We start from the raw sequence: 72,089 nt of genomic DNA, 5'->3' as shown, positions 1-72,089 counted from the left end.
AGATGTCCAAAAGTACTTAACAAAGCGTACAACAAGTCCTATTTATAGTTGAGGACTTAAGCCATGTGTAAGAAGAGCTCCATGTTGCATTGGATATGCATAGGAAGGCTCCATGAGGCGTTTTTTATCTCCTGGTAATAGCTCTACGACGCGAAAAATTTGTGTTGGCTCGCTGGAATGCTTAATTTCGTCTAAGTGTTTCTACTTCCATCCCTTGCCTTATGGTGTTGTTTCCACTCAATTTACAGCTTGTATAGCCTCAATATATCACCATAATTAACTAACAAAGAATCCTATATAATCAAACACCACAGATTAAAGATCAAAACAATATAACATTCACAATGATTAACTAAAAACACGAGCTAAGACTAGGCTTGTCCATATTGATCTTTAACTTATTGTTCCGATTCTTGAATTTATTCAATTAAAATTTTAACACTATCAACAAGTTTTTACACATATATTTACAAAAAATAATATTAGGAACTCAAGACACCCACTATAATCCATCGAAAACAACTAGAACAACACCTAGCTCAAGCTAGTGACGCTAGTTTTCTTGTCTAGACTCTAAATGATCAATTTGAAGCCAAACTTGTTTTAAAACACCTTTAAACCTTGTAATCACATAGTTAAATAGTTATATGATTTTTTATATCATTATTTATTCGTTAAGAACATGAATTTTCCTTAAAACAAGGATAAATAAGCTAGGATAGCAACACGAAAGTGCATAAATACACCCAACATCACCACCCCACACTTAAAGCCTTGTTCTTACTCGAACAACTCTTTACTCTAAGCATCATAAGCTGAGGAGACTCCACACTTCTAATACACATAAGACTTTCAAGATATTACTATAATGACTACACAAAATGCCAATTTCTACTCTAAGCATGTTACATACACAATTAAAAACTCAAAAATACTACTTCAAAATATCCCAGCCTTAAGAATTGACTCACATAGTTGGAAAACTTATGCATATAGATCAATCAAACACATCATACTATTCACCTAGTTATCATCAAACATGTGCCCTCATAACAAGAGAGTTACCCACAATCTCTTACAATCATGCAATCCATAACAGAATGGGTACAAGAATCAAATTGCGCCCATTCTCACAAGGAATTTAGAAATTACACATAATGAACCATATGATTTCCCTTAGTATAGTACTTAACTAATATCAAAATGATGAAGCTTAGGATCAAATAGGTTTTAAATGGTTGTAATGCAGGCTAAGGTATGGGTAAAAACTATTCTGGCCAGTATAGGGACTATCTTGCCTAAGAGCTTTAAGATATCACACATGTCATTCAGCTCATCTTTAATAACCACTTTACACCACTTTTTCTGCCCCATTCTTTGTTTTTGCCCATTTCATTATTTTCACTTACATACACTATGGTAGGAGTGCTCTATGTACACAACTTATTCAATTTGAACAAATTTTTTATTCTTTTCACTACTCAACTCCCAACCAGAAAAAATCAATTTTTTTTGAATACCAATAGCTATTATTAGGGGCTTCAATTTCACCTTTCTCTTCTTAAATTTCCAACTTCTTAACATAATTAGATTTTAACTAAAGTTTTTTGGAGCTTTAGATCAAATTATGGTCTATCAAAGAAATAAATTAGGCTACATATGAAACTTGCAAATAAAATGCTAAAGGCTCAATAGGGGTTAACTAGGATTATGCACTAGGGTAGGTAAAAAGAGGGTATGAAACAAGGCTATCAAAGAAATTCATATACCATCTCCTAAACCCACATTCTTTATTTCACATTGTATACACACCAGGAAAGTTCTAGATATCACATACAACAAGGAATATACAACAACCTTACATACACATGGCACATGTTCAACTCAAGTAGGATCATCATAGACTCTTAACCAAACAACCACATGAATTCAAATTAAGATAACAAGTACAAGAGTCATAATTATGAGCCTAGGAATCTCAAAAGTAGTTATTCACCTAATCAACATGCTTTTTGCAACTAAAACACTTGCATCATATTGTCAAATATAGAACCAACAAGAATATCTCACTTAATCCTAACACAAAAAAATTAAAATTACTCCTAAAAATGAGAATTTCTCCACCCACACTTAATAATATACTTTATCCCCAAAGTATAATTTAAAAGTAGAGCTAGAAATACTCCCTGGGGCCTCTAGGCCTAGATAGTAGCATCTTTATCATCAAGAAAGTCCGAGGACCCCACACTTAGTCTTGTCCATGCTCCTTATCTTTGATTTCCTGGTACTCAGACTTCCCATCAACCTGTGACTCAACAAAAACAAAAACTAGTTCCTACTTACTTAACTTGGGTTACCTCCCAAGCAGCGCCTGATTTAGTGTTGCAATATGACCTAATCTCTAACTCAACAGTATTCCTTCATTCTTTTTCTTACACTAAGATGCCATCTCCTTATTCATTTCTGACCTCTTGAGTGTGAACTCCCAAGGTCAACAACTTCTTTAACTTTAGCATTTTCAGAATTATCAATCTGCATCATATTGGTCTTAGGTATTGGAGGTTTGGTATGCTCAATGAGGAAGTCCCAAGAGGTCTTTGGTGGATAAGAATCCACCACCCCACACTTATCCTCTTCAATCACTATAATCATGCACAAATCTTTGTAGTTGCATAGTGTCTTGAGCAGTTTGTACACTTTAAACATCGCCTCTTCATCATCCAACCTCACTATGAACGTGCCCTCTCTTACATCAATCAACACTCCTTCCATCGTTAAAAATGGCCGTCCAAGTTGAATGACACTCTTTTATCTGCTTGAAAATCTAAAATAATAAAGTCAGCAGGAATAATAAAATTACCTACCTTGATCAGAACATCTTATATGATTCCTTTGGTATGGTGTAGGGTCCGATCTACTAATTGGAGTATCATGAAGCTCAATCTTAGATTACCCAATCCCAAAGTGTTAAACAAAGATAGGGGCATCAAATTGATGCTTGCCCTCAAATTACTCAGTGCATGGATTACCTCACTGCTTCCAATTTGAATGAGAAGAATGAAATTTTAAGGATCTTTGAGTTTTTGTGGAATCTTTTACATTACCACAAAACACACACTACTCAGAGAGTGCTACAGTTGCAGCATCTTGTAGCTTAAAATTATTAGTGACCATATCCTTTAAGTACTTAGCGTACTTGGTCATTCCCTGTAAAATATCTAAAAGAGGTAAGTTAATGTACAACTCTCTGAACGTGTCAAAGAACTTCTTGAAGCATGCATCCTCCTTTGTATTTATATACTTCTGTGGGAAAGGTAGTGGTGGGATCTTCTTCACTTCCTCAATAACTTTTTCTTTTGAGTACTCAGACGTCCTCAAATTTTCAGCAACTTGGTTGGATACCAAAGGGAGACTCAACTCTGTAATTACCTCCTTAGTTTTCTTTATTTTTCCTTCATTTAGATACTTACAACTCCTCAAAGTGATTACCATGACTTGTTTAGAATTCTTAGTATCACTTGGCAATCCACCTTGAGGCCTGATATTTTGTGCCTGTTCCAGCTGAACTATCTGCAACTCCAAGCTTCTTGTGGCCTCTTATTGGCTTTTCTCTCTTTTTATTAACTTTTTATATCTGCTGCCAACTGTGCTTAACCAGCTATAAGTTGTTTCAGCATCTCTTCCATATTACTTGTGGCCTGACTTTTTTGAGCCTGTGGTTGCTGAAACTGTTGCTGGTTGTTCCATTAGGTATTTAGTGGCTGATCTGCCGGTTTTTGATTGTAGGCATTCCCATAAATTAGCCTTTTAGCACTACCCACAAATATCACGAACTCAGGATTTACACCTGTAATACCCCGAGTCTATACCCCAGACACTACACAGTACTTATAATCCCAAAAGAGAACAAGTTAACCAATGATAGGTACCTACTACAATAACTGAATAACAATACTGAAAAATGAAGAATTTTGGCAGAAATAGCCATAAGGTTCAAAACTGAAAATCAATTACTGAATATTGAAATCAATACTGTAAACTTAACATCTGTCTGAAAAATACTATATGGCTAAAAACCCTCTACTGTCTGAATGGGGAGTTAATGGGATAAGTGCCCAACTAACTTCAACCACTGAAATATATTGAGTACTGAAATAATGGAATTATAAATCTATCCTCGAATAATGAGGACTCACCACTAGTCTGCTGCTGATGGATTGGGGTGTAAAGTATGATCGAGAGCCTGTGCGTCTAAACCTATGATATAAGACATCAACAACAACAACAAACCCAGTGTATTCCCACATAGTGAGGTTTGGGGAGGGTAAGATGTACGTAGTCCATACCTCTACCTCTAAAGAAGTAGAAAGGCCTATGATATAAGACATCATAGAGGAAAAAAAAGATATGCATCAGTACTTTGAATGTACTGGTATGCTAAGTGAGGTAGGCTGAGATGCATGGATTCATATGCATGAACAATACTGACTGAGTAACATGAGTATAACTGAATGAGAGTACATGCATGAATATGTAAACTGCAATTGAGTTCGTGATAATACTGGATATTGGGTTTTGAATTACTAATTTACTGATATTTAAGTTTACTGATACTGTATTACTGTTAACTAAGTGAATGTATCTGACAGTCTTGATTTTATGAAACTATTCTGAGTTCCATACTAAACTGAATAACTGTGTTTAACAGTCCTAATTTTTGTATAACTGAACTGAGTTCTATTCTGAAGACTGAAACTGAGACTGTGAGAGGTAATCAGCTAACCAACATGCCCCCTTCTGAATAGATTAGGGTCTAACTTATAACCCCAACTGGAAAGGTTTTAGTACCATGCCATGGGTAAAGACAAAATGAGTCACCCTCATCTGGAAGGTGCTATAAATGAGAACAGTGGTACCCTCAACTGGCAGGTAGGACACCTCATCAACCCTCAACTGGCAAGTTGATGTCTCAACCTATGATGGCTACGTAGTTTTGGAACACAAAGACTACTTCTAAGGATCAGACCCTTTACTGGCAGGTGAGTTCCTATCCTTGGGTTAACTCGGTGCTGAATCCTACTCCCAATTGAATAGATAGTGGACTGAGTTCTTAACTATACTAGGCTGGACTAAACTATTACTGATCGTATTTTCTAACTAAACTTAACTGAGTTCACTGAATTCTAAATTGATTACTAACTGAGTTCTAAAATGGTTACTGAACCACTGATCATGATGTGACTGATACTATTCTATAACCGACACTGGCTCTAGATATAAATCTAAATTATCGGGTATTAAATACCCCAGGACTCAATAGCATAAAAAGTAAATCACAATATGAGTTTAGTAGCATAATGATACTAGCTTGCTAATAATACATTCACTTAGAAATTTTTGTCAAACACTTGATAACATGAACTTGTGCATGATTGAAATCACACAATAACATGTTATTCTTGTACTAGTCTAATCACATAAGCATTTTGACAAACACTTGGAGAGCATGGGTATTTTACATATCAATAAACATGAAGTAATATTATGGATTTTACATTCAACTTGCAATTTAAGAGTTTGACATGTAGTTCACAAAATTCAATTCACAATTAACTAGTTTGTATGAAACTTGGGACAAATCTTGGAATTGGATCACCATTAACATCATAATCATTAATATATTCAAGGTCTAACTTGAAATCTATGAAATTAATTAACTTGTATTTAAAATGAGTTTCTTGAACTCCAAGGGTGGAAGGAAACCTTTGGATGAACACTTTACATACCTTGGTATTCAAATTTGCAAAGAATGATGGAGTGTTCTTGAAGGATGAATCTTGAATTGGAGATCCTAGGGTTTGCTCCTTGAGAAATTTTGAGAAAGATGAATGGATTTTTCCTCTAAAGGGGCTTAATCTCATGTTTTGGGGGCTGAAATATGGTGGGAAAAGACTCAATTACCCTTGAGGATATGGCTTTTTAATGACTAAAAATTGATTTAGTGATGCGTTGACCGATGCACCACGTCATTGGCATCGATGTGATATCCAATGCGCCATATCAAGTCCATATTAGTTTACTAGAATTTGCACTGGGGGCTGGGGAAAAATACTCATCGATGCATCGAGATCACATTGATCTACTGGGTTGAGCTTTCAAATGTGTTTGAAATGAAGTCCAAAAAATTCAAAACTTGTCTAAGAACACCTACTGACATTCCTGAACATGATTCAACCTAAAAATCATCACTTTAAGGTCATGGGGGTCATGAAATAGAGTCGTCAACCTACAAAGGCTAAAATAACACTAAGTTTGAATACTTACCTAAAATTTTCTAAGTCTGGGACCCCCTTAACAAGCTTTAAAGGACTGATTTAAGGTTAGTATTTTGCAGGGTCTTACAATAGCATGCATAACCATTAAATGCCTACTATTACGGCAAACCTCTCACCAACCTATAGTTTATTAAATTGCATTAACTGTGGATACAGGCTGTGCAACCCCAACTTCGTATTGCTTATTTGATTCTGTAGAGAAGCAAGCTGAGCAGATAAGGCAGTAAAATAGTCCACTTCTAACACACCAGCAACATTCTTTGTAGCATTCCTTGAGTCCGAATGCCACTCAAGATTACCTTATGCAATTTGATTCAATAAGGTATGCCACTCATCATATGTAATCTCCAGAGCTTGACCACCTGCAGCTGAATCTAGCTAAATTTTTGTGTTATGGTCAAGTACTTCAACAAAAGTATGAGCTAATACCTCATTGGGCTGCTACTGGTGTGGATAGTTTGGAAGAAGAGCTTTGAATTTCTCACAAGCATGATATAAATTCTCATCTGGCTTTTGTTTGAAGCACACAATATTAATTCAAAGTCTTGCAGTCTTGTCAGATGAAAAGAATCAGATGAGGGATCTCCAGGCTAAGTCATCCTCAGTAGTAATTAATTTGTTGGCTCAACATTCAACCATTTCTTTCCTTCCCCTAATAGTGAAAAAGAGAATAGTGTCATCCTCACATAGTCAATTAATACAGCCGTAGGGATGAATGTGTCACTGATCTCCAAAAAGTTCCTTAGGTAAACTTGTGGATTTTTATGTGATAGCCCAATGAACTATCAACTGCTGATCAGAAGCTGTACCATATTCTGCTTCAGCTTAAAATTACCACCAATAGCAAATTTCTGAAAAGGGAAGGTCAAATTTGTTCTAGTGGGATTTCTACTTCTTTAACTATCCTGCGGGCTGGTTGTTCTTTAGCCATGAGAGCAGGATTGTCTTAGTCTTTTTCAATTTACGGAATATCGAGGAGAAGTATTGCTTCTCTCCTTTGTTGATGTAAGCATTGCTTAGGTTCGGGGCTTGGTTCAACCAAATCCCTATCCCTTGCCAACTTATTAGCCTATAAACCTGTTTCCTACAAATACAAAAGCAAGACCAAGTGTAAATCACTAAAGAAATATAAAGCGTAAAATGAAAAATAAAACAATTGCCAAATTTCATGTCCTCGGCAGCGACAATAAAAATTTATTATTCTCAAGCGCACATGCAAGTGTACGTGGTCTCATCAAGTAATATAGTATCCCTTTCACAAGCTAAGTATCGATCCCACAGGGACTAGTGTTAAGAAACTATCAAATTCTAGTTCACTATTAAGAGTAACATAGTGCAAGCGTTACCAAAAGAGTTTTGAAATTTATAAACTAAAAGAAAAATAAACAGTGGGTAAGGTAAAGACCTGAGACAATCGATGGAGGAAAGACTAGGGTTAATGCACTATGAACAATCATACTACACTATTGAACTTCATTCTTTATATTTCTTAAGGCACTATGAACAATCATACTACACTATTGAACTTTATTCTTTATATTTCTTATCTTGGTTGTTGATTCATAGGTTTTGTTGCATGATCATGGTCTCCCGACACTAATTGTCTACCTAACTTGGACACTACAACTACATTGTTGAGAGGGGATGTAATAATCCAATTAAGTGCTTAAAGCTAATCATCCTACATGTGAACCAAGCAAGGATTCTAGGTACATCTCTGTCCTAGATGCTAATTCAAATTCCTTATTTAATAAAAGAATAAGAGCCTTACTCTATTTATCCCCACGTTCTATCTTTTTATTCTATCTCACAAGATCAAAAGGTCAATAATATATGTATTCTAAGGGTCTCAAATCCTCAAAATAGTTAAAACAAGGATGAACAAACAACCAATATGATAAGTAATTTAAACAAATTCAATTCATAACTATAGCAAACATGTTCTTGGCCTTAACCCCGAAAAGGGACAGTTTAGGCACTAATCGACATAATCATAATCCAAATACTTGAATACATGATAAACATATTAAATATCTAAATTTAATGAATATAAACCCTAAAAAACATATGTAATAGCCTTATCAAGATCCCAAAGACGTCCAAAAGTATTTAACAAAGCGTACAATAAGTCTTATTTATAATTGAGGACTTAAGCCGTGTGAGAGAAGAGCTCCCCATAGCATTGGATATCACGTGGAAGGATCTCTATGAGGAATTTTTTATCACATTGGAAGAGCTCTGTAATGTAGCCGATTCACGTAAGCTCACTGGAATGTGCCTCTTGATGCCTAATTTTGTTCAAGTGTTTCTACTTCCATCCCTTGCCTTTTGGTGTTGTTTCCACTAAATTTCTAGCTTTTATAGCCTCAATGTATCACCATAATAAACTCACCAAGAATAATACATAATCAAAAACCATATATTAGAGCTCAAAACAACACAACATTCACAATGATTAACTAAAACACGAGCTAAAACTAGGTTTATCCACAATGATCTTTAACTTATTGTTTTGACTCTTGACTTGATTCAATTAAACTTTTAACACTATCAACAAGTTTTTTCACAAATATTTTCACAATAATAATCTTAGGAACTCAATACACCCACTAGAATCCATCAAAAACAACTAGAACAACACCTAGCTCAAGCTAGTAACACTAGTTTTCTCGTCTAGACCCTAATACTCAATTTGAATATAAACTTGTTTAAAACACCTTTAAACATTATAATAACATACTTAAATACTTATATACTTATTTATATCATTATTTACTCATTAAGCACACGAATTGTCCTCAAAACAAGGCAAAATAAGCTAGGATAGCAACACAAAAGTGCATAAATACACGTAACATCAACCACTTAGAATGGTAAGGCCTCTATTAATCCTTCCATTCCTATAGTTGATAAAACTAGGGATGATGTGGTTTATCTAGATTAGGCATCAGAAGTAGAATCAAAATATTTGGTGATTGGTGGTGAGTCATCATATAAATCTATAGGTGTTGATAAAAGTTTCAAAAAGGATAAAAGAAAAAGGAATGTAGTCGAGACTGTGTTGAAGACTATTCCATGACCTCCCCTTTATTTTCCTTATAGATTGAAGAATAAATGAAAAGAAGAAAAGTATTAGACGTTACTTTCCATGTAGAAGGAATGTCTGTTAACATTTCTCTTATTAAAGCATTGGAGCAGATGAATGGCTATGCTAAGTTCATAAAGGATTTAGTTATGAGAAATTAATTGATGAGTTTTGAGCCCATTGTTAATGTGCATAATTGCAGCGCTGTTGCCTCCCAATTATTGGTTGAGGAAAAATGACCCAGGATCATTTACTATTCTATGTACCATTGGATCCTTCAAATTTTCTCAAGATTTATATGATTTGTGAACTAGTATCAACCTGATGTCATTGGTAGTATTCAAGAAGTTAGGGTTGCAGGCACCCAAACCTACATCCACGAGGTTATTAACAGCTAAAACAGCTATGAAGAAATTGGTTGGTATATTATGTGATGTTTTGGTGAAGGTTGAAATATTTATATTTCCAGTTGACTTCGTAATCCTTGACTTTGAGGTTGACTTTGAATTACCTAATATCTTGGGTAGTTCTTTCTTAGCTATAGGTCGAGCCTTAGTTGACATAGAGATGGGAAAGATGAAGTTCAAACTCAACAATAAGTAAGTTACTTTTAATATGTGTCAATCTATAGAATAGCCAAAGGACATGAGAGTGGTGTCCATGATTGATAGTGTTGATGATGAGGCGGTGACCGTGCCCATTAAAGAGAGACTTAAGGTTGAGGTATTAGCAATGTTTATTATAAACTTTGACAGCAATGGCATTGATGAGTAAGATGAGATGGTGAGCACACTGTATGGTAGAGGTTCTTATAATTATGCTTTGAGTAGATAGATCTTGATTTAGAGAATAAAACCACTCCTCCAGCTCGACCATTTATTGAAGAGCCACCAATCTTAGAATTAAAGGCCCTCTCATCTCACTTATGTTATGTATTTTTGGGGGCCAACAATACCTTACCAATCATTATTGTTGTTGATTTACTAAAGACACAAGTTGAAGTATTTATTTTAGTATTATAGAAGTTTAAGAGGGACATCATAGGGACTATTGCAAACATTATGGTGATTGTACTCAATATTTGCACTCACAAGATACAGATTAAACCATAGTGTGTACCCAACATCGAGCACTAGATTCTACTGAATCCTCCTATGCATGAGGTAATAATGAAAGAGATCATCAAGTGTTTAAATGTTAGAGTAGTTTACCCCATTACGGAGAGCAAATGGTTCGTTCTGCTTTAATGTGTTCATTGTAGTCCCAACTAGTAAAATGAATTGGTGCACATAAGATCGATTACCGGATGAAGAGTATGAATGCATTATAGGAAGTTGAATACTTGAACTCAAAAGGACTATTTTTTTATGCCATTCATAGATCAGATGCTTAACAAACTAGCAGGCAAGGGTTGGTACTATTTTCATGACGAGTACTCAGGAAACAATCAGATTTCAATTTATCCCAAAGACTAGGAAAAAAATACTTTTACTTGCCCGTATAGGACTTTTCATTCAAGAAGATGCCATTCAAAATATGTAATGCTCTGACCAACTTTTAGCATTGTATGATGTCCAAATTTTTTAACATAGTGGAGGACACTATAAAGGTTTTGATGGATGAAATTTTGATAGTTAGGGACTCCTTTGATGATTGTTTATCCTATTTATCTAATGCACTATAGAAATGTAAGGAGTATAATCTTGTATTGAATAGAGAAAAGTGATATTTTATGGTGAAGGAAATGTATTGTTCCCAGTCACAAAATCTTAAAGTAGGGTATGGTATTATTCTCGGTCATGAAATATCAAAGATAGGCATTGAGGTAGATAGGAAAAAATAGAGTTGATTGAAAAGTTATCTCTTCTGATCTCAATTAAAGTTATCCAAAGTTTTTTAGGTTATGCTGGCTTTTATAGGAGGTTCATCAAAGACTTATCTAAATTTTTTAATCCTCTATGCAATCTTTTAGAGAAGAAGGTGAAATTTTTATTTAATTATATATGTCTTAAGGCCTTGAAGCACCTTAAGAAGCAGTTGATCTCATCTCCTATTATTGTGTCCCCTAATTGATCTTCACCATTTGAGGTTATGTGTGATGCTAGCGAAGTGGACTTGGGTTCTGTCCGAGGCCAAAGATGTAAGAAAATCCTTTACCCAATCTATTATGCTAGTAAGGCTTTAAACCATGCACCACAAAACTATACAGTCAGTGAACAAGAGTTACTTGCGGTGGTTTTTGCCTTTGAAAAATTCTGATCCTATTTGATAGGAACCAAAGTCATAGTTAACATAGATCATACAAATTTGAGGTATATAATATCAAAGAAAAATACAAAATTAAGGCTGATACGTTGGGTCCTCTTGTTACAAGAATTTAATTTTGAGGTAAAAGATCAAAAGGGCACAGAGAACCAGGTTGCTGATCACCTATCTCGCCTCGAGAAGAAGGCAATGCAAAAGTTAGAGGATGAGCATGATATGGATGATACTTTTCTAGATGAGTGGGTGTTGGTAGCATTTAAAAACTTAATCCCCTGGTTTACTAATTTTGCTAACCTTTTAGCAAGTGATCTTATTCTAGAAGATTTTTTATTCTAACAGCGAAAGCAGTTCATACATAAGGTGAAAAAGTCTTTCTGGGATGAGCCTTGTCTCTTTTGGATTTGTGAGATCAATTTACTATCTGTGAAAATCATAATAAACATGATATATTGAATACTTGTCCAAAATTGTGCTTCAATTAGATATTTTATCCTGATTATTCAAGAATCTGGGATTGTGTGGTCTTAACATGGCACATATTTCTAAAGTGATAAAATCATGCATAAACTTATATTAATGATCATAAGATATTTACAAACTGAAACACCCTAGTTTCTGGACCTAAGAAAATATCCTAGAATTCTGGTCTCTGCATCCAATATGACTCATGGGTATGAGCCATATATTAGGGTACAAACGGTATGGTCTAGTCGTATGTTGAGCAGTGTTGGTTGGTGGGATGGATTTTGGTCACTAGAATGGGTATGACTTATATGGTACGAGTTGTGTGGTCGGATACAGATCATTTGGTTTCTTTACTTAACCTTAGACTTGGTAACCTAGGTTAGATCTGAGTAAGAGTGGATCATGTGAGCCGTAGCCATGGTACGAGTCGTACCCAAGACTCGTATAGTGGACAGTGTTCAATCCTCTTAGGATTTAATTTTGCCAAGGATACAAATGGAGGTTGCTGATTGTATATTTAGATTCAACTTGAGTTGGATGAGTCATACCATGGACAGTGTTGGGTCTAATGGGGAGGCAAGGGCACGAGTAGTGGGTATCACTCGTACAGGTAGGATACGACTCGTAAGGATCTGTTGTATCCCTGTGATGAGATTTTTGGCCAACTTAAGTGGGGGGAATCTGGACATTTCCACACTTATCCTAATAAAGTCACACAACTTATATTCCTATTGGGAGGTTATTTACCTTATTATTCTATTCATTAACATTTAGAAACTCTTCCTAAATATTTTAAATTCTCTCAAGAGCTTTTGGGCAAGAAAGCTAGGGTTTCAATTAGAGGACTGATTTGGGGACCTCATTGGCGGTTAATCTCTGTCTAGTTTGTCAATTAAAGTATGTTCTCTTTCTTCATTATTAGTTCAAACTAAAGGCATGGTTTTATACAATGTTTTTATGATTTGAATGTTGTATGATTTTAGGTTTTTTTTAATTGTTTTGGGGTTTTTGGTTATAAATGCTTGGTTATAGTTTTCTCATATTTTACTTATACTTTTATATGCATTAATGGTGGTTTTGGATAATTGGTTGCATGGAAATGATTCTTTGGTAATGGACTTTGGTTTTAGAAATACCATGGCCCTAATATGTTTGATAAAATGCCTTTAACAATGTTTTCACTATAATATTAATTTTTCAAAGGAACTTATGCATGGTTTAAACTTGGTAATGGAACCCTAAATAGTATGAATGTTTTAAATGATTTTAAATGGATTGGAAAGGCCTTGGTGGCCATGGTTTTGGTTAATTGGAAAACATGTAGGGTACATAGAATCCCCTAAGGTTTGGATAATAATAATACTTACAAGTTATTGTTAGTATGATGATACCACTACGATAGCCTCGGGTAAAAATAATTGAATAATGGTTTGGATGGAAAATAGTTTTAATTGGGCTTAAAGGAAGGAGGGGTAGAAAATTTGTGAAAGGTGGTGGTCCCGGGGGGATCTAAACTGAAAATTCATGTTTGTTGATGTAAGGTTTGGTCCAAGTGACCATGTGAATGATGTCACACTATATTTTGGGGGATGTACTAGTTATCCCAGGTTTTCTTCCCTGTTCGTGTGGCTTAACACACTGGGGTCCTCTCAACAGGGGAGCTGAACCTATATAGCTCATAGGTAGTTTAGGACGGTAATGCTACACAATCCAGGTAAAGGTTTTAATGGCATGCTTAACCCAATTCCCTTTCCTGATATAATTATATATATATATACATGGTTGTGTGCATATAGATGGTTTTATTTGATTTTATAAATGACATTATTTTATCCTTATCTTGAGTTCATGCTAGCAATCACTTACTAGCCCAAAGACGGGAGGCTGTATACCCATACTATGCATGAATAAACCATTCTACTCCTCTTACATAGTGATTGACTAGGGGACAACAGTTAGATTAAAGTGGTGAGCTTCCATCTTTATGGAAGGTTCCATTTCATGTTATGGATATTTTTAGATATTCTTATTTATTTATGGATGTTGGTTTTGACTATGGTTTGGGGTATGTGCTAACCGAATATTCTAACTCATTTTTAGAGGCTTTATGGTACTTCTATGGGTTGGAATGGAAGAGATCGATATTGGTGTAAGCCTTAACATTGACATTGGTATTAGGGATGATACCCGTTGATGATATTATTATTTATTCCATCGTATTTTATTTTGGAATTAATCATATTATGTTTGGAACTTATTTGGTTATGGCTTAGGTTATGACTCATTGTGTGGTATTAGTTTGGTTTGTTATGGTTGGAAGGTTGGTATGGGATGGTTGGACTCGGTTAGGTTGGTCATGATTGTGATCCTAACCCAGAGTGTTCATGTGAGCTATTATATTATCTTGTTATATGCTTGAAATTCAGCCAACTCAAGGAAGGAGACTGGAGGTTGGGTTGAATAACGAGGGTGGTCTCCGATCCCGGTCAAACTTGGGATGCCCATTACGATAAGGCCCCTGGTTAGGTCGTGTCAAGTTGGTATCAGAGACTTAGGTTCATGGAAAATTAGGAGTCCACAAAGCCGTAACTGGTAAGTCTCTTTCAAGGGTGTGTAGTGCGACACACTCATAAGAGATGCTATAAGGAATTTAGGAATATTTCACTTTCCTAGTATTTTATTTCCAAGCTTGGAGTATAAATCCTAGAATTCTTCTCTAATCCTTCATTGTTCACTTTTCAAATCTTGCCTTAATGACCTGGAACACAAGAAAACTCTTCAGTCCCATCTAGGAACAAAGTTAATGGGGTATGTCCTATGTCTGGAGTTTGTGCTCGATCTCAGGGTCCTGTCCCTGATAGTTCTGGAGTTCCTCCGATTGATACTAGTCCTCCTCAAGCTAAGGTGACTAATGTAGGATTTCATTAGTCTATTCATACTATTTCTCAATTGGTTGCTACTTAGGCTAAGTAGGATGCGTCTGGTGGGTTGTGTGTTGAGGCCATAAGGGTTGGACAATTTATGAAACTGAATCCTCCTACTTTTATTAGTATGAAAGTGAAAGAGGATCCTCAGGGTTTCTTAGATGAAATTGAGAAGATATTCAGAGTAATGCAACCCACTAATATGAAAGGTGTAAACTTTGTAACTTATCATTTCAAGGATGTTGTGTACTAATGGTACGAAGAGTGGGATAGGGATAAAGGAGATGTGGAGGAGTCATCCTTATAGGATGCTTTTTTTTGTAGTTTTTCTGGATTGTTTATTTTCCCAAGAGTTGACGAAAACAAAGATGGAGGATTTTGTGATTCTTAAGTAAGGGAGAATATCTGTCAAGGAATATGCCTTAATATTTCATCAGTTGTCAAGGTATGCTCTTGATTTGGTGGCTGGCATGAGAGTGGGGATGAGAAAGTTCACTTCTGGATTGAATCGGGATTTGATCTTGGAAAGCAAGACTACTTTACTAATCAATGATATGGTTATTTTGAAGTTAGTTGTCCACATGCAGCAGATGAAGAATGAGAAGAAAAAAAAGTAGAGTTTGGAGATAGGTAGGGTAAGAGAAGCAGGTTATCTGATCAGAGAGGTACTCAGTCGGAAGGTGGTCGGGATGGAGGTAAATGGCCGAAAAAAAAGTGAGGGAGTTCTGGTTCCTTCTCTACTACTAGCGCTTCTTACCCGAGGTAGTCAGGTGATAGGCGTCAGTAGGGTGGTTATAATTTTTGGGCACAGGGTTCCCAATTTTAGGCGAGTAAGGGTCAGTCAATTTCTTCATGCCTTTTTTGCTGGTTTTATGGTTACCTTCATCGGAGTTATTGTGATGAAGGAAAGGAAAAGTGTTTTAAATATGGTTAGCCAGTCCATATTCTTAACAATTGTCCAATTAGTAAGGGAGATTTAGGAGCAGTCAAAGATCCGAATGCTTCATCTTCTCCTTCCGCTCCTGCGCCTAATAGTGCAACTTCGATATCTACTCCTGCTTCTGGTACCGACACTGGCTAGAATAGGCTTATGATCTTACATCTCAGCAAGAATCTGAGGCATTGCCTGATGTCATTACTGGTACATTACAACTCTTTTCTCGTGACGTGTATTGTCTGCTTGATTCGGGGTCAACTCTTTCTTATGTAACCCTATTTGTGGTTGTATGTATTGGTTTTGCTTCTAAGGTTATTTTGGATCCTTTTTCTATTTCTACCCCGGTAGGTGACTCAGTTATTGCTAAGAAAGTCTATAGGGGGTGTGCGATATCTATTGGTGGTAAAAAGACTTTGGTGAATTTGTTTGAACTTGATATGGTGGATTTTGATGTTATTCTAGGGATGAATTGGTTATACTCTTGTTACGCATCCTTGGATTGCTAGACCCATAAGGTTGTCTTTAGGTTCCCTGGTGAACCAGTTATAAAGTAGGAGGGTGGTTCCCTATCTCCTAAAGGGAGATTTATTTCTTATCTTAAAGCTCGGAGGTTAATCTCTAAAGTTTGTCTTTATCACTTGGTTTGGGTTAAATATTCTAACTCAAGGGTCCATTTTTTCATTTAATTTCGATAGTAAATGAGTTTTCTGAGGTCTTTCTGGATGATTTTCCTGGTGTTCCTATGGATAGGGAAATAGAGTTTGGTATTAACTTGGTTTTGGATACTCGTCCAATATCTATTCCTCTTTATAGAATGGCTCTGGCTGAGTATAGAAAACTCAAGGAGCAACATAAGAATCTTCTGGATAAGGGGTTTATTTGTTCTAGTGTATCTTTGTGGGGTACACCTGTGTTGTTTATGTGCAAGAAGGATGGTTCCTTTTGATTGTACATTGACTATCGACAGTTAAATAGGGTAACATTTAAGAACAAGTATCCCTTTCTTAGGATAGATGACTTATTTGATCAGTTGTAAGGTTCTTAGTTTTTTCTAAGATAGATCTTCGGTCTGGGTATCATCAGCTTAATATCAGGGAGGAGGATATCCTAAGATAGCTTTTCGTACTTGATATGGGCACTTTGAATTCTTGGTGATGTCATTTGTATTGACTAATGCCCCGGTGGCATTTATGGACTTGATGAACATGGTTTTCAGGCGGTTCATGGATCCCTTTGTCATTGTATTCATTGATATTATTCTAATTTATTCCAAAAGTGAGGTGGATCATGCTAATCATCTCCATGTGGTATTACAGACCTTGAAGGAACAACAGTTGTATGCCAAGTTCTCCAAGTGTGTTTTGGTTGAACACTGTAACTTTTCTTGGTCATATTATTTCTAGTGGGGGGATCATGGTGGATCCATAAAAGTTGTTTGTGGTTAAAAGGTAGCCTAGACCCACGAATCTAACCGACATTTGGTACTTCTTAAGTTTGGCTGGGTATTATCAACGATTTGTGGAGAGATTTTCTACGATAGCTGCTCCTTTGACTAAGTTGACTTAGAAAAAAATAAAGTTTTCTTGGTCTGATGCTTGTGAGGGGAGTTTCGACAAGTTAAAAGATAAGCTAACTTCGGCTTTGATTTTGACATTACCTGAGGGCAGTGAGGGGTTTGTAGTTTATTATGATGTATCTAGAGTGGGACTTGGTTGTGTTTTAATGCAACAGGGGAAAGTGATTGCCTATGCTTCTAGGGAGTTGAAGGTACATAGGAGAAATTATCCTACTCATGATTTGGAGCTATTGGTGGTGGTTCTTGCATTGAAAATCTAGCATCATTATCTGTATGGAGTGCATGTAGACATCTTTTTTTTATCATAAGAGTCTACAATATGTGTTCACTCAGAAGGAGTTAAATCTCAAGAAAATAAGATGGTTGGAGCTTCTCAAAGACTATGACATGAGTCTTCACTATCACTCAAGTAAGGCTAACATGGTTGTTAATACTCTTAGTAGGTTATCTATGGGGATTTTGGCTCAGTCAGAGAAAGGAAAGGGAAAATTAGTGAAAGATAATCACCATTTGGAAACTCTTAGACTTTGTCTTATGGATTCTGAGAATGGTGGGGTGATGGTACAGGAAATGGTTCGGTCATCTCTTGGTGCAGATATTAAGGAGAAGTAAGTTCTAGATCCTGTCTTGATGAAAATCAAGAGTGCTATGGGTATGGAAAAGGAAATGGTGTTTGAGATTAGTGGCGACAATACTTTATGGTACCAAGGAAGGTTGTGCATTCCTGATGTCGATGATTTATGTGCAAAGGATTTTGGCTGTGGTGTATGAATCGTGCTATGTTGTACATCTCGGATTGATGAAGATGTATCATGATATCAAGGAGTTGTATTGGTAGAATGGTATAAAAAGGGACATGGTTGATTTTGTGGCCAAGTGCTTGGTGTGTCAACAAGTTAAAGTTGAGCACATGAAACCTGGTGGGCTGTATCAAGAGATTGTTTTGCCCAAATAGAAATGGGAGGTAATCAATATGGACTTTATGATTAGTCTTCCTAGGTTTTGGAATCAATATGATTCAATTTGGGTCATCGTGGATAGGATGATAAAGTCTGATCACTTCTTACCAAAGAGGAATACATTCTCGGCGGAGGATTATGTGAAGTTAAATTTTTGGGAGATTGTGAAGCTGTATAGAGTACCTATTTCAATTATCTCTGATCGTGGTACGCAGTTCTTATCCCTATTTCTGGCGGTCTTTTTAGAAGGGATTGGGTACTAAGGTGAGTCTGAGTACTTATTTTCATCCTCAGACGGATGGGCAAGCAGAAAGAACTATTCAGACATTAGAGGATATGCTTCAGGAATGTGTGGTAGATTATGGTGGAAGTTGGGTTAAGCAACTACCTTTGGTGGAGTTTTCTTACAACAATAGTTATCATTCTATTGTTGGCATGGCCTCTTTTAAGGAATTGAATGGTAGCAGGTATATATCTCCAATTGGTTGGTTTGAGCTTTGTGAGGAAGATATGTTCTATCCAAATTTGGTCTAACATGCTATGGAAAAGGTAAAGGTGATTCAATATAGAATTAAGGTTGCCCAAAATTGCCAAAAGTATTATACGGATGTAAGGCGTAGGACTTGGAGTTTGAGATTGGGGATAAGGAATTCCTCAAAGGGGAAGCTCAGGGAGAAACAAGAGGAAAAAGATAAACATAAATTTATAATAGTCACTTTTTTTTTTGCAGAGTTGATAGTGATTTGTACTTGAAAGAGTGTTAATAATCAAGATGAAAGCCAGAGAATCAATATGGAAGTCCATATCAAAGTCATTACATTTGGATAGACAACTCTTTTGTATACTGCATTACCTAATTTCTTTGAATTCCTAATTATTATTGTCTCTGCCTCAAATTCACAATTCATAAAGAAGATATTCACAATTCAAATTCATATACCCTTTATATGAAAATTGGTATAAGAGACAATTGAAAAATCTTAAGTAAAAAAGTCATTGATAACCAACCCAATTATTGTCCACCATGTCCTCGTAGTTGAATTTTATTTAGATCCCGTCAATGGATTATTTGATGATAACAAAAACATCATCATCTTGTTGATTTGTACATGTTCATGAAGATTTGCTTTGAAGAGAAATTTTATGCAAAAGTTGTGGTATTCTGCCACTATACCCACTTTGAATTTAAAATTTTAAATTTAGAATTCAACACTTGTATTGTTAAGAAAATCGTTTTTTGGATAAAGACAATTTTTTTGGCCATTAAGATAACCATATGTTGTGGACAACGTGGAGATGCCTGCTAAATATATATTTTGAAATTCTTTTAATTTATTTTAAAATCTTTTTAATAATTAATTTTTGAATAACTAATAACTAACCTAACTGATTGTTTGGTGTAATATGCGAAATGGCTAATTCAGATGATGTCACTTGGCTTATTAAGGAGGTTGGATCCTCCCCTATTAATAATATATAGATTCTATAATTACTAGGAGATTTTGGATAAGAACCTTGTAAGATGCCATAAAATTTATAACTATTTTATTTTTGATCCTCCTGCGTGCGCAATGTCAACTTTTGACTTGAATTATATTTAGGGATGTTAAAAGAGTTTCGAATTTTTGAAAGGGGTTCAAGATTACTTTGGAACCTCAAGGTAGTAAGCCTCTATGATAGTGCCATGCCACAGAGGTTAGCCTAAGCGATAAGAGCGTGGCACAGCTAAGCTCTACGATAGCGACATGCCACACTCCTATATTATTTTCTCTAGTTTTTATTTTTTTCCCTTGGGGTGAGGGGCTTTTGGTATTTTTACCCCTTACAAACTTTATAACATTAAAGTGACCTTTTTCCTTTAGTTTTCAAGGATCAAAACAATTTTTTTCCTCTTTAACTCTAAACCCAAGAAAATTCAAGGGTTTCACAAGGAATTCACCATTAAAGGTCCAAACTTCTGATTCTTTTCAAATTGCTTTATATTTCAGGCATATTTCTCTTTCCTTAACATTAATTTTACCTTGTAGCATTAAATTATTAAATTTTCATGTGATTTAATTATGGGTTTGAAATTAGGTTGAGGAATTTTGATTGGTTTTGCTTGAATTGCTTTCCCCATGATCTATGATTTTGGGACTAAATTGGAGCATGATTTTATGGGTAGGAATGGTAGACATGGGTTCCCCCAAATTAATGAAAATTTTTGCTTGATAATAGCATTAACCTCAATCCACTTTACAATCTTGCTTTTGAATATGGATAATTTTGCATGGTTTAACTTGTCTTTTAAACCTATTGCATTGCATTAAAGGATGAGTGGATAACATTATATTTGGATGGCCTTGGTGGTCATGGATTGTATTTTTAATGGAACTTGAGAGCCAGTTGGTTATGTGGACTAGTTTGGCATAATTGAATAAGCTTGTGAGCATATTAGTAAGACGATACCATGTGGTAAATTCCTTAATAAATGACTCTTAGGTTAATGGTTGGTTTATGTGATACTAATTTTATTTGGGATTAAAGGGAATGATATATTTCACCATTAAGGTGTAGATCTCGGGGGATCAAAATTGGAAACCATGTTGGCAGCATTGAGGGTTTATGTGACTGTGTGCTTGGTGCACACATTATACATAATTTGGGAGGGTTATAACCTTGGTGTCTTTAGACTTTCCTCAGTTTTTACTTTGTTTATAAGGTTAACATGCACTGGGGGACTTCAAGTAAAGGGATCTAGATCCATATAGACCATGGGTGCCTTTAGGATTGAGCGAGCTACATAGTTTAATTTAATACTTTAAACACTCATGTTCATGACCCTTGTCCCTATTCTGACATCCTATATTTATTTGTATGAATGTGGTGCATATGGTTTGTGATTGGATTTTGTAATTGATTAGTTTCTCCTTATCCCCTGAGTTACATGCCAATATTTGCCCTATTGATCATACCTGAATGCTGAATTATTTCATGATGTAGGGTTTGAGGGCTTCTCTTGTAATTCCTGTGCAACGTTAGGTGGTTTGGCACTCTTGTGGATCAGCTATGAAGTGGTGAGCCTCCATCTTTCGAAAGGCCCTATCATTTCGTTAGTTCTTTCTTCAGAGATAGGGAATAGTGAATTCCTTTTTGTTAAGGTCGGAGCCATATCCCGACTTAGTAGTTACTTTTGGTTTTCGAGGCTTTTATGGATATGTGCAGGTTGGTAATTTTTTGGATTCTTAGAACTGTCATTTGACTTATCTATTCTTGTTGCTATCTTTGTTGGATTCAATTGTTTATTATTATTTTTCTCTTGAGGTAAGGCTAAGATGATGGTCTTTGGCCTGTGGTGGGCTTGAGATACCCTTCACGGCTAGGCGAGAGTTTGGACCATGACAAGATTGAGCACAGTTCAGGGTCGTTGGGTGTAAATAAAGTCATGCCCAGTAGAGTCCTTTTTATAGGTGTGTAGTGCACCACACTTATAAGGGGAAGGCTATAAGGGATTTAGGAATATTTCCCTTTGTTGTGTTCTATTTTCGAGCCACAGAGTATAGTACTATGAAACTATTCTAACTCCTAGCTAACTCTTATTTCAGATCATGCCTCCCCAAAAATCTGACTTTCGTAGAAAATCTACTAGAACCACTATCCCACCTAGGGAATATATAGATGGGTCTCACCCTACTTATAGAGTGTAGACCCGTTCTAGGGTCCCTGCTCCTGACTGTGCTACTCCACGTGGGGTTCCACCAGTCCCTATGAGTCCTCATCGAGATGGTGATACTTATGCTTTGTTGCCTCAGGGAGATATCTCTACTACAAAGTTTCCTCAGTCTATTCATATGCTTGCTCAATTGAAGGAATCGCAGTCCCTTTGGTCTGATCCAGTTGGTCCTATTCCTAGTTCATATGAGGTTACCCGGGTTGGCTAGTTTATGATGTTGAATCCCCCAATATTTATAGGCTCTAGGGTTGAGGAGGATCCTCAGGGGTTTATTAATGAGATCAAGAAGGTTTTTAGGGTGATACATGCTACTAATTTAGAGTGTGTAGAGTTTACTACCTATCAGTTGAAAGATGTGGCTTGCGAATGGTATGAGGAATGGGATGCAATATGAGATGATGATACAGAGCTGATAATGTGGGATAACTTTTTATGTGCTATTATTGATCACTTCTTTTCTTAGGAGTTGCGGGAAGCTAAGGCTGAAGAGTTTGTGAACTTAAAGCAGGGTAAGATGAGTGTTAAGGAGTATGCTCTGAAATTTTAGTAATTGGCCCGTTATGCTCCAGAGTTGGTGTCTAATATGAGGTCTAGAAAGAGAAAGTTTACTTCTGGTTTGTTTCGTGATTTGGTTAGAGTGTAAGGTTGCTATGTTGATTAATGATATGGACATTTCCAGTATAGTGGTTTATATGCAGGAGGTGGACGATGAGAAAAAGAAGTAGACAGACATGGGAGAGAGATAGAGCAAGAAGTTTAGATATTCAGAGCAGGGTGCAAATTAGTAGAACAGTGGGAGAGATAGTAGGCAGTGGACAAAGACGAAGAATTGGGGCATTCCTTATTCGTTGGCTAGTGCTCTTATCATTTTCAGGCTAGCAGTGGTCCTAAGGCTCAGGTTTCCTAATCTCAGACTAGTGGAGTTCAGTTAGGCCTACCTTATCGTACTTGTTATTTTTGTGGGCATCTCACAATGGATATTGTGAGGATGGGAGAAATTGGTGCTATAATTATGGTCAGCTTGGTCATATGCAACGATCTTGTCCTTCAGACAGAGTTTCCACTAGAGCTAATAAGGTCCCGATTTCCACTTCTTTGGCTCTTGTACCTAAGGGTACCACTTCAGGCACCGGCACTACCAGGAATCGTCTCTATTCTCTTGCCACTCGTGAGGAATCTAAGGTATCCCCCAATGTTGTCATTGGTATGTTACAACTCTTCTCTCGTGATGTCTATTGTTTGCTTGATTTGGGTTCTACCCTATCTAATGTGACCTTTTATTGGCTGTACACTTTGGTTTTGGTCCTAAGAATATTTTGATCTAGTGTATGAGTGACACGAGCCAAACTGGGGCCAAGTCGTGTCGTGTATGCCAAGTCCAACCCGGACTGGAGATCATCCCCAAAACCACACTGTTAACCACCCTACACCCCATGTCGGATGAATTTCAAACATATAATAAGATAAGATAATATAAATTTAAAGACATTATAGTAAGCTTAAAACCAAAACCGAAATCCACAACTAATTAAGCAATCATTTCCAATCCCAAATGCCAATACCAATACCAAGGCTAACACTAATTCTGATTCCGCCCATGCTTATAGCTGTTTGACAAAGCCTCTAACCAATATCAAAAAACATCCGGTCGATACATTTCCCCGACCATAGCCAAAACCAAATCCAATGAAATAACAAAAATGGAAAGAATTCCATAGCATGAAATGGAGTCTTCCAGAGTATAGAAGCTCACCACTTTAATCTGACTCAAAGTTTTTCCCAAATCTAAGTCACTGAGTAGGAGGAATAGTAGTACAACCGATTCTTGCATCATGTGGGGATACAACACCCAAACATGGTTAGCAGAGTGAAGGCTAGTATGTAACTAAAGGATAAAGATAAAGCAATGCCATTATTCATATCCAAATCAAATAACCATATGCAAACACATCTATACATATATATCTTGCCGGGGTAGTGAACAAGGTTTAGCATGCATTTAAATCCTTAACCTGCACTGAGTAGCTTGACCGTCCTAAAACAACCTACAAGCTATATTGGTTCAGCTCCCCCTGCTGATAGGTCCTAGTGTGTGTTAGCCACACGACTAGTTAAAGAGAACCTAGGATGACAACTACATCTCCCAAAATATAAAGTGTGACATCATGCACATGGTCACAAAGACCACCCACATATCGACAAATATGAATTTCCAATGTCGCCCCCCCCCCCCCCCGGAGCCCCACCATCCATGGCTTTGCTATTCAAACCTATTTAATACCATATTAAAATCATTTACATATTCCCAACCATTCACCAAAGAGTCTTTTAATTAGGCATTAACCATTAGTATCGTCATACCAACATTAAAGCTTGTAAGTCTATTACCTTAAGCCATGTAAACCATTAAACGAAATTAGACTCCGTCGTTTCCAATTAACAAAAACCATTTATAATCAAACCATGGTCACCAAGGCACTTCCAAAACCATACGAAAACAACCAAAACCAATCTATGTTCCTTTAATCATTTATGCAATTCAAGGATCCAACAATAGTCAAACTATGTGACAAAACCAGTCTCATGGGTAATTTCACAAGCAGGTTGAGGTCATGCTATTATCAAATCCAAAATCATCAAATTTGGAGCTCAACCATGACCCCTCAATTAAATCACCATCTCCATGAACCCATATGTGGATAAACCATAATTAAAATATGAAAAAAAAAAACATAATTAAGTTATGAGGAACATTAATCAACCATGAATATCCAAAACCCCCAACCTTTATTTGAAATACATAACAAAATAATGAAAACCATACATTAAAACACATGCCTTAGATGCGAAGAAGTACGGAGAGAAACCGCCCTTGAAAGACTTAATTGATTATCTTAATGAAACCCTAGACTTTTGCTTGAAATAGAGTTTAAGAGAGAGATTAAGAGTGCTTGATTAGCAATAATAGGTTAATGAAGTTCCAAAAGGTGTTTTATGCCGTGGCCTCAAAGGGAGTTAAAAGGTTAAATGTCCAGAATGCTCCCAACATAAAACTATAAAAATTTTGCTGGTGGTTATGAGTTGACCCTTAGGAATCGTGTCCACAACATATGAATCGTACCCTTAAGACGTCACCAAGACAGTGAGTTGGACACCCATACACTGTCCACCATACGACCTCATGGACCCATTTATTACTAGACCATAAGACTCATATGGTGTAGTTATATCCCAGACAGAACCCACACTGAACAACATGTAACTCAATCTTACCATCTGTAACCTATCCTCACAGCTCTTAGTAAGCCACTCGAACTAAGAGCCAAGTCAGGTTACTAAGTTACTGATTTGATTAAGGGACTGTCCTAACGACCCATTACCACCACCAACGACTCAGACCACTAAGTTATTACCATAATAGAATCCTATTCACCATTCACTAAACTCCCTACAACCAGGGTCATATGACCCGTACCCACACCATAGGACTCATATGGTAAGTAATTACTAGGATAGCGAGTTCAAAACTCAAGAAATTTTCAAGGGCCAAAACCTAGGGTGTTTTAATTCTCCCCCACTTTGATCATTCATCCCTGAATGACGGAATAAGGCATTGACTGGTACAATTAAACCCCCAAACATCTCTACTCTTACCTTAAACTAAGTTAGGAAACAAAGATGCCAAGGAAATCAACCTTTCCTTTAACCAAGTCAGAAAATAAAGAAGGTAAAATCAACACATACCTTAAGCATGATTTTCTAAAATAGAAAATAGGAGTGGATACTTGGACTTTATGTCCTTTTTAGCTTCCCAAGTAGCCTCTTCAACCTTGTGGTTACTCCATAAAACCTTTATCAAAGCTACTTCCTTGGTCCATAACTGACAAACCTGCCGATCTAAGATTTCAATTAGGGCCTCCACATAAGACAGAGAATCTAAAATACCAATACCCTTGATAGGTACATTCTGTGATGGATCACCCACACACTTCCTCAACATAGATGCGTGGAACACCAGATGAATAAAGCTTAGACTAGAAGGTAACTCCAACTCATATGCAACATTACCAACCCTTCCCAAAACTAAGTACGGACTAATATACCGGGGACTGAGCTTTCCCTTTTTCCCAAATTGCATCACTCCCTTCATTGGAGATACCTTCAAGAACACCCTATCTCCAACCTCAAACTCTAACTTCCTACGCCTTATATCTGTATAGAACTTTTGGCAACTTTGGATAGCTATAAGCCTATCCCAAATTACCTTCATTTTCTCCATGGCTTGGTGATGCGTTCCTGAGGTTGGTGAGGCAGATATGTATGTCAAGAACACATAACCTCCCTTAGAATCACAAGGTACCATCACTACTAATCTTAATGGATATTACTCTGCCCGCCTATATAACCATTGATCCTCATCAAGATAGGATCCAATACTTGCTTTTCATTTATTTCAGCACCAAGAGACGACTTTGTCAGCTTCTACACAAACACACCACCATCCTCAAAGTCCAAGAGACAAACTCCAAGGTTATCCAAATGGTGAATATCTTTCACTGATTCCCGCTACCTTTAATCCATATGAGCCAAAATTCCTATGGATAACATGCTAAGAGCATCAACAACTATATTAGCTTTACCTTGATGGTAGTGAAGACTCATATCATAATACTTAAGCAGCCCAAGCCATCTCCTATGCTTGAGGTTCAGCTCTTTCTGAGTAAACATATTTTATAGGCTCTTATGATAGGAAAAGATATCCATATACATTCCATAAAGATAGTAACACCACATTTTCAATGCGAATACCACATCCAATATTTCCAAGTCATGAGTCAGATAATTCTTCTCATGCTCCTTCAACTATCTAGAGGCATAAGCTTTCACCTTGCGATGCTGCATCAAAACACACCAAAACCTCACACGAGATGCATCACAATAGAATACAAAACCATCAATGCCTTCAGGCAAGGTCAGAACTCGAGCCAAAGTAAACTTATCCTTCACCTTCTCAAAACTACCATCACAAGAATGTTTACATAAGAACTTCACCTTTTTCTGAGTCAAATTAGTCGACGGGGTAGCTAAAAGTACCCAAGCGCACACGCAAGTGTACGTGGTATACTAAGTAATATAGTGGCCTTTAAGAAGCCAAGTATCGATCCCAAAGAGAATTTATTTGTCAATGATTTAATTTTAGTTCATTATTCGGATTTAATTGATGTGAGAGTAACCAAAATAGAGTTTGGAGTTTGTAAATTGCAAATAAAATAAATACAGTGTAAATAAAAGAACTTGAGACAATCAATAGGAGAATGATTCATAGGGTTAACTGCATGATTATGGTTTCCTAAACTCTAATCCTTTTCCTAAATTTAACCTTACAACTACATCATTGAGTAAGGATATAATAGTTCACTTAAGTTCTTTACAAATATCATCCTACGTGTGAATCAAGTATGGTATCTAAGTACATCCCTGTCCTAGATACTAATTTGAATTACTTATTTCATAAAGAAATACAAACCATACTCTTCTTATTCCCATGTTCTATCTCCCTATTCCCTCTCTCGAGTTCACAAGGTTGGAAATTGATGTATTCTAAGGGTAGAAAATACTTAAAATAGTTAAAACAAGAATTAAAAAACAACCAATAGTGATAAGAAAATAAAACAAACTTAATCCATAACAATAATACTCATGTTCTTGGCTTCAACCTTGGAAAAAGGTTGTTTAGCCATGCATAGTCATAATCGTAATCACAATGTCGTAATTGACGACTAAAAATATGAATAAACTAAATAAAAATAATAAAAAACTAATTATGAAGTTGTAACATCCCCATTATCTCAAAAATATGTCAAAAGATTTGTAAAAACGTGATACAACATGTATTTATAGCATAGGAGTAAGCAAGTCTGTGTAGGAGTCAATTTAGCTTGGAACGCCTAGGGGTAGAGTAGACCATGCGTCACACCCTCTATTCATATGGAATGGAGCATGATATGTACCATCTATTCCATAATAATAGTGCATGTGACGCATGCTAATCTCATGATGCCTCTAGAAATTGTCCTCCAAATTTTGGTTAAGTGTTGGTCCTTCCTCCTTTCATCCCTTGTCTTATGGTGTCTTTACAATGCTTTTTCAGCATTTATATCATATATATATATCATCATATTAATCTCACAAAGGATCCTACAAAAACACACCACACGAATGGGAAGTACAAAGAACACTATATCCATAACAATGAATAAAAAACAAGAGCTTAGACTAGGCAAATTTCCAGATTTTCCACTCAATGTTTTGACTCTTTCCTTGACTCATTTGGAATTTATACACTCCTAAAAACTTGTTACCCATATAATAACACATTTAAAACCTTAAGGAACATATAGAACACAATATAATCTAACAAGATAGACTAGACAAGCAACTAGATCAAGCTAGAAAAAACTAGTTTTCTCTATTGAACTCTAATTGAGTCTTTTAAGTATGACCTTATAGGGAAACCCTTGTAACCATTATAAACACATGCTTAAACACTTTGATACACATTTATATCATTATAAACCAATATAGTGTAGAATCATCCTCAAAACAAGGCTAGAATGGTGATGCTAGAATGCATAAATACACCCAACATCACCACCCCACACTTAAAGTCTTGTTCGTCCTCGAACAAATCTTAACTATAATAATCATCAACTCAAGATACTCTCCGCTTCTACTAAATGCAAAACACTTAATCTAGCACTACAATGACTACACAGAGTGCAAGTTACTACACTAAGCATGTTATTTACACCATTGAAAGCTCATGAACACTACTCTAAAACATCGTAACCTCAAGAATTGACTCACCTAGTGGAAAACTCATGCATATTGCCCAATCAAGGACATCATAGAAGTCACCCACATTCATGAAACATGTTCCACTCACAACAAGAGAGTTACCCATAATTACTCAGAATTAAGAAATTCACAATATAATGGGTACAAGAATCAAATTACACTCACTCTCACAAATTATTCACAAGTTAAACACAATGAACCATAGGATTTTCCTTAGTTTAATGCTCCACTAATATTAGAGTGTAAAGTTTAGGATCAATTAGGTCTTTTTTGGGTTGTAATGTTGACTTAAGGGACAAGTAGGAACTATTTGGGAATAGTGACTAACCTCTCTAAGTGCTTTAATACACTATATTATACATTTAATCCAATCTCTAACAACAAAATTACACCATTTTGTCTACCTATATCTTTTGTTTTTGCCCCATCTCTTTTATGCATTTTCACAAACACATAGTGGGCGTATTGCTTATTCCTTTAAGAATCAATTTTTTTTATTTTTTTCACAGTCATGGCAATATTTTTTAGAAAAAATTATATCACATCCATCCACCACACATCAATTATCAACACTAATAACAATTACCTTGGGGCATCAGTTTCACCTTTTTCTTCTTCAATTTCTCGAACTCCTTACTAATTCAATTTTTCTTTAAAGCGCCTTGGAGTTTTTTGGATCAAATTATGGTCTATCAAAGAAGTGATTAGCCTACTTATGAGGTTTCCAAATAAAAATCTAAAGGCTCAATGAGGGTTAACTAGGATAATGCACACGGGTAGGACAAATAGAAGGTATAAAATAAGGCTATCAAAGAAATGCCTATATCATTTCCTAAATCCACATTCTTTATTTTGCTTCACAGACACACCGGGTAACTTCTTGATAAGATATGCAACAAGGAATATACAGAAAACATACACTCACATGGCACATGCTCCACTCAATAGGATCATCATAGACTCCCAACCAAACAATAACATGAATTCAAAATTAAAACAATAAGTATAAGAGCCATAAACATCAACCTAAGAGTCTCAAATATAGCAATTCACACCAATTAACATGCTTTTACCAAACAAAACACTTTCACCATGCAATCAAAAATAACACCAACAAGAATATCTCACACAAAATTTTTTAAATTGAGCCAAAATTTGGGAATCTCCCCACCCCAAACTTAAAAATCTACTTTTTCCCCAAAGTGAATTTAAAGTAAGAGATACAAATACTCTCTGAGGCCTCTAGGTCTAGCTAGTAGCATCTTTACACATAAATGAGATCCATGGGACCCTACACTCAGTCTTTGCCATGCTCTTTAGCTCAAGTTTATGGTACTCAGACATCCCATTAACCTATGACTCAACCAAAAAAAACTATGTGAAATAAAAATTAATAAAAATAAAAAAAAATATACCTAATTAACGTGGGTTGCCTCCCAAGCAGCGCCTGATTTAGTGTCACAGAACGACCCATATCAACTCAACCATATTCCTTTACCCTTTTACTCTCTTTTGGGAGCCACTTTTTCATTCATTTATGAACTCTTGAGTTTGCACTCTCAAGGTCAACATCTCTATTAACATCATCCTTCATTATGTTTGGAAATAATGGCTTTATCTCAGGCCGCTCAATCAGGTAATTCGAAGAGGTCTTTGGTTGATTATCGACCCCACATATTTCCCTTTTTATAAAATTGATCCTATGAAAATCATTAATTTAGGACGTTAAATTAGGTGCTTTGTAAACCTTAAATACCACCTCTTCATCATCTACCCTCATCTTGACCGTGCCTTCTCTAACATCAATCAAGGCCCCTCTAGTTGCTAAGAATGGATGCCCCAAGATGATTGGTACGTGTTCATCAGCCACAAAATCAAGAGCAAAAAAATCAGCAAGCATAATGAATTTACCAACCTTTTTGAGGACATCCTTTATTACTCCTTTCTGATATACGATGGATCCTTCTACAAGCTGCAAAACCATAGTAGTTGATCTAAGCTCTCCCAAGACCAATGTTTTAGACAGTGATAGAGGCATCACATTTATGCTTTCCCCTAAGTCACTTAATGCATGGACTATTTTTCTCTCAATTTGAATAGGGATAGAAAACTTCCCCTTATCTCTTAATTTCTTAGGGATTTTTTGTGCCATCACCGCACTTCACTCTTCAGTGAGTGTTATAGCTCCCACATCCTGTAATTTCACCTTTTTAGCCACCACATCTCTCAAGTACTTTGCATACTTAGGCATACTTTGCAAAACATCTAAAAGTGGTAAATTAATATAAATCTTTCTGAATGTGTCAAAGAACTTTTTGAACATTGCATCCTCCTTCGCTTTTATCTTCCTTTGAGGGAAGGGTAATAGCAGCATCTTCTTTACTTCTTCTGCAACAACTTTTTCTTTCAAGTACTCAAACTTCCTTGAATTTTCAACATCTCTGTTCTTTACTTATAGGGTTACCATATCAGCATCTACCTCTTTTGTTGCCTTAGGAGGTTCTCCTTAAAGCTCTTTACCACTTCCCAAAGTGATTGCCATAACCTGCTTTGGATTTTCTATACCTGCTGGCAACTTACCTTGTGGTCTAGTATTTAATGCTTGCTGGATTTTTCCTACGTACAACTCTAAACTTCTTATGGCCGCTTACAAATTTTTCAAGTCTGCAGCAAACTGTGCCTGATTAGCCAAGAGTTGTATCATCATCTCCTCCATATTACTAGTTGACTGATTTAGTTGGGCCTGTGGCTGTGGGGTGTTCCATGGCTGGTTTGGTGGCTGAGTTTGCCACTTTATGTTGTAGGCATTACCATAATTGGGCCTTTGAGCATTACCTACATACATCAGAGATTCTAGATTCAAAGCACACATGGCCGCTGAATAGCTATTCTTTCCACAGACCTCACACCAACCTGCAGCTCGTTGGATAGTAGTGACTATGGTGGCAGGTTGTGCTGCTCCTAACTTTATGTTGCTGAACGATGTGTTGATCAAATTTTGTAAAGAAAATACTGATACTGATAAGGCTGTGAAGTGGTCCACCTCTAATACACCCATAATTCTGTTCGTGGCACTTTTAGAATCTGAATGACACTCTGGATTTCCTTATGCTATGCGGTTCAATAATGTGTATATCTCATCATAAGTCAATTCCAGTGCTTGACCACCTGTAGATAAATCTAGCAAAATCTTTGTATTATGATCAAGAGCTTCTAAAAGAGTGTGATTAAGAACCTCATTCGACTGTTGGTGGTGTGGACAATCTCGAAGAAGAGACTTGAAGCATTCCCAAGAATGATAGAGGTTTTCATTAGGCTTCTATTTGAAGTTCACTATCTCACTATAAAGTCTCGTAGTATTTCCTGATGGAAAGAATTTGATAAGGAAATTTCTTGCTAAGTCATCCCATGATGTAATTAAATTGGGTGGCTTCACATTCAACCACCTATTAGCTTCCCCCAAAAGTGCATAGGGAAATAGTGTCAGGCTCACATAGTTGGAATCACCCAGTCGGAGTGAATGTATCAGTAAGCTCAATGAAGGTTTGTAAGTGGACTTGTGGATCCTCGTGAAAAAGCCTTGCAAACTGTCCACTGCTAATAAAAAGTTGCACCATATTGTGTTTTAGCTGCCGGTCTTTGAAATAGGAAAGTCAAGTTCATCAGAAGTAGGACTGCCACTTCCCTAACTGTCCTTCAGGCTACTTGTTAATCAACCTTTGGAATAGTATACTCTTGGCCTTCTTGGATTTACAAAACTCGGGGGATAAGGATTGCTTCTCTTTTGCATTGATGGAAAAATTGTTCAGGTTCTAGGCTTGGTTTAACCAAATCCCGAAACCTTTCCAGCTTAATATCCTACACCATATGACCTACAAAAACAAAATCAAGATCAAGTATAAAATTACCAAATAAACCTAAAAGTAAAACTAAAATAAACAATTGCCAAAATACAAGTCCCCAGCAATGACGCCAAAAACTTGACAGCTCCCAAGCGCACATGCAAGTGTATGTGGTCTACCAAGTAATATAGTGGCCTTTAAGACGCCAAGTATCGATCCCACAGGACTTGATTCAGCAATGATTTGATTTCAGTTCACAATTCAAATTCAATTGATGCGAGAGTAACTAAAATAGAGTCTAAAGTTTGTAAATTGCAAGTAAAATAAATAAAGCGTAAATAAAAGGTCTTGAGACAATTAATAGGAGAAAACCTAGGGTTAAATCACTCTGAACAATCATATTATGCTATTGGATTTCATGCATTAACTTGCTTATCTTGATTGTTGATTAATAGGGTTAATTGTATGATTATGGTTTCTCGATCTTAAATCCTTTACCTAAGTTGAACCTTACAACTACATCGTTGAGCGGGGATGTAATAGTTCACTTAAGTTCTTTAAAAATATCATCCTACGTGTGAATCAAGTATGGTATATAAGTACATTCCTGTCCTAGATACTAATTTGAATTCCTTATTTAATAAAGAAATACAAACCATACACTACTTATTCGCATATTCTATCTCCCTATTCTCTCTCCCAAGTTCAGAAAGTTGATAATTGATGTATTCTAAGGGTTGAAAATACTTAAAATAGTTAAAACAAGAATAAAAAAACAACCAATAGTGATAATCAAAGAAAGAAAACTTAATCCATTACAATAATACTCATGTTCTTGGCTTTAAACCTGGAAAGAGGGCGTTTAGCCATGCATAGTCATAATCGTTATCACAATGTTGTAATTAATGACTAAAAACATGAATGAACTAAATAAAAATAATAAAACCTAATTATGAATTTGTATCAGCCCCTTGATCTCCAAAATATGTCAAAATATATGTAAAAACATGATACAACATATATTTATATCATAGGAGTAAGCCAAGTCTGTGTAGGAGTCGATTTAGCTTGGAACGCCCAGGGGTGAAGTGGACCATGCGTTGCACGCTATATTAATATGGAATGGAGCATGCTACGCAGCCTATATTCCATAGGAATAGAGCATGTCACGCATGCTAATCGCATGATGCCTCTAGAAATTATTCTCTGAATTTTGGTTAAGTGTTGGTCTTTCCTTCTTTCATCCCTTATCTTGTGGTGTCTTTCCAATGCTTTTCGAGCCTTTATATCATCTATATATCATTAATCTAAGATCACAAAGGATCTTATAAGAACACACCATACGAATGAGAAGTACAAACAACACTATATCCATAACGATGAATCAAAAGCAAGAGCTTAGACTAGACAAATTTCCAGATTTTCCACTCAATGTTTTGTCTCTTTCCGTGACCCATTTTTACTTTATACACTCCTAAAACGTGTTCCCCATATAATAAAATATTTAAAACATTAAGTAACACATATAACACAATAGAATCCAACAAGATAGACTAGATAAGCAACTAGCTCAAGCTAGAAATACTAGTTTTCTCTATTGAACTCTAATTGACTCTTTTAAGTATGACCTTATTGGGAAACCCTTGTAACCATTATAAACACATGCTTAAAAACTTTGATACACATTTATCTCAATATCAACCTATATAGTGTAGAATAATCCTCAAAACAAGGCTAAAAAAGTTAGAATAGTGATGCTAGAATGCATAAATACCCCCAACATTAGCAGCTATAGTAAAAAAAATCTCTACAAACCTCCTGTATTAACTAGCTAAACCCAAGAATCTTCGAATATCGATCGGAGTCGTGGGTCTAGGCCACTTCTTAACCACTAAAATTTTCTGTAGATCCACCATGATCCTTTCACTAGAAATGACATAACCTAGAAAAGTGACAGCGTTTAACCAAAATTCACATTTTAAAAAAGTGGCATACAACTGCTGGTCTTTTAGGGCCTACAGCATAATTTGGAGATGATTACAATGATCCACCTTGCTATTAGAGTACACCAGAATATTGTCTATGAACACAATAAAGAACAAATCTAGAAACTGGTGGAAGACTATAATTATTAAGTCCATGAATGTCGCTGGGGCATTAGTCAACCCAAAGGACATAACCAAGAACTCATAATGCCCATACTAGGTACGAAAAGCAATATCAGAGATCTCCACCTCCCTAAAATTTTCCTAATGATACCCAAACTGAAGAACAATCTTAGAGAAAAACTTAGCACACTGAAGCTGATCAAACAAATCACCTATCCTTAGAAGATAGTACTTATGTGAAGGGAACCATTCTTCTTACGAAGGGAACCATCAAAAATACACTCGGGACTAAAAACAAAATGCATATGCATTAATGGGTTCACATAAGAAAAACAGACCCCGAATCAAGAAAATAGTACACAACACAGGGAAAAGAGTTTGAACATATCAGTAATGAAATCATGTCATGCGTTGGACTCCTGAAGGTTAGTGATAGCATAGAGTCAGTTTCGACTAATGTAGCAGCCAGATGGTGCACCCTTTGGTACCAGAGCTAATGAAGAGGCAACAGGAACCTTGTTTGCCCAGAAGCAACCTTACCAATAGGACAGTTTCTAATAGTATGCCCTACCTGGACAAACTTAAAACACTTTGCCTTTCCTTTATCATAGTAACTCTGATACAATCGACTATAAAATTTGTAGAGAGGATATGATAGAGTGGATTAAGCTCCACAGGTGCCTTATAATTATCGCCACCTTGGAAATATCTGTCACTCGATAGTTTTGGGTAGGGAGAAGTAGCCGTCAAATATGACCTAGAACTGCCCCACTTCCTCATGGACCACTTTCCACCATCCCTTCCACTCTGTTGTTGGCCACCACCCTACTCAAAAAACCTAAACTTCTTACTCTATCTCGTTCCAATTTCTACCTATTTTTCTTCTCTTCCTCTACCTGTTGCATATAAACCACCAACCTAGAGATGTCTATGTCCTTGTTTAATAAGACAACCTTACTCTCTAAATTCAAGTCTCGAGAAAATCCAAAAGAAAACTTTCTCATACTAGAAACCAACTCTGGAGTACACCAAGACAACTGGTGAAACTTCAAGGCATACTCCTTGACTGACTTCTTGCCTTGCTTCATATTTACAAACTCTTCCGCCTTCACCTTCCTCAACTCCTAAAAAGCACTAGATAAATCATCCCACAGGGCTGACTCATCATAGTCACCCTAGACTGTTCCCATTCTTCATATCATTACGCTACATCTTTTAGTTGGTAGGCAATAAATTCTATACCCTCCGTGTTAGTAGCATGTATAATGCAGAATCTTTTTTATATGATAAATAAAACCTTGAGGATCCTCCTCAACATTAACACCATTAAACATAGGAGAGCTCAACATCATAAACTGGCCAACCCTTGTTGCCTTAGAAGATGGAGTAATAAAAGTACCACACTCAGCCTGAGAAGCTACCACCTGATCCAACATATGAATAGACTAACAAAACTTAACATTCATCACATCATCCTGAGGGGCTCAAGAAGGGCTAGAAGGGACCAGTGGAACTCCAGGAGGATAATCAGGAAGTGAACCCTTAGATCGGATCTGAACCATATAAGAAGAGTGTGTCCTATTAGCATTGTACCCAAGTTAAATGGAGGAGTTTCCATGAGCTTTAGATCATCGAGGAGGCATGATCCTGAAGTGGGATAGAGGAGTTTCCATGAGCTTCAGATCATTAGAAAGGCATGATCTAAAAGGGTAACAAATGAGAATTGGAGGAAAATGTAGGACCATAGACTCTACAACTCAAAAATAGAAAACAAGAAAGAGAAACATTCCTAAATGTCTCATAGCCTATCCCTTATAAGTGGGTCGCGCTACACCTCCTAAAAGAGACTCTACTCAACATAGCTTTATCGAACACCCAATTGACCATGAAGCTAGGGCTCTGACACCAATCTGACATGACTTGAGCTGGGTCCTAGTCGTCTTAGGTATCCCAAGTACAACCCAGAGCAGATATCACCCTCAAAAACACATTAGTAACTAACATGTACCCCATGTCAGATGAATTCCGAACATATAATAAGACAAGGAAATATGAATTTAAAAACATGATAGTAAGCTTAAAACCAAATTCGACATCCACAACCAATTAATCGATTATTTCTAAGCCCAAATGACAATACTAACACCAAGGCTGACATTAGTACCAACATCACCCATGCTCATGTTGTTCGACAAAGCCTATAACCAGAATCAAGAAATATCCAGTTGGGATATGCCCCCGACCATAGACAAAACCAAATCAAAAAATAACAAAAATGAAAAGAAGTCCATAGAATAAAATAGAGTCTTCAGGAGTATGGAAGCTCACTAATTCAATCTAACTCAAAGTTTTCCCCGAATCCAAGTCACTGAGTAAGAGGAATGATAGTATGGCCGGTTCCTACATTGCGTGGGGATACAGCAACCGAAAACGATTAGCAAATTGAACACTAGCATATAACTCAAGGATAAAGATAGAGTAATGCTATCATTCATATCCAAATCAAACAACCATATGCAAAAACATATTTACATATATATTATTACAGGGTAGGGAGCAATTTTTAGCATGTATTTAAATCCTCTAATTGGGCTGAGAAACTTAACCATCCTAAAACCACCCACGAGCCATATGGGTTCAACTCCTCCTACTAAAAGGGCCTCACTGTGTGTTAGCCATACGATCGGAGAAAGAGAACCTGAGATGACTAGTATATATCAAGAATATAAAGTGTGACATTATTCATACGGTCACTAAGACCACTCTCACATCAGTAAATATGAGTTTCCAGTGTCGGTTCCCCCGGGACCCCCACCACCACGACTTTGCTACTCGACTTTCTTTTAGCCCATATTAAAATTATATACACATTCTCAACCATTTACCAAGGATTCATTTAATTAGGCATTAACCATTGGTATCGTCATACTAATATTAAAGCTTGTGAGTCTATTACTTTAAGCCATATAAACCATTAAACCAAATTAGACTCCATTTCCAATTCACCAAAACCATTTATAATAAACCATGGATACCAAGGACCTTCCAAACTATATTAAAACAACCAAAACCAATTTATGTTCCCTTAACCATTTATGCAATGCAAGGAACCAAAAATAGTCAAATTATGTGACAAAATAATTCTGATTAACAATTTCACAAGAGGTTGTTGACATGCCATTATCATAGCCAAAATCATCAAATTTGGGGCTCAACCATAACCCCTCAATTAAATCACCATTCCATGCACCCATATGTGGAAAAACCATAGTTAAAACATGAAAAGCCATAATTAAGTCATGAGGAACACTAATCAACCATGAATATCCAAAAACCCTATCTTTATTTCAAATCCATAACAAAATCATGAAAACCATACATTAAAACACATGCTTTTAATAAAATAACAACGAGGGAAGAGTCAGATGCCTTAGACACCAAGAAGTACGAAGAGAAACCACACTTGGAAGCCTTAATTGATTATCTTGATGAAACCCTAGCCTTTTGCTTGAAAGAGAGTTTAAGAATGCTTGATTGGGAATAATAGGTTAATGAAGTCCCAAAAGGTGTTTTATGTCGTGTCCTTAATGGGAGTTTAAACAAAAAAATGTACAAAATGCTCCCAACTTAAAACTATAAAAATGTCACAGGTGGTTACAAGTCGAACCCTGTGACTTGTGACCATAACATATGACTTATACCCTTGAGTCATCACCAAGATAGTAAGTTGGACACGTATACACTTTTCACTATACGACCTCATGGCACCACTCGTTACCAGCTTATACAACTCGTATGGTCTTGTCGTATGTCAGACAGAACCCAAAGGGATTGGACACTAGACAATATATGACTCAACCTTACCATTGGTAACCTATCCTCATGGATCTTTGTGAGCCACTCATACTCAGAGCCAAGTCAAGTCAATAAGTTACTATTTTTGTAAGGAACCATCCTAACAACCTATCACCACCACCAATGACTCATACCACCAAGTCGTTACAATAATAAAATCCTAACTACCATCTAATGGACTCTACAACTAGGGTCTTGTGACCTGTACCCATACCATATGAATTGTATGGTGATTCATTAATAGGACAGTGAGTTCATAACACAGGAAATTTCTAAGGGCCAAAACCCAAGGTGTTTCAGTGAGTCTATTATTGCTAGAAAAATCTATAGAGCTTGTGTGTGTCCATTCTTAATAAACATTAGTGTGTTTTTTTTTGTAAATAAAGGAATTTTATTTCACCAAGTAATACTTAAAAAATTAGACAGTGTTGACCATTTGTCTCTCAAATTGTATACACATAGAACTCAAATGAAGTAGGATTCCACTAATATTTCTATGGATTCACTACTGTATATTAAGCATCAAAATTGTGCTAGCTATCTTATCTCATTCCAAGTAGTAGCCTTCAAGGCATGACATTTAATTGCTGCAAGTATGCTACCCATTTTTTTTGTTGCTTCCCTCGGATATGTATATGCATAGCTATCTCTTCGCAGATTCTATCAGGCATGAGGTCCCCTACTAGAATCTGATTTGATTTCTTTCCCTCCAGATTATACTTACCAACATAGTAAACACACAATATAGAATAGCCTTTTTTCCTGAACTTTCTTTAGCCCAACTAGTTATATATTCTATTTCTTATTACAAGTCATATGTGGTTCTGAGAATTCCCATCCATGAGAGTATTCTGCACTATAAATAGTTAGTTACTGAGCAAGCAAATTATAAATGCTTTTGTATTTCCACAGCAGTATGACAGAAGACACAAGCTAAGTCTACTATAATTCCAAACTTTGTTAGTCTATCTACTGTAGCCAATCTCTTCCACATTGCAAGCCATAAAATAAAGTAGTGCCTTAGGTGGATACTATTATGGAGGATGATGATCTTCCAGGGTACTTTAGGTAGGTTATACATCATGGAAAGATACAACTTTTTGATAGAGAATTTGTCTTTTATTGTTAATTGGCTTAGTTTTGCTTGTAGAGTGGCCTGTAGTCCTGGTGCTAGCATTATGACCTTTCTTGATTCTATCACTTTCTTTATAACCCAGGTAGCATTTTTAGGGCTATAACATTCCTTAATAGAAGCATCTTTAAGATAGTAGGTATGCACCCATTTTATCCACATGCTGTCAGCCTTAGTAGATAAGGCCCACAATTGCTTTGCTACAACAACTTTGTTCCAGTTGGATAGGTTCAAGATGTTTTGTCCACCTACTTCTTTTGGCATACAGAGTTTATCCCATGAGACTAAATCTCTCGTTAAATAGAATATATGACCTATCTATAAGAAAATCCTACAATGAGAGCTTCATAATCTTCTTAGGCAGAACAAATATTTGAGCCCAATATGTTTGTATGACAAATATAATCAACTTGATTAGCTGGAGTCTACCTACATAGGATAGTAACTTTGTTGACTAGCACTTCATTCTCTCAAGGATTTTCTCCACCAAGGGGTATCATTGGTCTATTGTTAGCTTCCTAGAAGATAAAGGTACTCCTAGGTATTTAAATAGTAGTGTTCCCTCATTATAGCCCAATATGCATAGTATTTATTATTTAACTATGTCCTTTACACCTGACATATAGATTGAGCTCTTATCTTGATAAGCTTGAAGGCTAGATGCTGTAGAGAATTTGTTGAATGCTTACTGCAACAGCTCTATGGATATAGGTTCTACTTTACAAAACAACAGCAAATCATCTGCAAAGTAAATATGGACAAGACCAAGTTTTTTGCATCTAGGGTGGAACTAAAATCTTGGATAGGAGGAAATCAAAGCTAGCTCTCTGTGTAAATATTCCATAGAAATCATAAAAAGGTAAGGTGACATAGGGTCACCTTGCCATATACCCCATTTACATTTGAAAGGTTTTGTGAGTCCACCATTTATCACAAGAGAATAAGAGATAGTTGTGATACACTCCATAATCCATCCAGTAATTTTTTGAGGGAATCCCAATTCTGCAAGCACATTCCTAAGAAAACTCCACTCAACACTGTCATAAGCTTTTCTTAGTTCAACCTTCAATACACACCGGGGAGATTGATCTTTCTTTATATACCATTTCAAAAGTTCATGGCTAAATAATATATTATCAATAATGGATCTACCTTCTATAAAAGCTGACTGTGTTGGGCTTATTATAGTGTTCATCACATTTTTCATCCTATTAGTTAGCACCTTTGTGATAATCTTATAAAAAGTGGTGCAACATGCGATAAGCCTATAGTCTTTAACTACTTTAGGAGTAGGAACCTTTGTTACAAAAGTTACAGTAGTACAACCGAATATTTTTAGCAACTTACCTAACTGGAAGAATTCTTTTATAGCTAATATTACATCTGACTTTACTGTGCTCTATTGACTTGTGTAGAATCTAATTGGAATACCATCCACTCCTAAAGATTTTTTTGTAGCCATGTCTTTCATTGCACTGATGATCTCCTCCTCTGTGACCTATTGTATGAGTCCCTACTTTTGGGGAAGTTGTTAAGTAGGGGCCTTTCTTGATAACTTCTAAGTTTGGCAGAGTAACCTCAACATCTGTAGTTCTAAGTAAATTAGTGAATAAAGATGAATTCTTGCTCCAATAACTCTGGTTCCTCAAGATTTAGTCCTTGGTCATTATAAATGGAGGTAACAACATTTCTATTTGCTCTTATCCTACATTGTGCATAGAAAAATTTAGAGTTAGTGTCAACACAGGTTATCCAGATGCCCTTGGATATTTTTCTCAAATCTTGTTCTTCCACTATACTCCATTGGTGCAGTTGTTGTACAAGAAGCCTTTCCTTTTCTATCAAATATTGGTCCAATAAATCAGTGGCTATATTGTCTTGCACGACTTCTAGTTGTTGTCTGATGGTGTGCAAGTGACTTTCATATAATACCGGGTAAGTATTAAGATTCTTTAAATTTAATTTCAGGGCTTTCAGCTTTTGAGCTAGTTGAAACATTTTGGTTCCAGCATATCTCTGTGCCCAGGTACTTGCAATAATTCTAGGGAACTGCTGATGTTGTATGATTATGTTGAATAGTTTGAACGGCTTTAATTTGGTATTTATCAGAGGTTTACATTGTAGTAAAATTGGGGGATGATCAGAAACTCCTGGTAGTAAATAATCAGCCTCTACTTCTCCATAGCCTTGCAACCATTGATAATTTCTAATAGCCCAATCAATTCTTGAATAAACTCTGTGATTTTACTCCTACTTATTACAAAAGGAATAGTAGTAATCCCTAGACCTTAGAGAAGTAAGTTGTATATCATCCATAAAGTTTTTAAAATTATGTGTTTCAGTAGGAGCAGCAGGGGATCCTAATCTATCACTAGGATTCAATATGGCATTAAAATCTCTACTCAGTATGTATTCCCCTCAAAGTAGTCCACATTGCACATCTCTCAATAGCAGTATTTTTAGCATATATAATGGTAACATAGGTAGCAAAGAAATTGACTGAGCTCTCAATATAGCAATGTATAAATTGTTCATAAACTGGAAATACCTGGACCTTCACATAGTTTCTCTAAAGTAGCCAAATACGTCTATTTGGAGCTATTGTGCAGTTACAGCTAATATTTCATCCTTGTGCAACCTTTGTCAATATGTTGGAGCTTTTATGCTGCTTTATCATTTTTTCTAAGTATCCCATTACATCTATCTTATGTTTTGCTAGAAAGAGTTTCAGCTCTTTCTGCTTGAGGGGTTGGTTCAAACCCCTCAGGTTCTATGTTGCTAATATCATGTGATATTATGGGTGGTATGGAAATATCTCTTAGAATATCTTTATCACCTATATTCTCTAGTTCTGTAAATCTATTTCTATTTCCAGCAATGCTAGCATCCCCTGGCAAAGGAAAGCCATTATCCTCAGGCTCTTGCTGCATATTCAGCCTTTGCGCTGGGAGCTCATCATTCTGAGGCTGCCCGTGCTTATCCTGGTATTGTGGATTGGTGGTATCCTTAATTTCCCCATGTTTTCATTCTTTTGCTTGCCATTTTTGGTAAATAGGCCTTCTTCTTGTTTTATTTCTTCTTTTCCTTTTTGGCTTTTCTTGAAATCCCTCCCCCTAATCTGTATTTTTGTTATGCATCCGACTCTTATCAGCAGAGTCTCCAAATCAAAGATAATAGCTCCAGAATCTGGGTTTTGAGTCATACTATATAGGTTGATGGAATGTACCAGCCGGGGTTACCATCTCTACAGACTCAACTAGGGAATTCGAAGCATCCACTTCCACACATACTCGAGCATAAGAAATACGCTCTATACTAGCAGTAAAATAGTCTGTGGGTAGTGGTCTCCTAATTCCACTCGCTATCTTGCTCAATGAATCTCCAGACCAATAACTCACTGGAAGTCCCGGTAGTGTAATCCACAAAGGAATAGTTGTAATACAATTAGGATCAAATTCAAAGTTAAACTCACATGGTTGAACGATAAAGGGTTTATTATGGAATGTGTAAGGTCCATTAAGAAGAACCTTCTCCTTATCTACAGTAGAGTTAAATCAAAATATATAGTAGCTGATATCGTGACCCAAAGTTTGTGGTGTTTCAATGAAGTTCCATACATTTTTCACAAAATTCTCCATGGATTTATGGTAAGGAGTGTTGCCAACTAAAAATCCAATTAGGAATTATGCCAGTAGTCCGATTATTCTTTTAGATCATCCTTTTCAATAGTTACATAGATATTTCTATCTCTAGAAGTAGGGGGAACATAAGACAAGGATTTTCCTGTACCTTTTGTATAATTTTTAGTGTGTTCCTTCTTTACTAGCTGCTGAGGAATCAATGCTTGCTCGGCAAATTGTAATGTCTTATTCAGGCAATTGGAGCCAAAACTTCAAATACGAATCAGATTCGAAGTTAGGTGCCACTTCCTCCTTAGGAATTGATCAATATCTGAGAGGGAGAAAGCTCTCAATTGTCACTGCAGGTAAAGAACAACTTATTCCATCTTGCGTGGTAACTAATCTTAGATAGAACTTGACATAGAGGATTTTGATGTAATCTTAGGGATGGATTATCTCCATTTGTATTATGCTTCTCTGGATTATAGGACTAAAAGGTCAATTTTCATTTTCCTAATGAGCTGGTAATTGAATCAGGGGAGTTCTTTTGTACCCAAAGGAGGTTTTTTTCTTATATTTAAGCTTGAAAGTTTATTTCCAATGGGAATTTATATCATCTAGTTTGAGTTAAAGATTCTACCTCTGAAAGTCCCTTTTTTCAATTTGTCCCTATGGTTAATAAATTTCTTAGAGTTTTTCCTAATGATCTTTCTAGAATTCCTCCTAATAGGGAAATAGATTTTGGGATTGACCCTACCGGATACCCGTTTTATTTTTATTCTTCCTTATAGGATGACTCTAGCTGAACTAAAGGAACTTAAAGATCACCTAAAGGATCTTCTTAACAAGGGTTTCATCCATTCTTGTGTTTCCCCGTGTGGTATACCTGAATTTTTTGTCTGAAAGAAAAATGGGTATCTTCTGATATGTATAGACTATCGTCAGTTGAATAAGGTTACTATAATGAATAATTATCCTCTTCCTAGGATTGATGACCTGTTTGATCAACTTCAAGGTGCTAGGTATTTATCTAAGATTGATATTCATTTGGGCTATCGGTAGTTGAAAATTAGGGAGTTTGATATTCCCAAGACTACTTTTTGAACCCGATATGGCCATTATGAGTTTTTGGTTATGTTATTTGGTTTGACTACTACTCCAATTGTATTTATGTATCTTATGAATTGGTTGTTTAGGAAATTTTTGGATTTATTTTTTATAGTCTTCATTGTTGACATCTTAGTGTACTCTAAGAGGGAGGAAGATCATGTCAATCACTTTCGAACTGTGTTGCAAACTCTTAAGGACCAGAAATTGTATGCAAAGTTTTTTAAGTTTGAATTTTTGCTAAATATTGTGACCTTTCTTGGGCATGTTATTTCTAGTGATGGGATAAAAGTGGATACACAGAATGTTGAAACGGTTAAGAGATGAATTAGACCCATGACTCCAATTGACATTAGGAGCTACTTGGGATTGTTTTGGTAGTATAGGATATTTGTGGAGAGTTTCTCATCTATTGCCTCTCCATTGATGAAGTTGACTCAAAAAAAGGTTATGTTTATTATGCGGATATTTGAGAAGGTAGTTTTGAGAAGTTAAAGGATAAGTTGACTTTTGTGCTTGTTCTGACACCTACTCGAGGGTACTGGTGGGCTCATTGTATATTATGATGTATCCCGTATGGGACTGGGTTGTGTTTTAATTAAGGTTTTCAAAAGGAATTATCCAACTCACGATCTAGAGTTGGCAAACGTGGTCTTTGCATTGAATATCTAGCGCCATTATATATATAGGGTGAATATGGATAATTATTCAAACCATAAGAGCTTACAGTATGTATTTACACTAAAGAAATTGAATCATAGGCAGAGGCAGTAGCTCAAATTGCTTAAGGACTACGACATGAGTTTGTACAATCATCCAGATAAAGCTAATATTGCTGTTGATGCTCTTTGTAGGTTGTCTATGGGGAGCTTATCTCACATTGATGAGTAGAAAAGAGGATTGGTAAAGGATATTCACAGGTTGGCTAATTTGGGAGTTCATCTCTTGGACTCTGAGAATGGAGGAGTAATTATTCAAGAAATGGTTAAGTTATCTCTTGGTATTGAGGTTAAGGAGAAACATGATATGGATCCTATATTTATACAAATTGAGGATAATGTGGATTAGAAAAAGGTAATGACATCCAAGATTGGCGGAGATGGCATCTTATGGTATCAAGGAAGGTTATGTGTTCCTTATGTTGATATGTTATGGGAAAGGTTTTTGACCGAGGCTCATGAGTCTAGATATATAGTTCATTTGAGTTCAACAAAGATATACCACGACTTGAAGGGAATCTACTAGTGGAATAACATGATGAGGGATATGGCATTTTGTGGATAAATTTTTGGTTTGTCAGTAAGTTAAGATGGAACATTTGATACCTAGAGGTAGTCCCAAGAGATAGAGTTGTGGATTAGATGACTAAGTCTGCTCATTTTTTTCCTTCTGAGGAATAACTACTCCGAAGAGAATTATGCTAAGTTGTTCATTCAAAAGATAGTAAAGTTACATAGAGTTCTGATTTCCATTATTTTAAACTAAGGTATGTAGTTTTCTTCCCATTTCTGGCATTCATTTCTTAAAGGTTTGGGTACTCAGGTGAACCTTAGCACCATTTTCCACCCTCAAATGAATAAACAAGCAGACTGTACCATTCAGACTTTGGAAGATATGCTAAGGGCCTATGTGATTGGTTTTAAAGGTAGTTGGGTTGAACATTTTCCTCTTATTGAGTTTTCTTACAATAACAGTTATCATTCTAGCATACAAATAGCTTCTTTTGAGGCTTTTTATGATAAAAGGTGCAGGTCACCTGTTAGTCGATTTGAAGTAGGAGATACTAGGTTTTTTGGCCCTAACATGATTCACCAAACCATGGAGAAGTTGAAGGTGTCAGATAAATACTTAAGACTGCTCAAAGTCACCAAAAGTTTTATTCAGATGTGAGGCAAATGGAGTTGGAGTTTGAAGTAAGGGATTTGGTATTACTAAAGGTGTCTCCTATGAAAGGAGTCATGAGATATGGGAAGAAAAGGAAGCTCAGTCCCCATTACATTGGTTCATATCAGATTTTAAGAAATATTAGGAATGTTGCTAATTAGTTAGATTTGCCATCAAGTTTGTGTTTTATTCACTGTGTTCTCCATGCGTTTATGCTGAAAAAGTGTATGGATGACCTTTCTTTGAGTGTGTCTATTGAGGATATTAGTGTTCCAGATTTGTTGTATTGTGAGTTGGTCCCAGTTGAAATACTGGATAGTAAAGTTCATAGATTGAGGACAAAGGACATAGCTTCGATAAAGGTTCTTTGGAGGAATTCAAAGGTGGAAGAAGTTACATGGAGGCTAAAGAAGATATGAAAGCCAAGTACCCGTTCTTGTTTCCTGCGTCGGGTGAAAGTTCTTGAGGTATGAGTTTCCCTCTTATCATATTTTGAATTTTTCATTGTACTCTTTCTATTATCATGCTAAACATGTCCTAACTTCTCATTCGAGGACGAATGATCCAAAGACGAGGATAATGTGAGCCCCGTAAAAATTTTAACTATTTTATCTTTGACCCTCCTACATTCGTCAATTTTTTACTTGAATTATGTTTAGGGATGTTAAAAGGGTATTTTGGAAGAGCTCTAAAATTTTTAGAAGGGTTTCAAGGTCATTTTGGGACCCTGAGGTAGTAAGCCTCCACGAAAGTGGCGTACCATGGAGGTTATCCTCCGCGATAAGGGTGTGGCATGGAGGATAAGCTTCGTGATAGTGTCGTACCACGCTCCAATGTTAATTTGGTACAGTTTTAATTCTTTTCACTTAGGGTGAGGAGATTTTAGTATTTTTACCCCTTATATGACTTTATAACATTAAAGTGAACCTTTTCCTTCAGTTTCAAAGATTAGAACCATTTTTTTTCTCTTTAACTCAAAACTCAAGAAAGTTCAAGGGTTTCACATGGAATTCACCGTCGAAGCTCTAAACTTTGAATTCTCTTCAAACTGTTCTATATTCTAGGCATGTTTTTCTATCCTTAACTTTAATTTTACATTGTGGCATTAAATTATTGAATATTCATGTGATTTAAATTATGGGTTTGAAATTGGGTTGAGGGATTTTGATTGTATTTACTTAAATTTTTTTTGCATGTTTTAAATAGTTTATTCATGCTTTAATTTATGGTTTTGGGACTAAATTGGTGCATTATTTTAATGGTTGGAATGGGGGACATGAGTTCCCCCAAATTGATGGAAATTTTTTCTTGATAATGATATTAACCTCAACCCACTTTACAATCTTGATTTTGAATATGGATAATTGCATAGTTTAACTTATCATTTTAACTCTTTGCATTGCATTAAAGGATAAGAAGATAAAAATGGATTTGGATGACTTTAGTGTCCATGGCTTGAATTTTAAATGGAACTTGGAAGCCAGTTTGGTTAAATGGACTGGTTTGGTATAATTAAATAAGCTTGCAAGCATATTAGTATAACAATGACATGTGGTATATGCCTTAATAAATGAAACCTAGGTCAATGGTTGGTTTATGTGCAATTGTTTTAATTTAGGCTTGAAGGAAATTGTATAGCTCACCGTGAAGGTATAGGTCTGGGGGGTGATCAATATTGGAAACCACATTTGCCAGAGTTGAGGGTCCTTGTTTCCATGTTCTTGGTGCACACATTATGCATATTTCTGGAGGGCTACAACCTTGGTGTCTTTATCCTTTCCTTGATTTGTGAAGCTAACACGCACTGGGGGGCCTTCCAGCATCGAAGCTGGACACATATAGCCCATGGGTGTCTTTAGAACGAAGCGAGTTACATATTTTAGGTTAATGCTTTAAACTCTCATGTTCATGACCTCTATCCCTATGCCGACATCCTATATATATATATATATATATATATATATTAATGTGGTGCATATGGTTTATGACTGAATTTTGGTAATTTTATTATTTCTCTCTTTTCCATGAGTTACATGTTAGTTCTCGCCGTAGTGACCGTCCCTGGATGCTGCATTGTTTCATAATGTAGGGTCCGAAGGCTTTTATTTTACTCTTATTCTGCATTAGGTGATTCGGTAAAATTGTGGATCAGCTGTGAAGTGGTGAGCCTCCATATTTTTGAAGGCCCTGTCATTTTATTAGGTTTCTTTTCAGACTTAGGGAATTGTGAATTCCATTTTGTTATAGTCGGGGGCATGTTCCGACGTACTTGGTATTTCTGGTTTTAGAGGCTTTTGTGAACAAATGTAGATTGGTTATTTGTTTGGATTCTTAGAACTTTCATTTGAATTATCTATTCTTGTTACTATCTTGGTTGACATTTGCTAATTATTATTATTATTGTGACCTTGAGGTAAGGCTAAGGGGTGGTCTTCGGCCCATGGTGGGCTTGAGATACCTGTCACAGCCAAACCTGGATTTGGTTCATGACGAACCTATCATGACCAAATTTAAGAGTCATGATGACACCTATTTTATTCCACCAGTAAGTAAGCCAAACTGTAGCAGGAGCTATAAGCAATGGGATAAACTGGTAGAAAAAGGCGTAAAAGCTGGAAATTTACAAGTAAAGACCTAAAATACCAATGAAGTGATAATAAAAGTTTGAAAGATAGATAAATCATCAATAACCATCCCATGACCTAGTAGTATAGGTATATGAGCCACTGGTAAAAAGGACATAAATATTGTAATAGTCAATATAAATCAATCTTGAATAGTGAAATAGTAGACATAAATAGTATAAGAAAAAAAGGCAACTCCTACTACAAGAACTCACCCTATCTCCAAACTCAACTCAGCATGATCGTCACATCAGCGTTGATCACTAGTACTCGTATCTGTACCAAAAAGGTACAAATGTGTAGTATGAGTAACAAAACCACGAATACTTAGTAGGCATCTTTGTCTGACTGAGCTAAATCATTATATATAGACGATAAATGTGCAAGATAAATAATCTAAGTCAAGGTAAAAGGGAAAACCTGGAAATCAACTTCAACATTGTAAATTTATATCGAAGCAGATATAAAATGAAAAAAGCACAATTTATACTACAAGATTGGGCCCTATAAGGAAGTAAGTGCGGAAAAGCAAATAACTCAATGTGGGCCCCCATAACTCAGAGGATGAAATTAAGGAAACTAAATAACAAAAGTTCCTTAAATTTATCAAAAATCAAGCCATAACCATGAATCCATCCATACAGTATTATGTCACAAATAAACTCTCAATGTCAGACTATAACTAAAGCTCAGTGCCATCTTCATTTGCCTTGTATAGAAGCTCAACATCATCATTATCATTTGTCGTACTTGAATCGGAATTCAATATCAATAAATCACCGGACTTGGCCCGAAATCAACACCAACTCCCAAGTATCAATATAGCATAAACATCAAGAATCTAGCCTATTAAAGATAAGACACTCCCAATAAGCTTACAATGAGGTATCAAGAGTCTTGACCTAAGGTGGGCTAAAGCGGTCCACTTCTAATTCCCGAAATTTATTCTAAGGAAAATTCTACCTCGGACTAGGCTAAGGTAACTAAACTTACTTCTAGATGTTAAATAAGCTGCAAATAATCCTAAGTAGCAAGTTTACCCTAATCATGGATAACTAAGTCAATTATGTCTAATTTATAGTTCCCAACTAGATTAAAGAGTCTAAATAATACTAAGGAAAAATTGTCTATTGAACTGTTGTATTTGTGAAAGTTTGTAAAATGGATACCTTTGCATAGCCCTTTGTCATTTGAACCCCTCAATTCATAAACACACAAGATTTTAAACACCTCCCAACATGTGTGTAGCTAACTTGCCCTTAAATAAAGGATTTGTCTGATCCATGTCACATAAATTAGTGACATGTCACAATTTTCTTCATTAGCCTTTTCTTTTAATTATTAACCAAAAATGATATGTTTTCTACTAATTTTTAAAATACAATTAATATTTCTCCCACTTGCTCTACCTTTATAACCCACTATCAGTATCGCCACCATCTTCACCACCACTAACACTGAGAATCCATTTGCATACAAAACTTATGGCATAAAAATAACCTTTCGATGAAGAGAGAAACAATAATAAACAAAGAAAAATATCAAAAAAGAAACACTAGAATATTCATTGCCGTAAAAATTTAAGGTACAAAAAACCATATTGATTTTGTACTCCGAAAAATGCATTTTTCGGTTAAAAAGAAAACATAACAAAATTTCTAGATAATGAACTGAACATTGGCTTTATTTTAGGTATTCTTAATATTTAATCTTGATATTTGAAAGAAATTAGATAAATTTGTAAAAATAAACTGGGAGCATTTTCAGGGTCTTCAAGAAGAAGAAGAAGAGGCATAATGAAAAATAGAGCATGACCCATGAAAAAAAATCCATCTGCTTTCCTTTCAATCCGTTTTCATCGTCCTTAACCCAAACCACCACACCACTACCATGGAAAACCCATAGCCTTTCGATTGGTGCAAAATCACTTCCATAAATCACCACCATTGGCGGCAAGATCTGAAACCCCCATTGACACCTTCAAAACTCACCAAAACACCCAATCTGACTAAAGTTCGATGGAAAATAATAGGAGATAAGAATGAATATGGAAGAGGAGAGGGTTGTGAACTTTGTTTTTTACTTTTTCTTAATTTTTTAATTTTTTCTTTTAAATATAATACTTTTTAAGCAAATTTTCATTCATGCGCTTTTAAAATGTGACACCGTGTGTTTTAACTGAGCCAACAAAATAAATGCCATGTAAGCTCGGTCAATAGTCAGAGGGATTTAGAATATTGTGTTTTGATGAGTTTAAGGGTTTAGTTGGCAGATGAGTAAGTACAAGGGTTCAAAATACAAACACATACAAATAAAGAGGTCTATTAGACTATTTTCCTAATACTAATTATACCATTCATATCTCCAAGACCTAATTCCTATCCCATATCTAGCATAGTATCATCAATATACTACAAATTAGCTCAATCTATGAGAAAGATAAGCCTAGCCTACATGGACGCCTAAGAAAATCCTGAAGAATCCGCTAAACCATCAATTTTCCCTTCTGAGAAGCTTTCATGAGATGCCATGCTATCAAAATCATAATTTACTCATCAAAATGAGGATAACGATACCCATATTGCACTTTTGTGCTTTGAGTTCAAATTTATGTAAACAATACCATATAGAGCCCGCTTGCAGAATTGCTCTTTTAAAACTAACAACATGTCCCTCTATGCTTAAAGAACATTTACCGTCAAGAATGGGTGAATTTTGAGCTCAAATTGTGCTACAATCAACCCATAAATATTCTAGGGATTTGGAAAATTTATGAGAAATTAACCATGGAAATGATGAAATCTTACCAAGATTTTGGAGAAGAAATTTATTATTAGAGCTTACGAACATCCCAAAATTACCCGCTAATGTTTCTCCAAAGTTTTCACATCTTCTAGGGTTCTGCTCTCTTATAAATAGGTGAAAATGGGAGAAAATAGGCTAAGTGGGGAATATATAAGTACCAAGTGTGTCTTAACAAGACACCGGGTTGCTTATGCGATCATCATATAAGCGGCCAAATGCCGCTTTAGCGACATTGACAATTGTTGCACATGTTGCTTGAGCGACCTTTACCACTTAAGCAACCATTTCTTAAGCGACAAAGGTATTTCTTAAGTGACACTAGCTAAGCAAGCTAGGCCGCTTTATCCACCTTCACTTAAGCGATCCACTGGATGCTTAAGCGAATGCACCAACACCAGCTAAAGATTTAGAGTTTTACAAGTCTCCACCAACCCCTCAAAATTCATCCAAAAGAACTATGCTACCTTATCAAATTCAATGTTCCAGACTTGATGGCATAGTAAAAATTTCAATCCGAGGTTGTTTCAATGAAAAGTGAGTTCCATACCCATGTGTTATTTTTCTTAAGTTCTAGCTAATATTCCAAATGATTTCGGAAGCCTTCGAACCCAAACCAAATGCCCTCCTAGCCTAAAATTGACATTTCAGAGCTGTTGCAACTATCAAAATTGGCATACAAGGTCGTTTCACTGAAGTTTTCACCTAATAGCCAATTCTAACCAATAAAGACTTCAAAATAGAGGATTGGCTCTAAGAACCAAATGAACTGCCCAATAACCTAACTGTCAGTTCCAGGAAGTCATAAATGACTTGGGACAGCTATAGGAAAGCTCACAAAGAGAAATAAGCAGAAATATAGAAAATGAACTAGAGAGTCATTACAATATCCACTACTAAAAATACTTTTGTCTGTTAAAGTAAGGGATTAAGATGTACCTAAAGCCTCAAACAGGTGAGGATACTTGGCCCGTATCTCACCCCTAGATCTCCTAAGTATACTTCTCTACTGGGTGGTGTCTCTACTAAATATTAACTACTAGAATCTCTCTAGTTTGCAACCGCTTGACATACCTGCTTAATATGAACCCAGGCTCCTCCACGAAGGTCAACTGCTCATCCAACTAAAGTGAATCCCATCTAAGAACATGAGATGCATTTTGGATATACCACTACAACATAGAAACATAGATAACTGGATGAACAATAGCAAGATCTGGGGGCAAGTCTAACTCATAAGCCACGTCACCAAATGTGCAAAGGATCTCAAGGGGTCCAATGTATCTGAGGTTGAGATTGTCTTTCCTATCATACCTCATTATACCCTATATGTGAGATACTCAAAGGAATACCCTATTTGAGGTTGAGCTTGTCTTTCCTATCATACCTCATTATACCCTATAACTTCATATATCACGACATGAATTCTACTATCTGTATAAGCCTTGTACCTACTCTAAGCTACTCTCAACCTATCTTGAATCACCCTGACTTTATCCAATGACTCCTAAAGCAAGTCAGTACCACGGCGTCTAATTTTAGAGGCCACAAATCACCTAATCGAAGAACAATATCAAATACCATACAAAGCCTCAAAGAGAACCATTTCAGTTGTCGAATCATAGTTATTATCATTTGCACACTCTGCCAGATCTAACTGCTACTCTCATTGACCTCCAAAATCCATAACATAAGATCGGAGCATATCCTTGAGAACCTAAATTGTCCACTTTGACTACCCATCCTTTTGAGAATGGAAAGTTGTACTAAGTTCCACCTAAGTACCCAACTCCTCCTAAAAAGCTTTCTAAAAGCTAGAAATAAACACCAAACCCCAGTCTAAAATGATAGTTATAGGCACACCATGCAAATGGAATATCTCACGAACATATATTTAGGCTAACTTCTCAGCACTGAAGGACATCTAAATAGGAATTAAATATGTCGATTTGGTCAAACAATCCACAATGACCCAAATACCATCGAAACCATAGGAGGTGCGAGACAAACCACTAATAAAGTTTATGGTAATCAGCTCTTATTTCCACTCGAGAAGGGGAAATCTCTGAATTAAGACACATGGTCTCTAATACTCAACCTTCACCTACTAACAACATAGGTACCGAGCTACAAGTATGCCACATTTATCTTCATATCGCTCCTCCAATAATTTTACCTCAAATACCTATACATATTAGTTGTACCTAGGTGAATAGAATATCTAGATCTGTGAGCCTTATGCAAAATTGATTGAATCAAGTTAGTAACTCTCAAAACACAAATATGGCTATCAAATCTCAAAACACCCTCAGAATCTATGGCAGTCCTCTTAAACTCACCACTCAACACCTAATCATGGATGATGAAAAGTCTCATATCCTTAAATAGATGACTTTGAAGCTACTCAAATAGCTAAGACTCACCTCAACTCAAGCAAAAATCATCCTAGGGTGTGAAATATCAAGTCGCACCATCAAGTTGGCTAAGGACTACACGTCTTATGCCAATGGCCTTTGGGAAACTAAGATAGAAGCCAAACTACCCATACTCACTGCCTTTCAACTCAAGGAATCTCTACCATGTTTGCCTTGCTCGAATAATACAAAATAGAGATATCGTAATCCTTAAGAAACTCAATCCATCTATGTTGCATAGAATTTAGCTCTCTAGGTCATAAGATGTTAAAAACTATGATGATCCATGAATATTTCACAATACACACCATAAAGATAATGTCTCCAAATATTAAGTGCAAAAACTACTATTGCCAACTCTAAATCATGAGTGGGGTAATTATGCTCGTTCACCTTCAACTAGCTTGAGGCATAGGAAATAACTCGACTCTGCTGCATCAACACACAACCTAAACCAACACCAGATTCATCATAAAATATAGTGAATCCCTCACCCTCAAAAGGAAGAGCCAATATAAAACCCAAAGTGAGAAATTCTTTGATTTTCCTAAAGCTTGACTCATACTTCTCGAATGATTAGAAAGGAATCTCCTTCTAAGTCAATTTAGTCATCAACACTATAATAGTGGTGAAACTCTTGATGAATTATCTATAGTGATCGGCTAAACCAATGAAGCTATGAACCTCAAATGGAGATATAGGCCTTTCCCAATCATAAATAGCCTAAATCCTTAGCGGGTCTACCATAATCCCATTTTTAGATACCACATGCCCAAGGAATGTCACCAAATTAAGTCAAAACTCACACTCAGAGAATTTGGCAAAATTCTATGATCTTTCAAGGTTTGGAGCACAATCTTCAAATGCTGAATATGTTCCTTTTAACTCCGTCAATACACAAGGATGTTGTCGATGAACACAATCATAGAAGAATCTAAATAAGGCATGAATATCCAATTCATCAAATCCATAAATGCAACAAAGCCATTAGTCAACCCAAAAGATATCACTGAGAACTCATAATGATCATACTGAGTCCTAAGGGATGTCTTTGGGATATCCTCAGCCTGAATCCTCAATTGATGATAATCGAGTCGCAAGTAAATCTTAAAGAACATCGCTACACCTTAAAGCAGGTCAAACAAATCATCTATGTGAGGCATAGCATATCGATGCTTCACCAGCACCTTATTAAGCTACTTATAGTCAATACGCATATGCATGGAACCATCCTTCTTCTTCATGAACAAGATAGGAGATCCATAAAAAAAAACACTCTCAATTGAATAAAACCTATTGAAATATGGGGGTTGCACCATACTACGAGGGACCAGGTCCCTTAATATCAGACACAGGCAATAAAACAATAAAGTAGTAAGTAAATAACACTTTGCAGGAAAGTAAAGAACACAATGGTTTAACATGGAAACCATCTTTCTCATGGGAGTAAAAACCATGGATTGGCATCACACATACTCAACAATCCACTACAATCAAATGCTTGATAACAGGCTTAATAGGAACTTAACTCTAAGCTCTATAAGTTTGTAACAACTCTATTACAAACCTACCTTGACAACTCTGCCAAGAACTTACCTTGATTTTGATTAACTTTAACCAATATCAAACTCAGGTAACTCTACCTAAGCATTAAAAAAGAATAATAAAAGCATTACTCTTATAACATGAGTAATTCAATTATAGACTAAGACTTGACTCACACACACACTCTCAGCATATAAAAGCTTGGGACTTGAGCAATATTTGAGCTTTTACTGATTTCTCTCTTTAATAATCAAATTACAAAAACTTGTGATTTGGGAAGTATTCTTTTCTATTTATAGTTGGATAATAATTAGGGTAGAAATATGAATGGGCTAGGTGTCCTGATAAAGCTCACCTCTGCAGTTTGTTACACTAACAAACAAAACTACACAGGACAGTAACAACTATATTAAATTCATGAAGACCCAGGGCACTAGTCCCTTGTTGTCAGTTAACCATCATCAAAACAGGATATAGCAGTTTCCCCTCTTTTTGATGATGACAAACCAACCATAGATTTTTTACAATCAAATTTCATTCACCTCATTCAATTAGAGTGATCACCACTACTGTCGATGAATGTCCCCCCCATCATTATGCATCATGCTTCCCCCTATCAATTTGTACCAATATTTGTCCCCCTGTTAATATGCCATCATTCTTCACAAATATTTAGCACATCATTCACCTTTCCCTTGTCAATATACCTGCACTTCAATATATCATCCCTTACATGTGTCACAATTGGTACCTAGTCCCTACAACATGAATTCAATAAAATTCCCCCTTTTGGCATCACTAAAAAGTAAGAACAGTAAGCCAAGAGTAAAATAAGAACAAGTTAGATAACTCATGGCCACTAGGGAAACACTAACATGAAGAACAACGTTAAAGTAAAGAAAATACAGATGTAACACATAAATAAAGATTCATTCATATGTAAAAGGTATGTATAATTTTAGTGCATAATTTAAATGTTTCAAAGAAAACTCCACAGGAATCAAGAAAATTTAAATAGGTAAAGAACTTGGAAAGAGGGTTTGGAGAAGTAGAGCCATGTTATTATTTTTTATAGCATGACAGTGTAACAGTTCCTTGGTTAGCTACTTTATCTCTGCATTCAAGCTAAGAACCTTATTAGTTAGAGTTGAAACTCTTCTTTAGTTCAAAATTCTCATTTCTAATCTCTTTAGAGACACTTGGATCCTTATTAGAAAGCTATTGAATTGTCAATTGTAATTTGCTAATAGCTGCATCCTTAGCAGCTGTGTTGAGCTTCAATTCCTCTATTACTTTGTTAAGCTCTCCTTAAGAGATACTACCTGATTTTTTTCCACACAATCAATTTTGATCAGAGTCTTCATATCAAACAATTGTATTATAGTTCTAGGAGTTCTATTTTCATAAACAATATTGAAATGATCAAATACATTGTTTAACAATATCCATAAGACATACCATTTTTTCTATTTTTTCCATTAACAACTTTATTTATGTGATCCATCATTAAAGAAAGTAGGCTAATGGACTCAAGACTATTAAGACACTCCATCACATGCAAATCAGCAGCTGAGGTAATATTTCTCATTTGTAATCTAGGCAGAATCACTTTGTTAACAAAATCAAAGACTAATTGTAACTCACTTTTGAGTAATTTCCTATTTACTATAACCCCTAATTTCCCTTTAACCTTTGGTATATTTTCCATAAACTCTATTGAGGATTATGGGAATGGGTCTTTCCATAATATGAAACCATTTATGATGTTTCACAAGCTCAACTAATTCCATCATACCTGGTTTTGTTAATACGCTTAAGTCAAAGATCCTTTCAGTTAGCATATTTTGATTTCTCAAGAACCTATTTCGCACTTCTTTAGACAAAAACTTTCCTTATTTCTAAAGTTTTCCCTATTTAGAAACTATAACAGGTTCTTCTTCAGTCATTTGCCTCTTTTTAGGACCAAGTCCTTCAAAAGTCTGTTGCTTCTCTATAGAACTTCTAGACTTCTCTTCAGGTATTCATGTTATTTTACTAACATATTGTTTCTTAGGACCAAATGCACTATTTCTTGGGATATTTGATAGCAAGATGAGATTTTTAGTAACCCAGGCATTATCCGTCAGTATACCACCATAAAGGTTATGAAGCTTTAGGGATGAATCTTCATCAACAAGATGAGTGAAGAACGAGTTTGGATTTAGAAGGGTAGGAGAAGAAAGGTGTTTTCAAGAAGGTTTGAGGGAGGATTTTTATCTATGCAAAGTTTAGTTTTCTTTGAGAGACACGAGAATAAGGAATTAGAAGCCATTTGGAAATTCTTGTCACAAGAGGGATATTTATGGCTAGATTTTTTTCTGGCAAGAGATGGTTTGGGTACAATAAGATTTAGGAAACGAATAAGCACAAGGAAGGGATTTTTGAAAGTATAAGATGTGATCAATTTCAATTTTGGGGTGACTAATATTTCCTTTTAGGATAAGACAAATTTTTGACACAAAAAGAAAAGATGTAGCTTTTTCTTTCAGAATAAAAAAATGCACATTCATGCCACTAACCTGAGAGATGGGACTAGTTACCTCTCTTTTTAAGTGATTCCTCAAATTCATGCAAGTCACATCTATCTATATCTAAAGTTATTCCTATGCATATATACCTGCAAAGGTATGATACTAAGTTAGACCAATAAGTACATACATTATCAAGGATACCTTCTCCTGATCATAACTATTTTTAGGGAGAAGAACTGATTCATCTCGTAGGTCAAGTTACTTTGATAACCCCAACCTCAACTTCTTATTCACAAATTATTCCTTGTCAAGAGCCTTAGTAAAGATGTCTACTATTTGATCTTCAGTCTTGCAAAACTTTATGCAAATTATTCCCTTCTCAACATTGTCTCTCATAAAGTGATTTCTCACATCAATATGCTTGGTCCTCTTATGCTACACTGGATTCTAAACAGAGCACTTGTATTGTCGTACATCAAAGGAATAGTGTCTGAGACAATCTAAAAGTCTTTATGTTATTGTTTGATCCATAACAATTGAGCACAACAAGAAGCTATAGCCATATAATCAGCTTCAGCAGTAGATAAGGCAAGTGAATTCTGCTTCTTAAAGACCTAAAAGATTAAGGAAGAACCCTAAAAATGAGCCATTCCTGATGTGCTTTTTCTTTCCACCAAGTATCCATCATAATCAGCATCAGCATATCCTATCAGATCAAAATTATCTCCAGATGGATAGTACAGGACTAGGTCCCCTGTCTCTTTCAGATACCTGAGAATTTTTTTTGCATCTTTAAAATGAGACTCTTCAGGGCAAGCCTAAAATTTGGCACATATTTCCACACTGAATACAATATCTGGTCTAATTGCTATGAGTTATAGTAAGGATCCAATAATCCCTATATACATGGTATCATAAATTGAGGGACCAAATTCATCATTATCCTTCTTTGAACTGGTTCCAATTAGAGTTTCAATTGGCTTAGCATCTTTCATATTGTATTTTTCAGTAGCTCCTTGATTTACTTTTCATGACAAATCATTGTCCCTTGAGAAGTTTGCTTGATATGTAGTCCTAGGAAGAAATTTAGTTCACCCATTATGCTTATTTCAAATTCACTTCTCATTACCTTTGCAAACTCTTCACGTAGGAATTTTAATGTAGCTCCAAAGATAATGTCATCAACATATATTTAAACAATCAATAAGTTGCTATCTATAGACTTAAAAAGGGTGTATTATCAATTTTCCCTCTTTTAAAGCCATTTTTAGAAGAAACTTTAAAAGTTCCTCATACCAGGACCTAGGTGCTTTCTTCAACCCATAGAGAGTTTTGTCTAATTTGAGAACATGATGAGGAAAATATGTATCTTTGAAACCTGGAGGTTGTTTGACATAGACTTCTTTCTTTAAGTTTCCATTTAAAAAAGAATTTTTGACATCTATTTGGAAGAGTTTGAACCCCATATAGGTAGAAAAATCAATAAGAATACTTATAGACTCTATCCTTGCTATAAGGGCAAATGTCTTATTGTAATCAATTCCTTTCTCCTGGTTATAGCCTTGAATAACCAGCCTTACTTTATTTCTATTGATAGTTCTATGTTCATCCTACTTATTTCTGTACACCAATTTAGTCCCAATAATTATTTAGTTAACAGGTCTGGGGACTAGGTGCCAGACTTTACTTCTTTTAAATTACTGAAGCTCTTACTACATTGCATTGATCCAGTCATTATCTTTTAGAGCTTCTTTTATATTTTGAGTCTTAATTTAGGATAGGAATACTGAGAATACCATGAAATTTTTAGTTTGAGCTCTTGTTTGTACTCCAGATCTAAAGCTACAATCAGATTCTCAAGTGGGTGAGAAGATTTGTGCCTCTAGTTTGACCTTCTGAGATAAGTTCCACTGGGACCAGGTCCCTGAGGAGTTTGACTAGATCCTTCTTGATGTTCTTCAACTGGAGCAAAGATCTATAACTGAGATCCTAAATAACCATCTCCTTCATCATTCTGATTTGCATTATTTAGTCCTTGACTATCATCTTCAGCAATATCATACCTTTGAACAGGAATGTGTTATTCAATGTCAAAATCTTCACAATCATCAGGATTCATCAACTTTCCTAACTCATGAAAGACCACATGCAAACTTTCTTCAACACATAGAGTTTTTTCGTTGAAAAATCTATATGCTTTTCTTGAGGAGGAAAATCCCACAAATACTACTTCCTATTATTTAGAACAAAGAATTTTCACCAAAAAGGTCTGAAGTAGTCAAGATTAGTCTTTCTATTGAATACAAGATTAGATGTGGTCTTGTTTAGGAGTGATCTAATCAAGAACCTATTTGTCACATAGCAGGCAGTATTTACAGCTTCATCCCAGAAGTTCTTTGGAAGAAGATTGTCAATCAACACGGTTCTAGCAATCTCTATGAGGGTTCTGTGCTTTCTTTCAACAACTCTATTTTTCTGAGGAGTCCTTGGGTAAGAGAAGTTATGACTAATTCCTTTTCCAACATAGAATCTTGCAATTTGGGTGTTCATTAATTCACTTTTGTGATCAAATCTGAATTCAGCAATCTTACAATTCAACTTTACTTGAATTTGTTTGGCAAAAGTAACTAGAACCTCATAGGTTTCATCTTTGGTTGTTCAGAATATTGTCCAGGTGATCTTGGAGTGGTCATCCATAATGATAAATACATACTTCTTTCCTCCTCTATGTTGGACTTTAATCGGTCCACACAGATCCATATGCAACATCTCAAGGGGTCTAAAAGTACTCATATGCTTCTTCAGTTTAAAGGAAGACCTGGTTTGTTTACCCTTAACACAAGCATTACAAACCTTGTTGTCTAGAAATTTCATCTTGGCATTCCATGGACTAGGTCCTTTGAAATCAACTTGTTCAGCAAAGAGGAACTTACATGTCCCAGCCTTCTGTGCCATAGATCAACATCTTCTCTTTGAGAACTTAAGCAATTTAGTTCCCCCATCATCCACAGACTCTAAATCATCTACATACATATTTTTGATCCTCTTGGCATTGAGAATAACTCTCCCAAACTTTAAGCTTGACACAGTACAACCATCAGAGAGAATTTGACCTCATTAGCTTTGTCATAGATTTGAGAAGCACCTAGAAGACTGTACTGTAGGCCATTTACATAATACACATCTTATATTATTTGATTAGGTAATTTTCTAATCTTTTTGACACCATGAATATAGCCCTTTTTACTATTTCCAAGAGAGACACCTCCACCTTGAATTGTCTTAAGAGAAAGGAAGTAGTCAGTCCTCCCTATCATATGCTTTAAACATCCATAATCCATGAACTAGTTCTGACTGTATTCCTCTCCTCCTACCTGCAAACATAGTTATTTGTTAGATTTGGGAACCCACTTGAGTTTGAGTTCCCAATAGGAAGACAATGGTGTGAGCAAATATATCTTGGTCCATCTAGGTAGAGAGTTTTTCTTCACTTTTATAAGTACATGAAACCTTTAGGATAATAATTCTCCTATTGTATGTATTTAGTACTACTCATTCTGGCTCTAAGATAATATTGATAATTTTCCTTCAAGTGTCCATCTCTTCCAGAATGAGTATATAGAGGTTTGTGGACCCTGTTTCTAATACCATGAATAGCTTTCCCTTAAGACAAAGTGATTGGGTCTTATACTGATATCTAAGACCTTTACCATTATTTACACCCTGGCTAGTTAAATTAGTAAGGATTTGAGAGGATGTGGTTCATTTTAATGATTTGTTAAGTTCTTGCCTTATACGGACCAAGTCCCGTTCTAATTCTTCATTCTTATGAAGTGCAATCATAAGATTCTTTTGGGAATCCTTCAACTTTTCCTCAAGCTCAATTTGAAGCCTCGAGTCTTCTTTTTTCCCTTTACCATCAGAATCATCCATTTTTTTCGATCTATTCATTAAACTCAAATTTTTAGACTTCAACTTAGTAAATTGTTCCTCTATTTTAGATATCTAGAAAGTTAAAGAAATTAATTTGAGCTCCTGATTACCTATTTTCTCTTCTAGAGCATTTTTATTCGTAGTCAGTTCACACACAAAATCAATCAACACATTTGCTAGCTTTTTTATCTTTCTAGTAAAGTCATTTTCTAAATTTTCCATAATGTCAGAAAGAGTTACCTCATTTTCTTCTTCATCTTTAATGTTTTCCATGAGAGAAAACAAGGAATCATAGGTAACTTCACACTCCTCCATAGCTAGCATAGACATATCTTCAAATTTTTTAGCTACATCAGATTCACTGGAGGAATCTCCCTACACTACTAGGGCCTGCTTTACTGCATAATCAGATGCAACCTTTCTTTTTGATTTTATAAGGACCTGGTCCCTGTTCTTTCCTTTGTCACCTCCGTTCTTGAGATATTCCTAGTAATCCATTTTATGCATTAGACAGTCTTTAATGAAATGCTCAGGATTTCCACATTTATAACAAACTTCAATAGTGCCTCCCTTTTTGTTACTTCTTTGAAAATGACCACTTTTCTTCATAGCTATAACAATATTTTTTGCCAAATAGGCAACATCAGTGTATTTTTCACTTGAATCAGATATTAAAACCTTCGATGCTAGTTTTCCCTTTTTGCTTCCTTCTTCTCTTGTCCTTGCTACTTTTTGAGCTCATTAGTCTTTAGATTACCAATGAGTTCATCCAAAGTGAGAGTCTTTAGGTTTGTTGCCTAATTAATAGCATCTACTCTGCTTTCCCAGTACATAGAAAGAACACCTAAACTTTTTCTCACTTGCTTATACAAAGGAATCACTTCTCCTAAGCATTGTAGCTCATTTATGATAGATGTAAATCTTGTATACAAGTATTAAATTGTCTCTCTTTCATAGAAAAAGTTTCATACTGAGTAGTTAGTATGTCAACTTTTGAATCTTGCACATTATTTTTTCCTTCATGAGCTTCCTTCAGGAGATCCCATATTTACTTAGCATTTTCACAAGCAAAAATCCTGCTATAGTCATCAGGTCCTATGCCACAGACAAGTAATTTCTTTGCCTTGTAATTCTTCTCAACTTTCTTTCAATTTTATCATCAGTCTCTCTTCTATTTTTGACAACCATCCTTGTTATGTCTCCTTATTTGACCTCTCCAATAGGCACAGAGGACTATCAAGTATTACATCCATCAGTTCACTGTCCTCAACCATAATGAAGTCATACATCCTAGTTTTCCACCACCTATAGTAATGCCCATTAAAGCGGGGTGGTATAGTGGTAGATTGCCCTTCTTCTAGATTAGGTGGAGCAACTATGATCAATAAATCAATGTAGGTATGAATATTTTAGAGTGCCCCTACGCTGATACCAATTGTCGAAATGTGGGGGGTTGCACCACACACAATAAAACCAGGTCCTTTAAAGTCAGACATAGGCAACAAAATAGTTAAAAAGTAAGTAAACAACACTTTGGAGGAATGTAAAGAACACAATGGTTTAACGTGAAAACCTCCTTGCTCAAGGGAGGAAAAACACGACTTTCTTTCACAATCACTCAACTATCTACTATAATCAAACTCTTGATTATAAACTAAATGGGAACTTAACTATAAGCTCCACCAATTTGTAAAAACTCTATTACAAACCTACCTTGACAACTTTGCAGATAACTCACCACGATATTGATTAACTCTAACCAATATCAAAGTCAAGTAACTCTACCTAAGCACTCAATAAGCACAAGAAAAGAATTACTCTTATAACACGAGTAATTCAATTATAGACCAAGACTTGACTCAAGAACACATACTCTCTTAGTACACAAAAGCTTGGAACTTGAACAATATTTGAGTATTTGCCGATTTCTCTCTTGAACAATTAGATTGCAAAAACTAGTGATTTAAGAAGTATTCTTTTAAATTTATAGTTAGATAATGATTAGGGTAGAAATAAGATTAGGCTAGGTGTCCTGATAAAGCTTACCTGTGCAGTTTGTTACACTAACAGACAAAACTGCACAGGACAGTGACAGCTATACTGAATTCATGAAGACCCAGGGACCTAGTCCCTTGTTGTCAGTTAATCATCATCAAAACAAGAAATAGCAAAACCCTTACCCAAAAGATCCTGAAGCTGAGAATTCAACTCAATAGGCTTGGCAGGATCCATACAATAAGGTGTTATAGACATAGGCCAGGAGTCTGGCTCAAGATTAATAACAAACTCAATATTACACTTAGGATGAAGACGAGGTAGATTAGTAGGGAAAACATCATGAAACTCATGAACTATAGGAACAGAGTCAAGCAATGAACTCTCCGTACTAGCGTCATAAATTAAGCTAGATAAGACTCGCAAACTCACAAATTAAGTCTCCTAGCTCGAATATAAGAAATCATCCCCATTGGCTCACGACTAATAGCTCTTAGCCACATAATTAGGGGTATGTCAGGCAAGACTAAGGTAACTGTCTTGGAAAAATAATCCAATATTGCATGATAGTGGGATAAGTAGTCCACGCCCAGAATCACATCAAAATCCATCATACCAAACACAGTCAGACCAGTTTAAGTATTAAACTCTTGAATAGTAACAACACATGATCTATAAATTTTATCCACTACTAAAGAATCAACCACGAGAATAGATATACATAATGGCACATGTAATGAATCCCATGATAACTCTAACCACAGGGCATAATAAGATGACACATAAGGTTAAAAGGATCCCAGATCCAATAAAGAAAAAGTCAACTGATGGAACACCAAGATCGTACCTTTGATAACAACATCTAAAAACTCAGCCTTAGGTCTAAAAGGTATGGCATACAATTGACTACGATTTCAACCTGGTTGGTCTCCTGACCCATTTTTTGTACTATCTATTTGAGGACCTCCATAAGTACCTTGGGGACCACCTCGACGACTATACATGCCACCTCTAGCTAGGGGTAAAATTTTCTAAATCGATGGAACACTTTGAGCTGAAGGAACTATCGCTCCACGACTGGGGCACTCTCTTGAGAAATGGCCAAAGGCCCCACAACTATAACGATCCCCAAGTGTTGTACTAAAACCAAAAGATCCAACTGAACCATATAACCACCACGGCTAAAATAAGTAAAAGATAAACCACTCAAGGAATAGCCAGTACTCCGTCTAGGATGATTATTATAACTAGACTGACATCCATCGGTAATCTAAAGTATGACATAAATAGGCTTAATAGACAAACCCTAATACTAATACGAATGATGTGGAGGGTACCTATCCTAAGAACGTGGCCTCTAAATTATGGGCCACTATGGCTCCCAATAAAACTACCCTAATAATGCAGCCTCTTGTTGTTGCCCCATTGGGCCTCGTAATGCATGTCCTCTATAAACTAAGAATGATCAGAAACCTAAGTAAAATACCTACCCTCAACAACCAAACTCTGTGCAGACATGTGAAGAGAGAGTCTCAATCCCCGAATAAAACACTGAACCCTCTCATACTTGGTAGTTAGAATTGAAGTAGCATGCCTAGTTAACTAATGAAATTGAGACTCATACTCCACAATAGTTATGGAGCCCTTCTCCAACCTCGAGAACTGATCCCTAAGATTATGAGGCATATACTTCTTAAATAAGATCTCAGTGAACTGACTCCATGTAAATAGAGGAGATCCAGTTGGCCTAGTGTGCCATAAAACCTAGGTAGAGCTAATCCCAAGAATCTACACAAATTCTCCTGGTCAAAAGACATAGAAGACTATGCAACTATATGTTGAGCAACTACCAGCATAAGGAGGACCTCAACTCTTTGAGCCGTAGCTACAGGTTGTGCCCCCACCTTAGTACCACTTGATCCACAGACTGTGTACCATCAGATGGTGCACCACCAACTAATCCCAAGAGTTAAACTAATATATCTCTAAGCACCAAAGAAGAAATAAACCCTAGTAAAGCCTAGGCTAGTTTGGCCCACCACTGGTTGGGGAAGAAAAATCTCTGGCTCGAGAGCAGGAATAGGGTTTGGTGAAGGCCCCTATCCTGGTCCCTATCTAGGGTTGCATACCTAGGTTATCCTAAACCTCTAGGTCATCTATGAATAGCGATAGGATTCTTAAGATTAAACTCTAAATCCTCATCACATGTAGCAAGTACACATGTTTGAGCCTTCTATGAGAGAGTAAAATCAAAGGAATCTTTAGAAACCAAATAAGACTCTTAGCACGAGATGAGTGAAATAAGTGAAGAACTCCTAAGAATATCCTATAGCCTCTCGAAGATAAGAAATAGATGTCACTATTTTGATTCACATGAGTCTACTATTCACATGCTCTTGTACAAATAATACTAGTGAACCTAGGCTTTAATACCAATTTTACACTACCCAATTTACGAGTGATGATGCACCTACTTTATCCTACAAGTATGTAAGCCAAACTGTAGCCTAGAGTTATAAGCAATGGGCTAATTTTAAATAAAAAGGAATAAAAGACAGAAATTTGCATGTAAAAACATACAGTAGTAATCAAGTGATAATAATAGTCTAAAAGATAGATAAAACATCAATAACCAACGCACGACCTAGTAGTGTCGGTACAAAAGCCATTAGTAAAAAGAACATAAATACTATAATAGTCAATATACTTTAGTCTCGAATAGTGAAAGACTAGACATAAATATTAAAAGGAAAAAGGGAAACTCTAACTCGAAAATCTCGCCCTATCTCCTTACTTAACACAATCATCACGACAGTGGCGGTCACTAGTACACAGATCTGCACCAAAATACTACAGAAGTGTAGTATAAGTATCAAAACAATGGGTACTCAACAGGAATCATTAGCTGTCTGAGCTAAATCATGATATAAGTATGATAAAGATGGAAGATAAGTAAGTTAAGTAGAGGTAAAAGGAAAAAATTAGAAATCAGCTCCAACACTGTAAATAAATAATCGAAACAAATATAATATGAAAGAACGCATAAGTAATACTACAAGACTGACCCTCATAAGCCAATAAGTATGGAAAAACAAATAACCCAATATGGTCCCTATAAGCTCGGAGGATACAATCAAGAAAAGTAACCAACTAAAGTTCCATAAATTTACCGAATATCAAGTCATAACCATAAATCTATCAATAAAGTATCATATAATAAATAAACTCTCAATGTTAGAATCTAATCGAAACTCAATATCATAATTATTTGTCATATTTTAATTAGAACTCAACATCATCATCATCATTTCCCAGACTTGAATCAAAACTCAATATCAATAAAACCAAACTTGGTCTGAAATCAACACCAATTGCCAAGTATCTATAGAGCATAAATATAAAAAGTATAGCCTCTTCCTCTCTAAAATAAGAAATTTAAAGATAAAATATATCCAATAAGCTTACAAGGAGCCAATGAGAGTCTTGGCCTAAGGTGGACTAGAGGGGCCCAATTTTAATCCCCGAAATCCATTCTAAGGCAATTATACCCCAAACTAGGCTAAAGTAACTAAACTTACTTTAAGATGTTAAATAAGCCACAAATAGCCCTAAGATAGCAATTTTATCCTAAAACAAAGATAACTAAGTCAATTACATCTAATTTATAGTTCCAAAATAGTCTAAATAGTCCAAATAATATAAATTATGCCACTCATACCTCTAAGACTTAATTCCTATCTCATATCTAGCATAGTATAATAAATATACTATGAATTAGCTCAATCTATGAGGAAGGTAAGCGTAGCCTACCTGAATACTGAAGAAAAGACCAAAGAATCTGCTAAACCATCGATTTTCCTTTTTGAGAAATTTTTGCAAGATGCCATGCTATCAAAATCATAATCATCTAACCAAAATGAGTATAATGATACCCATATTGCACTTTTTTCTTTAAATCCAAAATCACGTAAAAAATCTTATATGGTCCCAGTTGCAGAATCGTACTTTTGAAATCACAACACTTCCATCTATGCTCAAAAAATATTTATCCTCAAGAATGGGTGAATTCTGAGCTCAAATGGTGCTACAAGAAATCCACCAATATTCTAGGGATTTTAAGAAAATTATGAGAAATTAATCATAGAATTGATGAAAACTTACCAAGAATTCAGATAAGAAATACATTAATCGAGCTTCCGAATGACCCAAAAGTACCCACTAATGTTTTTGCCAAGTTTTCACACCTTCTAGGGTTCTACTCTCTTAGAAATAGGTGAAAATGAAAGAAAACTAGCTAAGTGGGAACTTTATAAGTACCAGGTATCGCTTAAACAGACACTAGGTCGCTTAAGCGGTCAAGTACCATTTTAGCAATATTGATGACTATTGCATATGTCGCTTAAGAGACCTTTGGTGACTTAAGCAGCCAACTAGGGGTGTGCAAAAACTGAACCAACCAATAAATTGAACCGATAAAAATATTATTAGTTTATTGTTATTGGTTATTGGGTTAACAACTTATAATGGTTTTATAAAAAAAAAATTATTGGGTTATTGATTCGGTTTTGATTTTTTTGTATTGGGTTATTGGGTAAATCGATAACCCAATAAGAATATACTAACTTACTATTTTTCACCTACTTATATATATATATATATATATATATATATATATATATATATGACTTATTATATATTTCTCTTAATTTCTCTAACAAACCTATTATTTTAATTATACAAACTCTTAATTTCTCCTAACAACATTTAATTTAAACTTAAAGATTCTTGTAAATTAAAATACATCATGTAGGATTTTTGGTTGCAACTAAGATTCGATTTCTTTTCATTTTAGTTACGACTAGTTCTATTTTATGAGAATTTTCCTATCAATTAAAACAAAAATCAAATCGTTAAGAATTAAAAATTAATAAAATAAAAATCAATAAAAAAAATATTTTATTAGTTTGGTTCATTGGTTTAACATATTTAAAAATCAAAAATCGATAAACTGAACCGATAATATACAAAATCAAACCGAACCGACCAATGCGCACCACTACGGCTATCACTTAAGCAACAATGGCATTACTTAAATAACACCAGTTGAGCTAGCTAGGCTGCTTTAGTGATTGGTTGGCTGCTTCAGCGACCGGTTGACTGCTTTAGCGGCCCAATGGGCGATTAAGCAAATGTACCCACCCCAGTTGAAGACTTAGAACTTTTCTAGTCTCCACCGACCACTTAAGATTCATCCAAAATCTATATACACAAATGATATATGTTATCCTATCAAATTTGATATTTTAGACTCAATGGCACTGTCGAAATTTTCATTTGAAGTCATTTCAATAAAAAGTGAGTCCCACACCCATGTATTATTTTTCTTATGTTCTAGCCAATAGTCCAAAATAAGCCGTGAGACCTGAAACAAAGGTCCTCATATCCTAAAATTGATGTTCCAAAGCTATTGGAAATGTCAGAATTGGCATACGAGGTTGATTAACTAAATAGGTTTTGCCTGATAGCCAATTCTAACTAGCAAAGACTTCAAAGCAGAGAATTGGCTCTAAAAAATAAATAAATTGCTCGATAACTGAACTGTCAATTTCAACAAGTCATAAATGACTTGGACAGCTATAGAAAAGCTCTAAATAATGAAAATAAGTGTAAATACAAAAAAAATCTAGAGGGCCATTACAGAACCCTAGTTTCTTAGGACTTGATAGAAAAGAATTGCCTTCTATTTTATTTTTCTGAGTTTGGGTGAGAATGAGAGTAAAGAGTCAACTAATCCCTATCAAAACTCCCTTAAAATAATTGTAGTATAGCTCTAGGAACTAGGAAACGTACAAAAATACCCAATTAAAAATTCCTCTCTTTCTCTTTATATTTTATATTTTTCGTTTTCTCTATATTTATTTGTATTTTGTATTTTTCACCTTGCTCTCTTCTCTCACTCCCTCATTGTATTTTATATTTTCACCTTTCTCTATTTGTCTATCTCCCTCTTTGTGTTTTGTATTTTTTACTCTCTCTTTCTCTCAATTTTTTTCTTTGTATATTTTTTATTTTTATCTCACTCTTTTTTCTCTCTACCTCTTTGTATTTGTATTTTCACTCCTTCTCTCTCTCTATGCCTCTTTGCATTTTGTAATTTACACTTTCTTTCTCTTAATCTCTCCTTCTTTGTCTTTGTATTTACACCTATCTCACTCTTTATATTTTGTCCCTTTCTCTCTTTGTATTTCATATTTTCCCTCCTCTTTTCTCCCTCTGTCTGCGTATTTGTATATATAGTTTCAATTTGAATAATAGTTTAAAGTTCCTCCTCCACTCTTCTCTCTCCCTCGCCTAATAGAGAGTTCAATCAATTTGTGTTTTCCCCCTTTGTCCAATATATGAAGATTTACCGTTTAGTATCTCAAGACAGTTTAGCAACTCAATCAAAAAGTCTGATTTATTCTGAATTATGAATTTTACCAATTGGGGAAACAAACAAAAGCAAATTGCAGATTTACTCTTTGAATTGTAAAATAAGCAAAAGTCTAAAAGTTTCTATCTCTCCCTCTTTGAATTGTATTTGTATAATAGTTTCAATTTTCTCCACCTTTTTCTTCCTCTTTATATTTTTATATTTTCACCTCTCTTTATATGTATTTTATATCAACGAATACAATTATATTAAGTAATTGTATCAACAAATATAATTATATCAAATTGTATTAATAAATACAATTTGTATCAAGCAAATGCGAGTGATGCATATACTTTTGTATATACCAATACAAATGAATATTGTTAATTTTATTTTGAAAACCTACTTTCCAAATTCTATGATCAAACCTAAATTATTTTCTTTTGAGAAGGATGATCAAACCTAAATTTTTCATAGAGTGCTTTTCCGGTTTTGTGTAACCAATAATTAAGGCTATGAAGGGAAGGAGTTGTAGGACCCAAGTTCTATATCTAGATTAATCTCTCCGATGATTAGAAATAGAAAAAGAGATTAGAAATAGAAAAAGTAAATATTATTTTCAATGTTTTGCTTATCTACAACTACAAAGTATCAATCATTCTAATTGAACTAATTTAATATTAATGAATCTTTTGTCGGTCATTCATTTAACGAGACTATATTCAAATGTCACGAGAAGAAAGATTGAAAGTGTGCATTTCAAATAATTTAAAATTAAATATGGTTAACTAGATATTACCATGATGACAATATAAGGGATTGTTTGATGTGAGGTATAAGGTATAATTGTTCCGCAATAGATGTAAGATTATTTATCCTTTATTTGGTTGATGATTTATTACCAACCAAATGACCCCTAAATTTATTTGTAATATTTCAAGGACTAAAATTGTGAAGGTCCTCAGATGAACAAAGGTTTTTTCTTTCTTTTTTTTTGCGTCAACTGATTTATGGTCTTTTAGGCACTTGAGATTTGAGAATTAATGCTTTGTATATATGAACTTTTTTGTTCTCGTGCACTACAATTTGAACTTTGATCATTTTAGTCACCAGAACTTCTTTGGATCAGATAACAAGAAGTAGTTAAACTACTTACAAGTTAGTTATCTGCACATATAAAAGATCTA

This window comes from Capsicum annuum, chromosome 12 (assembly GCF_002878395.1).
Source record: "Capsicum annuum cultivar UCD-10X-F1 chromosome 12, UCD10Xv1.1, whole genome shotgun sequence".
Classification (NCBI taxonomy): Eukaryota; Viridiplantae; Streptophyta; class Magnoliopsida; order Solanales; family Solanaceae; genus Capsicum; species Capsicum annuum.
Note: the sequence above shows the minus strand (reverse complement) of the source record.